Below are 72,089 nucleotides of genomic sequence, written 5' to 3'. Positions count from 1 at the left end.
TTTTTTAGATCATATAACATAAGCCAAGTTTGGGATATAGAAGGAAAGGATAAATAAGCCCAAAATATGTTTAAGGGTGATCAAACAAATGATCATTTCACATCATATAAAGATTCCCTTTGGGACTTCTTTTTTTTTTTTTAATTTTTTGCACTTGCCATTCAATCATTTTTTACTTTTTTTGGGTTTATTTTTGCTTTTTTTTTCTTGCCATTTTTTTCTAATTTTTTTTTTACTTTTTTTTACACACATTCACTTCTACTTTTGTGGGTTCAAAATTTTTTGAGAACTCATTTATTGAACATTTGCCCTTCGGCATATAGGTTTCCATTTTTATACTTGGAGTAAGACTTCACCATGTATGATTCTTGACTATATCTTTTTTTTACCCCTTAGTATGGAAGGTGATCCTTGGTTAAGGTTCATTAAGAAAGAATTCATTAAGCTCAAAGAGGTAGCAAATGGATAATTTTCTTATTTATGAAATGATAATGAAAGATAGCCATTTATCATCTCAAACATAATCACTTAAATTGAAGAATAATTCTTTTAAGGAAAATGAGTTTAAAATAAAGACTTTTCAAAATTTTCTTTCTTTTTTAGGATATTTTTGGTTTTCATATCTTTTCATTTCATTTTGAATTATTTTTTTTTCTTTTTGGTTTCTTTTAAAGAGCTTTTATTTTTTTTCTTCAAGTTTTTCAAGTCTTTGCTTAGATTTATTCGAATTTCCTAAGTACATGATATCATAATCATTTTTTTATTTTTTTCTTTCTTACATGCCCTCAAAGCTTATAGATAACTCACTTTGCCAGCAACATGATTTATGAAAAATGCCTCGATTTCAAATGTCATCCTTGGTGAACTCGTTTAGGGTATCAAATAGTTTGTGTCATTCCATAAAAGAGAATGTTGCAGCACAAATCAAGTTGTCTTAAGAGTAATGATGTTTTTTTTTTTTTGCTCTTCTAGTTTATTTGCCTTAAAACATGAAATAAAGTAGGATAAAAATTAGGTTTTTGTGTGTTTGAGGTCATTTGATAAAATTTAGGCATTTTGATGTGACACCCATCTATGTTCTAGGTCAATCGAATTGACTTTCATTATTAGTATTATTTTTATATTATATTATATTAATTATATTTTATTATAGTATATTATAGTATATTATTATTATTATTATTATTATTAGTACTATAGTATAATATTGTATTATATTTTATACTATTACTATTACTATTATTATTATTATTATTATTATTATTATGTTTTCTTCTTGTTTTTTTTATTTTTTCTTTCTTCCTCCTTAACTGCTGATCGATTAAGGTAACTGAAGAATTGAATTTCCTGAATCAAAGGAATCCAATCTCTAACAGTCAAAGGCTTTAATTCATAATCAGAGGATTTTCATATCAATCAACAAAGAACCTAGACCTAAATTGAGTTCGAGCAAAATATAATTCCAGGATTCAAGCCTGGGATTGGTTCTGTTTGATTCCTAAAATTGGTCCTAAGGTGGCTATAAATTGAATAGAGGAACAAGACACAGTTGAAGGAAAAAAAGAAAATTTTGGGGAAAGAATTCTGGGTTTCTACTAGGATTTTGTAAGTTTCAAAAATTTTGGGGGTTTAGATTTCTAGGGTTAATTTGGAGTTTTTAGGTTTAGATTTAAATTTTTAGGATTAAGATTAAGTTTCTGGGAGTTTTCTGAAGAGATCTAAGCAAAATTTGGGGGATCCGAAAAAATTTTGGGATTTCTAGGATTCTTTGAAAAAAACTAGGTTTTGGGAAGAACACTTGCATTTTTCGGTGGGATTCTAGCAACTTTTCCAAAAACTGGTGGATTTTCTAGTTTTCAGTTGAATATTCTAACGACGTTTTCAAAAATTAATAGGTTTTCTCAGTTTTTGATGAAAGTTCTGATAGTGTTCTTGGGTTTTATAGAAAGAATGAAAAGTGTTTTGGGGTAGAAAGAGGGAGTAGAGAGCATCTGAGGCAAAAATGCTACAAGGTGGCTTTTATAGGGTTTTAAAACGATGTTGTTTTGGATAGCCCAAGATTCACGCATGACCCATTGACCCGCGTGTTGGCTTGTGTGCTGACTTGACCAAAATCCTAGGTTTCCCTTTTCCTTTTTCATTTTATTTTTTGATTTTTTGATTTCATTATTTTAAGTTTTATTTTATTTTATTTTATTTTTTTAGTTTTTATTTATTTGCATTTAGTAATTCAATATCTATTAAAAAAAAGAAAAGAATATTTTCTTTCTGGAAGCGAAAAGAATAATAAATAAAAAAATTTTCAAATAATTTTAAAAGATAAAAAAATAAAAAAAAAATTTTTCAAATAAAAATCCTTACAAAATAAATTCATGAATTCTACCAAATTATTGAAGAATTTTCATAGATTTAATTTTTAAAATGGAATCCATCAAACTATTGAAAAATTCCATAAATCATTTTTTCAAAAAAATAATAATGAGAGAAAAATAAATAAAAAATAATTTTATCCTCCAAACGATTGAATAATTATTTTTTAAATTAAGTCTTACCAAACTATTGGCGGACTTAATGAAATTCTCAAAAATTTTATAAACATTTTTGTAATAAAATCTCACCAAATTATTGGGAGAATTGCTTCAATGTAAGTTCTACTAAACTATTAAGAAACTTTACTAATTTTCTTGAACAAAATACATTAATAAATCCGACGATCGAGCCTCTTCAGGGTAAGACATGAGTCATAATGAATTCTTCTAAGATGAGAGAATTATTTTAAATTGCTACCAAACTATTAAGATAATTTTATGACTAATTTTCAATATTTAATATCTTGGTAAAAGCATAAACATTTTTAAGGCTTGGATAATTTAATGTTAAACTGGTACCATCTTTTAATGAGCACTGTAAGAGTGCTTTAACCTTTCTTACGCGTAACTGCACTCCTGAACTTAAAATCTAGTTTTGCAAATAAGATTTGATTAGGTGGCTAATTACACCTAAATAAAAAAGATTGGTGGCGACTCTTCTAATCCATGTCTAGTGGTAGGTCTACGGATCTATACGTTATGACATTTGGTTTTGGCACATTTGAGAGTACAACATGTCTTGACAAATTAAATTACCAACATTTGAATTTTTTAAAGAAATTATCATGTTTACTTGATTTTCAAGAAATCTCAAAAAAAGTCTTTTTCTTTTATTTTTCAAATTAACTGTCTTACTACTCATTGCTTAAGAAAATATTATCACCCTTTTATATCACAGTATGATTAAGTGAAGACAGGGCTCACGAATTCAAGTTCATGCCCTTTAAAGGGTTATGGTTGGTAAGTGAAATTATTTAAGCAGTTTGGAATATGAAAGTATTCAAAAAAGGTTGAAGTATTGGATGAGTTCATTTCTAATAGCAATCATCAATTTTTGTGAAACTCTTGTCACTTTTTATATAAAATTGTGAAGTTTTCCTCTCTTATTTGAAAGGCTTTTATCATTCTTGTCACTATTGTCACCATTTTTTTCTCAAAATTTTTCCTTGCTTTCTTTTTTTTGTTCTGTTTTCCTTCATGATCTTGAAAACTACTTATTCTTAAACAATTGCAAATCAATTTTTCAAATTTTTCTCAAAATAAAAAAATTATTTACAAATCCAATCTAATGTGTCAAAGTGCTATTATTTACAAAGTCTAAAAATTTTAAAAAAAAATTTCTCAAAAGAAAAAAAAATTACAAATCCAATCTAATGAGTCAATGTGCTATTATTTACAAAGTCTGAAAATTAAAAAAACATTCCTTTTGAAGAAACAATAATCCACCTTAAAAAATTTCTTAAAACAAAATTATGTGCAAAGCTAGAGAAACCAAAGATCATTTGTGATCACCAACTACATTTTTCGTGTCCACAATGTTTTTTTTCCCTTTTGGACTTATTCTCTTCAAGGTACTCAATTCTTTCCTATATTCAACTTTTCAAAGCTCTTGTCAAACTTAGATAAAAATGAAGAGTATTGGAAGAAACTTAGGCTTCATCAAATTTCCTTGATTATGATTTTTTTTTTCTTGTAAGAACTTTAAGATTTTTTTTTTCTTTCACCCATGAGGAACACTTTTTATTTGCCAAATGATGGTATGTCGAGAGAGAACAGTTAAATAAATATGATATTTTCATGATGAATTTGTGAATGTGTGTGTAAAGAAAATGATGTATGTATCATTCAAGTTTGATGAGAATCATATTATTTATACACATATATACACCAAATAACAAAATATATTGATATGAAATGAATTGCATCTACAATGCAAGAATGATGGAAATCATATTGTTTCTGAATATATGTACATGAAATGTAATGTTTTGGTATATAAGTAATGATAAACATTTATATGAAATCACTATATGTACAATATAAACCATGTGAATGTATATGCATGGAATGCAATGTCCTATTTCATGAGAGATGGTGTGCTTGCATGAAATGAAATATGTGTATAATGTAGGTTTAGAGTCACATCATTTGTGAATGCATATGCATGAAATGAAATTGCATGCTGCATGAGTAATGAGATGTAGATGCATGGGTAATGAAATATGTTTATATGAAATGCACTAACATATTATATTCATGACAAGATATGTTTGCACAAAATGCAATGCATATACTATGCAAATTTAATGAAATGAAATGAAATGTATGTGCAATCTTATTATTTTCAAATGCAAAAAATAATAAAATATGAAAGGTACAATAACATTCAAAATCAAAATTTGTACTAAATTGACATTATCATTCAAAGATTTATACATGAAATGAAGTGTATATACAACTTTATTATTTCCAAATATGAAAAATAATGAAATACGAAAGTACAATAACATTCAAAATCAAAATTTTTATAAAATTAACAATACCATTCAAATATTTGTACATGAAATGAAATGTATGTACAATCTTATTATTTTCAAATGCAAAAAATAATGAAATACGAAAGGTACAATAACATTCAAAGTTAAAAAGTTTTACGAAATTGATATTACTATTCAAATATTTGTGCATGAAATGAAGTGTATGTACAACTTTATTATTTTCAAATAAGAAAAATGATGAAAAGGAATGTAAAAATGATTAAATGTAATGTGATAGGTATAATAACATTCAAAATCTAAATTTTTCCTTCATTTCTTGAAGAAACAAGAATTTAAGAAAACATTTCCTGTGGAAAACATAAGCACATCAAATGATCAATATTTAAAGTTTTTTTTTTTTAATTTTCGCTTTTATTATTTGGGCAATAACAAATAAATAAAAAATTTCCCTTTTTTAAAAAAATTTTCTCCTCTTTTTCTTTTGAATTTTTTTGGAATTCTTCTAAAAAAATATATTTGTCTTTTTAAATGAGAATCCTGGACAAACCAAATAGTATGTCAAAAGAAAATTTTATTAGAGGAATATATTTTTTTTCATATTTTCTTTGCTTTTTCAAAGCTTTAATTTCTTTGTATCATTATTACCCTCAAATACAAATTATATCGAAATATTTCCCACATGTCCTTGTCTAGGTATTCTCTACAAAAAGGTTAGCATGACTCTACATAAATCTGGTCCCCTAAGTTTCACGATATGCTGAGTAAGGATTCATATGTTTAAAGGTTTTTAAATTGTTCTTCACTGGCATCCATGTAAGACTAGTAAAACACCTCTATCCTCTCTCATTATAGGGCTACAAACATAAAGAGTTCAATTTGAGTGGGATTATTTCGTTTTCTATTGCAGAGGTTATCACCTCACGAGAGTATAGGTACTTTATTCCCTTCTAAGAAAAACGAAACCCGAGTATAGAGCTTATACATAATATGAATGTGCCATGTGTGAATGAGGGAATAAAACATTGAAAACCTAATCTTAAATACCTTGCAATTTATCAAGAATAATATATAAAAATATATAAAATAGTGAATAAATGACATAATTAAAACGATCATAGAATGCTTGTAATTTATTATTATTATTATTATTATTTAAAAAACAAAATCAAAATCAAGAAAATTAAAGTTAAATACCAATTAAGAGCATTAAGTCAAAATTAAGGATAACACATAATTAATTTTTTGGCCTAACTCTCTGAAAAAAAAATGACGTCTCCAATAGAGTTGTCAAGCTATCGTAACAATTTTGAAGCCACTAGATAAATTTTTAAAAAATTTTGAAATAGGGGAGAGCCCTCACCAATATTTTTTGCTAGGTGTAATTAGCCTCCTAAAACATTTATTTTTTAATAAAATTTTAAAATTAATTAAAAACCTATTAAAAAATATAATTTTTTGTGTACGAAAAGCAAAGTCGGGTTTTGGAGTATAGTTAGGAGTGAAGAAAGATTAGTACCTCCACAGAGCCTGTTTTAAAAATGATACTAATTAACTATGTATTATTCTATAATTTTGACAAAAATATTTTAATTTTGATATTAAAATATAATTTCCTTAACTTTGCTCCTTTTTTGTGCTAATTTCATTTTTTTCATTATTTCATCTTTTTTTTTCAAAATTTTCTCTCCATTGTTTATTTATTTTTTAAAATTATTATTCCATTTTTATTTGAAAAAAATAAATTATAATTTTATTACTAAAACACTCTTAAAATGTTTCAGTACGTTCATCACATTGAAATTATTTTTCTCACTTAGAGAATTTTTAGGAATCTTTACTCAAATTCCCTTAAAACTCCATCATCGAAAGCTCATGTTTACTTTTCCATAATCAAGATGCTCATTTTTATTTATCTCTTATCGTTATTATTCTTATATTTTATCATTTATCTCCTTTTGTGTTTTTTTAAAGGTTCATATATTAATTTTTTTGTTTTTTAATTTTCTTTTAAAATAATTTTTTTACTAAATTTTTTTTTATAAATACTCCAATATACTCACAGTATTTAAAAAAACTTCTTACCTATAAATTCCTAAAAAATCAATGCTCAAACTTTTTTAGAATCTTATCATTGAAATTATTGTTTTTAATTTTGTTTTCTCTTTTTCTTTTAAGAAAAATAATAATTAATCACTGCCAATAATATTTATGTATATTTAAATGTAATTTTATTACTAAAAATGATTCCTTTTTTATTTCATCATTTCTATTATTTTCTTATTGTTATTCTTTTATTTTTATTATTGTTATTTTCATTTCTCGAACTTCCTTAATATTTCATCTTCGAGAATTTTTATTTATTTATTTATTTATTTATTATTATTATTATTATACATTTTACCTATATTTTTTAATTTACTATTTTTTAAAAACCCATGTTTCTTTTTCTAAAAAATATATTTATTATAGGGATTTAAAATATAAGTATGCATTAAATGATAATTTAAACAAATTGAAAATTAGAAAAACAAGAAAAATGAAAAAAATTTACCAAAACCAATAAGTCAACGTAGGTCAACGATCAAGGGATGGTTCGACTGATTCAACGTGGTTCATGACATTTTTTTATGGTTTGGAATGGTTTCTATTGGTTCAAGCTAGGTTGAACCGATTCAATAGTGGTTCATTTGGATCAGCTCAATGATGGATAAGCTACTGCCTAGGGATGGGTCAGATGCATAAACCCTAGGTTAGGTTGGGTCCATGCGTGGGTCTTTTTTTTCCTTTATAAAAGTGAAGCTTTTTTTATTTTTTATTTCACCTATCTTACCATAAGAAAACTTTCAACTACTTTCCAAAAACCAAATGGTGGCCTTTACTTTCTAGATTTCGATGCCGATTTGCCACGCTGGTTGTTGCACCTACACCATTAGCCGTCAATCATTGGCATCGATTTAAGCCTAAATTTCTCCCATCGATTCCTTTCAGTCTCTTATTTCCCAATATCTAATTAGCTTTTCCTAAAAACACCTTTAACTTCCTAGATCTGAGTTTGAACCGATGGTTTTAACACAAAAAATACCTTTTTTTTGCTGCTCTAATGGCCACCATTTCGAACTATATCCTTTTCCTTTCCATGGCCTTCTTCCCTATCTAAAACTCAAGCTTCAAAACTATTCCACACACCCCAAAATTAAAATCTACTCTTTGATTTTGTTGCTTTACTTTTTTTTTTGCGTTAAGGCTCCCTACCAAAAGATATGTTGTTTGTTTCTTTTGTGTATTTTTTTTGTTCTTGTTTGGGTGAGTAAATAGGCTTGTCATTTTAGATTTGGGTTATGAAAGTTTTTTGATGAAGTTTGGAATGGTGGTGGTTTTAGGTTTGTTAGATTTTGGCTAGTAATGGGCTATGGGTTTCAACTGATGAAGGTGGTTGCTAGGGATTAATTTTTTGTAGGAATGGCAAGGAATTGGGGTTTCCTTTTTTTTTAGAAGAATTTTCCTTCAAATATTACCTCTTTTCCTATCTAAATTCTCCCTATCTAAATTCTCCCTTCATTGTGAACCCTTCTTAGTTCTTGTAGCATCATAAGTCAAGTACAAACACAAATTTGGTTGCAAAGTTGTAGTGAAGTTTGGGGAAGAAGAGTTTGTTACTCCTCAAGCTAGGTAATGTTAAACTTTTTGGGGTGTAGAGAAAAGGCCTCTAACTTGGTAAAATTGTGATGAATGTAAAATGGTTGAAAACCAAAGGTAGAAACGAAGAGCTAAGTTTTGAAAGGAAAAATCTTAGAGTTTGAGAAAGCTAAGTCGTTGTAGGTGAATGATTTTTTTTAATTTTTTTCATTCTTGTAATTTATCAATTAATTAAAGTAATTAAATCTAAAAAAAAAAGTGAAATTAAGCTTTAAAATCAAATGTTCAATTTTTAAATTTTGGGCTTTAAAATTCAATATTAGATTTTGGGCTTTTAAACCCACATAACTTAATTTCAAATTGACTTAAACTAAATTAATTTGGGCCTGAACTCATGCAAAAACAATTCAAAAATAAGTAATCCAAATCAAAATTCGAACGAATCTAATTAAAATACTTAAAATGACTTAAATTGAAATGTTCGAATCAAGCATAAAAATTACACAAATTCAAATTGATCTAAACAAAAATTGATATCTACAATATTTATTTTATGCTTATTTATTAATTTATCTATGATTTTTTATCTTTCTCATATACATATTAATTCATTACAATAGAATGAAAATTTTACACTATTAATTTTTTATTTTATTTGTAAATATCTTATTTTATTCAATAATTTTTTTAGAATTAAAATAAATTTTTGACTGTAAATTGGACCTTGATTAAAATACTTAAGACCCGAAGGGATAAAAGGCTACAATTTTAATATTGGTTTTAATTTTAACTTTAATTTAAATTTTAATTGTGATTTTATTTTTAATTTTGGTCAAAGTAAAAAAAATAAAAAAACTAAAAAAGTAAATGGGGGAATTTTGTAGGAAAATCTTGGATTCAATCTTTAGAATTTATTTCTTGATTCATTGAAAAAGGGAAGATTGTAGAAGTAATAAAATCACAAAAAAGTTAATTCACAAAAATCAAATCAAATCACGGGTCTGGTGGAATTGATTTTTTTTTTTTTTCAAAATAGAAAAAGCATGAATCCCTATATAAAGGATTCAAATATGTGATCAAGGGGAGAAGGAGGAAGCATCAAGCAATTAACAAGCAATTCGATAGAGATCAATTTGCTGCAAAAATTATTTTAAAAAATCAGAAATTCTAGCAATAGCTCAGTCAAGATATCGCATAGTGCAGCCGAAGGTCTCAATCAAAACAACCAACTTACAAGCCCCTACCCAATAAACCCAAAACCAGTAAAAGAAATTCATCAAGGCAACATAATGATTCAATAGCAATTTAGCCATAGTAGGTCAGCCACCCAATCCACCAAGTGCTACAAACAGAGAGTTCAAGAAAATTTAACAAGGGATCAGAAAAACCATCAGCAGAAAAATCCCAAGGCAGTAGACAACAATTAGGAAGCAAATCAAGCCAGCATAAACAACCAAAGAGCAGACCGAAGCCAAGCAAAGAAACCCAGAAAAGATCAAACACAACACTAGCAAACAAACCCAAAATCATCCAAACCCACACTCGAACCAAGTCAAAAAAACCCAATTCCCAAAAACAAAACCCGAGCTCATGCCCAGTCAATTCCCAGAAAACCCATAAACTACTCAGGAATCACAACCTAGGTTGAAAAGGGAAGCTTGAAGAAGACCGAAGGTGGTCACTGGCAAAGATCGAATGCTAGCGATCAACAACGAAGTAGGTGATGGTCTGTATCGTTTTTAAGCTGTGGGTTTTCTAACTTTGGTGCTTTGTTCGGGGTTTTCTTCTGTGGTTTGCAGTCGATGGACAACGATAAAGGATGGAGTAGGCGACGATTTTCAATCAGAGTTTGGGTTTTGTTGGGTTTTGGATAAGGACGACGAAAAAGGTTGAAGAGAGAAGGGTTTTGATGAAGTTGAAAAGAGGAGAAGTTGAAAAGCAAGACAGAGAGTGTAGAGAGAAGAAGTTGAAAAGCAAGACGGAGGCAAGGAAAGTAAAGAGATGCTAAAATGACAGCGTTTTGAACTCAGCAAAAAGTGACCCACACACCAATTTGCATCCCGATCCGACCCGTGTAGGTTTAACCTTTATTTATTTATTTGTATTTTGTTTTCTATTTTTGTTTTTTTTTTATTTTTCTATTTTTTTTCTTTGTTATTATTTTATTATTGTGTGATTAAATAAAAAAAGGGTGAGGAAAAAAAACTTTGATTTAATTTTTGTGCATGATATTTTATATTATTGTATGATAGTTTTATTGCATTATTATTCTTGCATGATTTCAATTTAATTTCATGATTATTTATAACTACATGATTATTAATATATTTATTTATGTGGTTATTAATTGCATGATTAATATATTTATTAGTATTTGCATGATTATATTGTTATTGCATGTTATATTATATTATTGCATGATATTTATATTATTGCATCATTTGCATGATAATTTTTTCATGATGATTTTTGTTTATTTTAATTGCTTTTTTTTCTCAAAAATAAAAAATAAAAAATAATTTTTAGAAAATCTTACTAACATATTGAAGGATAATTTTTCTTAGAAAATATTACTAACATATTAAAAGATATTTCTAAAAATAAATTATTTTTACAAAAATTAGATTTTAAATATCTGATGATAAAATTACTAGTATTGCAAATAACAATCTTTATGTAAATTCCTAGGTGAGAAAATTTTTTCCTAAATTTTACTAACATATTGGAGAATTTAGATAAAGATTTTCGATACTAAGGTTCGAAATCTTGTTATCACAAATAAAAGTTTTTTATAAAAAATTAAATGAATTCAACGAAAGAACATCTTCAAAGTGGGACACTAGTCTTCATAAATACTCATGAGGTAAGAAAATTATCTTAAATTACTACCAAACTATTAGAGTAGTTTTAAGATCAATTTTTAATAATTAAATTATTTGAAAAATTATAAAAAATATTAAGGTTTGGATAACTTGAAATCAAACTGATAACATTTTTTATATGGGCACTGTGAATGTACTATAACCTTCCTTACGCGTAACCGCACTCTTAAATCTAAATCTAATTTCGTAGATAAGAATATACTTTTTAAAGATACGCAAGTTAATCTTGGGACATCTCTTTAAAATTGAACAGATTCAGTTATGTGACCAATCACAACTAAACAAAAAAGATTAGTGGTGACTCCTTAAACTTATGTATAGTGATGAGTTCACAAATTTATACATTATGACAGTTTGAAGACTCTACTGGGGACAACTGAGAGTCAAGCCAATAAATAATTTTTGTTATCTAAGCCTAACTTAATAAACATAAGAATTTTTCTTCTTGTTTGTGTTTTATTTATTTATCTTTTTTAATCATATATGTCATTCAATTGCATATATATAATAAGAGCTCTACACCTAAGCTCCATTCTTTAGAAAATAGTAAAGTGCCTATGCCTTTGTGAGATTTCATGTCTCTATATAAGCTAGCGAAATACTCTCACTCAAAATTGAACTCTTTCTGTTTGTAGCTTATAATAGGTAAGGATTAGGGTATCTTTCTAACATGTGATAAACAATGATATAAAGAACAATTAGGAACTTGTAAAGTCAATCCCAAATCACATATAGTGAGCTATAATAGATTTAACCCATAGGTAAAGCCATATCATTCCTTTTGATAGAAATGATACAAAATTCGATCATATACCTTTTCTAATACTTGAGTTGAGCACTAACTTATTTTGTCCTTTTTTTTTGTATTGGATGTTACTTTGTTCTTGTTTGTTACTTTCTTTTTGCATGAATCATGTTAAAATCAATAGCTTCACATTTATTTATTTGTTATTTTCATTCATTTCATGCATCTTACTCATTCATAAATCATCATCATTCGTTCATCATGTCATAGCATAATAAAAATCTTTTGCTTATTTGGGGTAGCAATTTAAAAGACATGGGTGATCGATTAGAAACATGAATCCAAGCCTTGGAACTAAACTAAGAGGAATTTAGACATGACCTATGAGAAATAAAAACACAAATTGCCAAGCTGGTGAAAAATCTTGAAGTGGCCTGTTCTCAATAATTCTCATAAACTCCAATTCATCTATACATTAAACAACCACTTTGGTATGATAAAAAAGCCTCTCACAATATTGATGCCGGTCTAAATCATGCCAATGCATCTGATGGCCCAAGAAAAGACCAAGTCAGAAAAAAAGTAAAAGATATAGAGCCTTTCATCTTCATGTTAACTTTGCAAATTGGCTTATACTCAAATCCCTAATCTGTTATTCCTTAACAACCTCTTTTAGCATCCTAAACTAGACTTGCTTTCATTCAATCCCCATTGATTGATCCATACTTATATGCCTTCACAGTTATGAACAATGCTTTTCAAAACTTTGGTGCTTATAAACCCGTCTAGCAGTCAAGTTTCCCAATGAACCTATGGGAATATACATCTAATTCTGCTTCAAGACTTACACCTATAAGTCAAATAACTACTCGACCCAAAAAATCATTGAGTAAAAAGAAAGAGAGAGCCATTATTGATCTAATTCCTGTGACTTACATTGAATGACTCCCATAACTCATCGAAAACTATCTAATCGCATTAATTCCTTTAAAGCCACTAAAACTTTCTTATCTTAAATGGTTTGATGTTGAGGTTCAATGTGATTATCACTTTGGGAATGTGAGCCATTCATGAAAAAATTGTCCTATTTTTAAACATAAGGTGCAAGGTTAATCAAAGCTGATGTGTTGAGTTTAGGGAATAAAGAAAAGCCCAATATTGTTAAAAGATCATTGCCTAATCATAGTGCTTGAAAAACTTATCGATGGTAGTACCAGGATCTTAAAGCCGAAGAATTGGATCGTGGAATAGATATTAGGATTTTTTTAAGGAATTATTTTTAGATATTTTTGTCGGAATAATTTTTAATTTTTAATTAAAGTCTTTTTTTCTTTGTTTTTTCTTATATGATGAATGCTTTCATTCATAAGTACATTTTTTTCTTTCTTTTTGCATAAATTTACAGTAGTCATCATCCTAATTCTTAATTGTGGTAATAAAGGTTCAAGGGCCTAATTGTCAAGATAATCTATTTGCCACTCATGGAGCCAAAACAATATAGTCGAATTGAAAAAGTGGAGAAAGCTCATGATGAAATGAAAGAAGATCTAGCCCAAATAATGGAAATGCTGAAAAATCTAAAAAGAAAGAAAAAATGGAGGAAGCCCACATACAAGCATCTCAAGAGGCATAATAACAACAAGCACCATTTTTTTAGGCATACTTTTATCTTGGAATACCTTTAGTAGCCACACAAAGACAGCCTCAAGGATACAACATTTCTATTTTGAATGGAGATAAATCTAATCCAATCTAAATCCTTGATGATTTTGAAGAGTCAAAAAAAATTAAAAGTTCGTTTGAAGCAATAGAAGATTCAAGTACTTAAAAAAAGATGGATTTCATAGAAAATAGGCTTTTAGCTATTGATGGAATAGATTTTTATGGATTTAAGGATGCATTAGAGCTTTGCTTGGTGTTGGATGTGATTATTTCACCCAAGTTCAAAGTCCTAGAATTTGAAAAATATGATGGGACTAAATGCCCAATGACCTATGTCATTATGTATTATAAAAAGATGATTGCCCATGCCTGTGATAACAAGCTCCCTATTTTTTTCAGATGAATGAATGCATGGAATGTGCATGCACAGACCAATCGAGGCAATTGGTTAAAAACAATCTATCTGCTACAAAATGGAAAAAAAGGCTGAAACATAAAAGAAAAAATAAGAAGAAGTAGTGGTCTGGTAAAGATAGTTTGTAGAGGTAGTAGAGAAGGGAAGAGAAGAAAACAAAATAGAAAAACTTGAGAAGAAAGGCTTAGGGCGTTTAAAAAAAAGTTTGAAAAAACTAGGGGGGAGTTTAGAAAAGAGAAAAAAAAAGCTAAAAAAAACTAGCAAAAAAAAAGAGCTCTCAGAAAGGAAAAACTAGAAGAAAAGAAAGCACCAAAAAGAAAAAATCTTTTTAGCTAAAAAATGAGAGAAAAAAAGAGGGTCATTAGCTAGTTAAAAAATAAAAAAAAAAAGAATCATAACCGAAAAAGATTTGTGTATGGGTTCAAGAAAAGAAATGCTCAAATAGTAATTCATGAAAGACAATAGGTTGAAGGTTTCAACCTATATTATCCATACCCGATGTACCAACCTTACTACCCAACCATCAATAATGTCTCTTCAAGTTCTTATGCTCGTCAACTAGTCATACAGCCACCCAACTTTTAGTCAACTACTCAACCTAAGAATAGGGTGAAAAGAGAAAGAGCTTTCATAGATCCAATTCCTATAACATACATTAAGCTACACCTTTAACTCATTGAAAACTATTTGATTGTACCAATTTATTCAAAACCTATAAAACCTTCCTACCCCAAGTGGTATGATGCTAATACTACTTGTGACTATCATCCCGTGATTGCAAGCTATTCGATAAAAAATTGCATAGCATTGAAGTATAAAGTACAAAGTTTGTTAAAAAAATGGATTGATGAATTTTGATAAAGAAACAGGGACATGTGTCATTAAAAACCCTTTACCTAACCACACTAGGGCATAATTTTAAATGAGTTTTTATGAATGTCTATCACATAAGGAACTGTAAAAAATATGCAAGTATTGAACATTTGAGGGTCTTGTATGTCAGCTTTTATTTATCTTTCATCATTTCAATAAAGTGACAAATGTATTTTCATTATATTTCCTCTTTTATTCCATTACCTTTATATACATGCTTTTCATATTTCACCAACTCCTATATTCTAAATAACATATGTTCAGACAATCATGACAAAAATTCAATATTCAATTTTGAAATCATTATTCATGTTAATATGATTAATAAGTTGAGACTCTTAATTTATTAAAATCATTAAAGTAAAAGAAGATAGGTATCACAAAATAAAACTAGCATGAGATTTCACTTATTCATACATAGAAATGATGTAGTGTGTGATTTTTTGTGATGGTTTGTTCATAAGTTTACTCTTAGTCAATAAATGTTCTTTATCGAAAGTATTTACAATGTTCTTATGGAGAGTATTTATATTTGAAATGAGAAATTACCATATTTTTTCTACCTTTCACATAAAGAGTAAAATTATTCATTTGTTACCTCATTTGAGCCCATTGAATTTTCTTTGGGAGAAACCTTTACTAAGGATCACCTTCCATATTGAGGGGCCAAAGTTTGAAAATGATATAAACAAAGAAAAAAGAAAATGAAGGTCTTTAATGAGTTCACAAGCAAAAAGAAAAAAAAAAAAACCCTCTTTTGTGCTTAGATTTTTTTAAAAAAAAATGATGAAAAGTGTGAAAAAAACAAGAGAAAAGTATGATGAAAAAAAAAAAAAAGAAAGAAATGAGAAAGGAAAAAGAAGGAAAAAAAATTGATAGGACAAAATGTTTTATATGAAAAGAAATGATCATTAGTTTATTACCCTTCAAATACATTTTGAGATTACTTTATCTGTTTCCATCATAACTCCTCACTCTAGCCTATGTTACATTTCTTAAAAGTTTATTTTAATTGAATGTGAATGTTTAAAATGGAGAATCATGAATTAAACTACGATAGACTTGTAATGGGGTTGTTGGAAATTTTAATCAAAATGTCACTAATAGATCAAAGGGAAAGAAAATGAAAAGGAAAAGATGTGGAAAAGATATGAAAAAAAAAAAGCAAAAGAAAAAAAAAACCAAATGCAAAAAAAGATAACGCAAAAGCAAAAGCAAAAAAAAAAAAAAAGAGAAAAAAAGAAGACTTAAACTAAAAACCAAAAAAGACAGTTTAAGTAACAAAAAGGAAACTTGAAAAAATAGCCTTGATGAGGATTCGCAAGAAATAGAAATAATGCCTAGATTGATGAAAGACCAAGAATATCAATAGAATTAACTTTTGAAAAAGAATTTAGGATTAATTTGTCTATAATTGTCTGAATATTCATTATCTTAGATGTTGTGAACCCTTCTTAGTATTTATCGTGATGATTCATTCTGAACTAGTTTCTTTGCTTGTTTATTCCTTACTAGACTTGATCTTATAATGAAAACCCTTTTTTTAATTTTTTGTTCTTTACCATTTATTCATTCTCATGATGAATTAAGTAAATGTGATGAATTACATTTGGCATTGAATTGAACTGCTGATGAATGAATAAATGACTATTATGAAACATCATTGGATTATTTTGAAAAAGTTGAAAGTGACTAAGACATATTGAAAATGAAGTGTGAAAGATGAAAAAAGTTTAAAATGATGTTGATCTTTATGGCTTACAAATGAAAAAGAAACATTCCAAATGTTGAAATTAGATGATGAAGCTAATGAAAAAGAATTTTGGGTCACAAATCAATTAATACATTTACTAGCTAGTTCCAAAGAAGCTGAAGAAAAACATGAAAGAAGAGTCTTGAGATCCCATTACAAGAAGGAAACTTTGGATTTGGATGATATAATGGATGAAATTACTTGATGGTACATGATAGCTCATTTTGAAGACTACAAATGTTGATGAGTTAAATGAAGTGAGAAGACAAATCAAAAGTTTTGAGAACCTTCTGATTTACCATAATTGAAAAGATAAATGAATTGCATAGCATACATTGCATTCATTATATGCATTACATGCATGCCTCATACTGAGAATATTGTATTCACTCATGGCATCATCATGCATATTTGAAAAAGAAAAAAGGTTTAAAGTTTGAAATTGGGTTGAAATTTTGCATTTATTGCATTTATACATTGTATTTACTGCATTCCTTACATGTTTCATATATCATCACATTTGTTGCACTTGTGCATTGCTTGTTTGGAAAAGAAAGATCAAAGTTTGAGTTGAGAAATTATGATGAAATTTTGAAAAATCTTTGGCTTATTCATTCACTGTATACATATATTATGTTCATTATATTCATTCCATACATCATGTATGTTAGAAAAAAAAAGAAAAATTAAAGTTTGAATCTTGAAATTAAATTCGAGAATTATGGAGAATCTTTTCATTCATTGCATACACTCATTACATATGCTTGAAAAACAGGAAGAAAAAACTAGATGATAAAATAATTTTGAGAAATGACATTGGAAAACATCAATGATGATCTAGATGAGATATAAAAAATCACTTAAGTAATATTTTGTTTAAAGTTTCAAGTCTTTATTGAGAAGGAGTTTCTTTAAACGAAAATTATAAAGTTTCAAGCCTTTATTGAGAAGGAACTTTCTTGGACATGACTTTATTTTTCCAAAGTTGAAACATCAGTGGAGGAGTATTTTATTTTTCAAAGTTGAAGCCTCGATGGAAGAATATTTTATTTTTTTCAAAGATGAAACCTCGGTGAAAAAGCACTTTATTTTTCAAAAGTTTCAAAGTCTCAATTGTAAAAGAGCATTTCAAAAGTTCCAAAGTTTCAATTGTGGGGCACATTTTATTTTTCAAAAGTTTCAAAGCTTTAATTATGGGAAAAAGCATTTTATTTTCCAAAAATTTTAAGCCTCACTTGTGAGGGAGCTTTTGAGATTTTTTTTTTTCAATTTTGTTTACCTAAATAAAATAGATATCTTTTGATCTTTGTACACTTCTTATTTCATAGAAAATACACAAAGAATGATAGTTGTAGACACTTATTTTATCCGAATAATTTTTCAATATCAAAATGGGCTTTTAATCTTAATTGCACTTTAATTGAAAATTTGAGTTTTTAGGCCCAAAACATCAAATAGCCTAATATTATGTTTTTATTCATTATTATTATTATTATTATTATTATTATTATTATTATTGTGGTTTTTAAGTTTTAGTTTTAGTGTTTTTATATTATTATTTTCAATCAAAGTCCAAAAACAAAGAAACAAAAAAAAAGGGTTAGAAAATACATGGAAGAAACGCAGGTTTAATTTGCAAAAGGAAATTGATAGATTTGGTCTTGGATTTGGTTTTTGATTCTGAAATTTATTGGTTCATTGCCTATGGAAATACTTGGAGGCTAATCCATTGAAAAAGGAAAGATTGCATAAAAATAAAGTCTTGGAAATCTTTGCAGATTCAGTAAGGTTAGTGCTTTTTCAACTTCAAGTAGTCAGAAGCAATTAAGAGAAGAACAATTGGCAAGAACAAACAAATTCAAAGCCAATTTCCAACAGGAGCAATCCAAAGGCAATTCAATAGGGAAGCAAGTAACAATCGAGTAGAAAAAGAAAAACTAGAGTTAGACTCAATTTCCAGAATTAACAAACAGCAATTCAGAGCCAAGCATTTAGCAGCAACACATATAAAAATTCAACACAAAAGTAGTAAAACCAGGCCAAGCAGACAGAGCAAAGAAATAATCAAAACAGCTAGAGTAATTACCAGAAAATCAACCCTATCCAGAACCAAACAGAAAACTCATACAAGCACTAAGCAAACAATAAAATTGGGCATATACAGAAGCAATTACAGTAAGTAGTTTTGTAAGTCACAGCCTAAAGCAACAAGGAGCAATCGACAAAAACCGACAACACATACTCAACCCAAAAAAACCAAACTCGAACCCAGAGGCAACCATCAACAAAGCAATCGCACGTAGCAGCCTCCAATTTAGAAACCCTGACTATAAACCCACACTCAAGAAGTAATTTCTAGCCCAAAAAAGGTCTTCTAACGTTTGTGTGAAGAAGCTGCGCTGTTGGTAGAGAAAGAAGGCTGCAGTAACAATGATATTCGTTGGTTTCTAGTTATAGACTTCTAAAAGAGGAATGAAGAAGACAAAATAAAGGAAGAAGGCACTGCTTGTTCGGTCAGTAGTATAGTGAACGACGAACGGCACCGGATTCTAGTGGTGATACTCGATGGCTCTTGGACTCTTCATTTTCTTGGTTGCAGTTGGGTTTTAGTTTTGGGTTGGATAAGCAAGGGAATTTGAAGATTGCAAAGAGGGAAGTGAGCTCCGAACAAAGACAAAAATGCTGCTGGCTTGAAAGTTTTTGTTTCCCATAAAAACGGTGTTGTTTGGGCGAAAGAAGAATTGCTAAGGCTGACCCGCGTGAAAACTCTACCCATTCCGACTGACTTGATTAGTTTGGTCAGGTTTTATTTTTAATTATTTTTGTTTCTTTATTTATTTATTATATTTTCAATGTTTTATTTTCCTGTTATTTTATAATTATTAGTTAATTTTAATTGTGATTGAGTTTATTAAGAAGAGGATAAAGAAAAAGAAAAAGAAAAAATAGTTTATCTTTGCATGATATTTTTATGAATTTATTTTTAGTACTTTAATATATTTGCATGACTCTTTAATTATGTGCATGATTATTTACTATTTGCTTTATTAATATTATATTTACATTATTAATATTTAATTGTATGTTTTTATATTTATTTGTGTGATTTTTTATTATATGATAATTAATATATTTACATGATATTTTATACTATTACATGATATGATTTTATATTTATTGCATAATATATTTTATATTTATGGCATGATTTATTGTATAATATAATTTGATATTTTTTGCATGATATTTTGTATGATATTTATAATATTTGATATGATTTTTATGATATTTGCATGATTACATGATATTTTTACAAAATTTTTACATCATATTGTAGACACTCTATTTCATCTCGGTGATCCTCAAATCTCGAGTTAGATACAATTCAACTTTAAGCTTAGCCCATTTGATTTTGGATTTGAGTTATGGGCTTGCTTTGGACTTTAGACCCAGAATACTTACTTATAATTGTCTGCCTCACTTCAGGAGATAGGTCATTATTTGAATTGAAATTGGTGGATAAAGTTGTTGAGTTCAAAATTGAAATTAAGGGAGATAAGGGATGAAATTTCATTCAATAGGATAACGTTTTAATCTTGAATTTCATGGAGGCTGGATGCTTATTTAAGTAACAGCAATTACACTACAAAAGGGGTAAGAAATAGATTACATAGAAAGACCACGACCTTCACTCTCTGTAGCTCAATCACAACCGCTACCATCAACCACCATTGTAGCCTACAATAGAAAGTCTTAAGAGCTCATCCTCCACCACCACTCAAATACCATTCTGTTCCACACCATCAATACCCTACTGTCACCTCTGCCTAAGCACCTAACCAAGTCATGCCAGCCATAATCGACTTAGACTCAGTTACCAACCATGAATTCTAGCCTTAGATAGTGACCGCAAACCACCTAGCCACTCACATATGGCCATTGCCATAATCATCGACACAAACCGACAGAATCGATTCATTCCAGAGGTAGAAACGGTTAAGGTTACATCAATTCCAAAAACAAACCAGTTAAACCTAAAACACAAAACCAACCTCCAGCCAAACCACACAACACAAATCAACAGAAGGCACGACACAAACCAACAGTGAAAAACACAAAAAGAAATCAGAAGGTAGGAAAGTGCAAAAAAATAAGCAATTTTACAAAAAATCAAGCAAGATCCAGCCAACCAAAAAAAAAAAACTTCGAACCCGAACCACCACCACAGTGCACTCATTCCGTAGCTACCATCATCCACCTTGTTGCAAAAGCCAATCGTTGCCAGTAAAGCACGTCAGCAAAAATCCAATAAAGAAAACAATAAAGCAAAGTCAGAAATAAAGAAGTATTTTTTTAGGTTTCATTTGCATTTATCCAAAAGGTTTGGGTCTCCAAATCGGGAGAGGAAAAAGCTAAAAAGAAGAGAAAGAATATACCTTAGGGTAGTGGTGATCGACGTACCAAGGAATGAGGTTCTTGAGTTCAGATCTACTACTTTCTAGGGCAGATTCACGCATAGCAAGCTAGTTTTTGAAGAATTTGTACCTAGACCCAAAACGACGAGACTGAGAAGAGTTTCACGAAAAGTTTCAGAGCAAACCGGTGATCGGATGTTGGATGTGAGCGGCCACCAACAGAGGTCAACGATGGACGACAGTAGGACTATGCCAAAATCCGAGAAGCCTCTAGTTGTTGTTCAAGAGAGAGGATGGAGCAAATTTTTTGATAAACAGAGAAAAGTGCAATTGAAAATTAGGAAAAAGATTGAAAATAATGCTTTTATAGCATTAACAAAATGGTGTTGTTTTCGCTCAAGAAATAAAGCTCCTTTTGCCTGTTTCAAGGATCCGTGTGCCAACTATTGGTTGACCCGGCCCAGTCCAGCTCTACGCCATTTGAGCTACAAGCCAAGCTGCTTATTGTGTGAAGCTGAGCCGCAACCAGTTTCTTAAGCCGAGCCACAAGTTGTTTTGGTATTCTTTTTCCTTTTTTATTTTGCTCATTATTCATTTATTATTATTTAAGTGAATAGAGAAGGGTAAATAAATAAAATATATATATGTTTAAAGAAAAATTGAAAGTATCAATTTTTTTGAAAAGTAAAAATCTCAAAAAAAATGTTTTAAGGAAAAGTTGAAATGTCAATTTCCCTTAAAAATGAAAATTTCAAAAAATATATTTTTGAGAAAAATTGAAAATATCAATTTTTTTTTAAATAAAAATTTTGAAATGCTTTAAGGAGAAGTTGAAGTATCAATTTTTCTTAAAAATAAAAAATATATATTTTTAGGAAAAGTTAAAAGTATCAATTTTCCTTAAAGATGAAATTTTCAAAAAATATTTTTCGAGAAAAAATTGAAAGTATTAATTTTCCTTGAATAAAAGCATGAATTCTTAAAAAAAAAAAAAAACAAAGTAAGAAAAGCGATCTTTAGAAAAAGTTGAAGTATTATTTTTCTTTCTTGAAATTTTTTTTTAATGTTAAACAATCCGACGACGGAGCTTTTGTAAGAAAAACAGTATTTTTCTTATATACTCTTGAGGGAAAGAATTTTTTTAAAATTTTCTACTAAAAGTATTGGAGTCAATTAAGAATAATTTTTAATAATTAATTACTTGAAAAAATTTTTAAAGCTTAATGGATAACATGAAATCAAGATGGTATCATTTTTTTATGGGCATTGTGGGTGTACAATTACCTTCCTCACACGTAATCATACTCCCGAACCTAGTTTTGATTTTACAGATATTGAATCTACCTTTCAAAGATACCTAAGTGAAACTTAAGATTTTTCTTTAAAAAGGGATAGATTCAGTTAGGTGGCCAATCACATCTAAGCAAAAAAGATTGGCGGTAACTCCTCATGTCAATGTTTAGCGATAGGTCCATAGATTTAGACGTTATGACAATTTGGCAACTCCACTAGGGATAGGTCGAGAGTCAGGCCAGTAAATAAATTTGTGTTATCCAAAAAGTCTAATAAAATTAAATTTTTTGTAAAGATTTTTTTTCTTTTCCATTCATTTTATTTATTTATGTTGCTAACTATTTCATTCATATACATGTGCATAACATGAGCTCTATACTTGAGCTCTGTCCCTCTAGGAGGGAGTAAAGTACTTATGCTTTCGTGAGGTTTTAATGCCTCCATAGTGGCTAGCGAAATACTCATACTCAAATTGAATCTTTTTCGCTTGTAGCCTGTAATGGGCAAAGATTAGGGCGCCTTACTAGTTTGTGATGGATAATGATGTAAAGAGCAATTTGAGAACCTTTAGACTATTAACCTTAAACCACATATAGTGAGCATAAGGAACCTAACATATAGTTAGAGCCTTACCTTCCCCTTTCGTATAAAAATCCAACAGCTAAGTTACATTTTTACAATGATTTTTCATGAGTGGAAATTAATTGTTGTATATATCATGTTACATGAATTGTCATGATAAGATGCATGTTAGTTGAATTCATCTATTTTTCTTTGATTTAAAGCAAGATAACATTAGGTTGGATATATTTTTGGCATTCATTTCACATGTGTTAACTTGAAATCATGTTAAGATTATTTTTATAGTCCTGTTTTCATGACATGAGCATATAGTAATGCAAGCATCTTAATTTGTGGTAATCAAAGGTTCAAGGATAGCTCGACCGTCGACAAATTCAAGCCAACCTACATGTCACCAGTATAATACTCGATCACGATCAAGGTAAATGGAACAGAAACAAAGTACTCGTATGGACAAGATCGAGAAAGCTCAATAGGAGATAAAAAGGAAGTTAGCAAAGATGATAGAGATGCTAGAGAAATTAGATAAAGGTAAAATAGTAAAATATACCCCAAATTCAAATGAGAAATGGGATATTGTGGATCCTCTACACCCTTAGGGGTTTGGCCCAAATCAAGGCCAATTTTTTCCAAATATACAAGCCATACAAATGCCATTTTCTGAGGCATATCCTAAACTGCCATTTCATAGTTATACTAACCCTACTTTTGGGGCAAAGGTGTATGATCCAATTGAGGTCTCTGATTTTGATGATTTTAAAGAGAAAAAAGGATTAAAGATAAAACTTCCAAGGTGATGGAAGACCTGAGCATGAATAAATTAACCTTTTAGAAAAGTGAGTGTGAGCTATTGAAGGAATGGATTATTTTGGCTCTATAGATGTAGTGAAACTATGCTTAGTTCCAGATGTGGTCATCCCACCAAAATTTAAAGTCTTTGAATTTAAAAAATACGATATGACAAAATGCCCAGTAACTCAAGTTACAATGTATTGCCACAAAATGACTGCCCATGCTCATAATGAGAAACTACTGATGATAGTCTCACTGGCTCAGCCGCGAGGTGGTATGTCTAGTTAAACCGAACCCGTATCCAATCTTGAAACAATTTGGCAAAAGCATTTATCTCCTAATACCGACACATTATAGACTTAGTTCCAGATCATCTATCTCTACAAAGTATGGAAAAGAAACCTTTTGAAAGTTTCAACGAATATGCACAGGGTGAAGAGATGTAGCTGCTCAAGTTTAACCACCTCTTACTGAAAAAGAAATGAGTATTTTGAAGCCTCCATATTATGAGAAAATGATTAAAAATGCCATCAAGAATTTTATCGATATGGTGATCTCTGGGGAAATGATAAATAATGCTATTAGGAATGGTAAGCTTGAGGAAGGAGAAACTTTTAGTATAAAGAAGGGTGGAATATCTAAAAAAAAAAAGAAAGTGAAGCTTAAGCTATGAGTTTTGAAAGACTATAGTTCAGAAGTTATGTCTCATATCCACAGCCTATATATCCTACCTATTATCTAGTCATTAATCATGTTACACCAATTTCTTACCATCCTATTTCACAATCAACTTACCAACCAACTTTTCAAACACCCACATATAGGCCCAATCTTATTGTTACCCCAGCTTCAATGCCTAATAACCAAATAGGTGGTTTGAGGAGAAATAACCAATAGAGGGCACACATTGACTCTATCGCCACGACTTACACTGAGTTATGCTCTGAACTAGTTAAAAATAACTTAGTATCTTTTGTTATTATAGAACCATTAAAGCCACATTATCCCCAATGGTATGATGCTAATGTCACATGTGATTACCATAATAGGAATATGGGTCATTTTATAAAAACTTGTTTTGCTTTTAAGCATAAGGTACAAAGTTTGATTTGAAAAAGCTTGGCAAGCTTCGATGAATCAGAAAAATCAAATGGCAGCAAAAACTCTTCACTTAATCACACAGGGGCATAGTCTTGGGGAAAGACAAAGATGTTAATATTGGTTGAAAATTGCTTGGATTTCTTTTAGAGTAATGCCAAGATTTCCCTTATGTAACAAGATTTCATTATTTATCATTTTAATAAGAGGCAAGTTAATGTATTTCATTACATTTTCTCTTTCATTATTTTTTATTACTTTCTATATCCATTTTATTCCCATTCCCAAATTTCAAATGGTGAATATTTGGACAATTATAAATAATAATTCTGAGATTTAATTTTAAAAATTCATTCATATTGATCTGTAGAGACTATTTGAGCAAAAAAAGTAAATATCATTCATGAAAAATAAACATGCCTTGGAGGCATCTAATCAGTTTGTCTTTGTTCAAAATATAGCCTTCAAAGAAAGCATTCACATTTGAGATGAAAATGATCATTTTTTTTTATCGTTTATAAAAATGAAATCATCCATTGCGACCCCTTTGAGCTTGTTATGATTTAAAAAAAAAAAAACCTCAATCAAATATCACTTTCCACACTATGGGACAAATTTTGAAAAAAAAAAACCTACTTGGAAAAGAAAAAAACAAAATACCACAAAAGGTCTCAAAGATAAAAATTGAAAAAAAAAGAATGACCCCCTATAAAAAAAAATAAAAAATGAATGCCACAAATGATTTGAGGCAAAATAGTGAAAACCTTATTATGAGAAATAAGATGAACAAAAAAGGAAAATGTAGTGAAATGATGTGGAATTGGGCAAAATGCTTAGTTGCATCACATGATGAGAAATGATCATTTGGTTTGAACCCTTTAAACACTTGTTTTGAGCATATTTTATTCATTTCTTTCATGACCCCTCACCATAGCCTACATTACAACCTTTAAAAGTCTATTTTGATTGAATGTGAATGGTCGAATTGAATGATCATATGTTGGACTTAAGCATACTTGTGATGGCGCAATGGAATTGTGCTTTGTTTGGGGAGCTACTAATAATGGATGAAGTGAAAAAATAAAAAAGCAAAAAAAATTGAAAATAAAAAATGAAAAAATAAAAAAAAAGAGAAAAAGAATACTCAAATTGAAAACCAGAAAGGGCAATTTAGGTAAAAAAAATTGAGTTGAAAACTAGAATGATGGTTCAATATATGAAAGGTCAATGTCATCTAAAGATCCTCTAAAACTGGGACAAAATGTAAGACCTCAAAATGATTTTGAAAATTAATGGAATGAGTTTTTGAAAAAGAATGCTAGATTAATGTTAAAAGTTGTTTGAATATCCATTATTTGGATATTGTTATACCATTCAAACACTTGCTTTAGTGACATGCTTTGAATTTGTTCCTTGATCTATTTATTTTTATACTAAACTTGTTCTTCTATTGATTTCTTTTTCTCTCAATTCACTTTACCCTCACTCATTTTTGCATCCCTAAAATAAATCAAGAAAATATATGATTGCATTGTGCTTGTCATAAATTGAAATGATAATCAATGAATGACAATATTCATAAAAGATCCATACAGTCCTTTGAAAAGAAATCCAAGATGATAAGGGCAAAAAAATAAAAAAGATAAAAGAAGGCTGAGAAGTTGATTTGAAAAGGCAAGTGTGGTACCCAAATGGTGAATATGGTGATGAATCAACCAATATAATATGTGAGTTGTGACCAAATGCTGGAAATAACATGGATTAGTTAGCAAAATTAGTGAATTAATTTTGAAAATGTTACTACTTGGAAGTTAAAAAGGAAATAAGAGATGGTGGAGTCTTGAAAACCTTATTACCACAATCAATTAGAATGTCATGGTGTTGATTTTAGTGACATTTGCATTACATTACATTTGCATCACGGTTTAATCATGTATTTGTATCATGTAGTGAACATGTGAATCATAGTTTAGAGTATAGCATTTGCATTGTTGTGAGAATCTAGGTTGTTACATTTGCATCATTAAGAAAGCATTCACATCATTATCATACAAAATTTTGACTTTGGTAGGGGAATTTTGAACTTTGAAACTTCAAAAAAATTTTCATGATGAGATTTTTGACGAGAAAAACATCCCAAATTTTTTAAAGTTGTGAAACCTTTTTAATGATGATGATGATTTGTAAAACCTCCAAGAATAATCTCTAATAATTCAAATAAGAATATTTGAGTTTTAAAATTTTTTGATGTGAATACCTAGAGTTTTTGAATCAAAATCCTGGAAATTTTGGAAGAAATTCTAAAATTTTTGAATGAGAACCTTTGAAACTCTAGTTGTGAATCTCTAGAAGTTTTTCAAATGCGAATCCAAAAATTTTGTGAATCTCTAATCTAAAAATCTCACGAATCTCCAATTTTTGTGAATCTGAAAGTTTTTACTAATCTTCATTTTTTGTGAATCTGAAAGCCTTGCGAGTCTTCAATTTTACGAATCTCCAATTCTTACGAATCTAAAAATCTCATGAATCTCTAATTCTTGCAAATCTGAAAGTCTTGTGAATCTCTAATTCTTGCGAATCTGAAAATCTTACAAATCTCCAATTCTTGCAAATCTTAAATTTTTATAAATCTTCAATTCTTGCAAATATGAAATTCTTGTGAATTTTTGAATATTACGAATATTTAAATTGCAAACCTTTGAATTTTAAATTTGTGATTTTTTTTAACTCAATTGTGAATCTTTGAGTTTTAACTTGCATTGTGAATTTTCGATTATAAAATTTTTGAATGCTTCAAATTGTGAACCTTTGAAGTTTTGAAAATTTGTAATTATTGTAAAGTTAGACTTCGGTTCCATCAAAGTCATTTTGTTTTGGTTTTTGGCCTATGCTATATCTTTCTTTGGTTAAGTTCAAATTATTTCAGACTTCGATTTAATCCAGGTCATTTTGTTTTAGATTTCGGTTTATGCCAGATCTTTTTTTGCCTTAGTCTAAGTTATTCTTTTCAGACTTTGGTTCAATCTAGGTCATTTTATTTTGGATTTCGGCTTATGCTAGATCCTCTTTTGATTCATTCCAAATTATTTCAAACTTTGATTCTATCCAAGTCATTTTGTTTTGAATTTCGGCCTATGCCAAATCTTTCTTTGGTTCAGTCCAAATTAGTTATTTTATACTTCAGTTCCATTCAGGTCATTTTGTTTTAGATTTTGACTTATGCCAGATCCTTTTACAGTTCAGTTCAAGTTATTTATTTTAGACTTCGGTTCTATCCAGATCATTTTATTTTAGATTTTGGCATATGCCAGATCTTTTTTTCAATTCAGTTCAAGTTATTTTAGACTAAAGTTCCATGCAAGTCTTTTTATTTTGGATTTCAGCTTATGCTAAATCCTTCTTCAAGTCATCCTATTTTCAAACTCAATTCAATTTACACCTAAAGTGTTTTCTTTCTTGAATAAGGTCACGATAGGTATCTACAATTCTTGTCTCACAAAAACTGGGTAAAAAGGGACAATTGTAGACATTTTATTTCATCGCGGATGATTCTTGAATCTCAAGTTAGTTAGAATTGGGCCTTAGCTTAGCCCATTCGGTTTTGGATTTGAGTTCTGGGCTTGTTTTGGACTTTAGACCCATAATACTTGTAATTGTTTGCCTCACTTCAATAGATAGGTCATTATTTAAATTGGAATTGGTGGATAAAGTTGTTGAGTTCAAAATTGAAATTAAGGTAGATAAGGGATGAAATTTCATTCAATCGGATAACATTTTAATCTTGAATTTCATGGAGGCTGAATGCTTGTTTAAGCAACAACAATTACACTACAAAGAGGTTAAGAAACAAATTACATAGAAAGACCATGACCTTCGTTCTACCATAGCTCAATCACAACCGCTACCATCAACCATCATTGCAGCCTACAATAGAAAGTCTCGAGAGCTCACTCTCTACCACCACACAAATACCATTCTGTTTCACACCATCAATACCATACTGTCACTTCTGCCTAAGCACCTAACCAAGTCCTACCAACCATAATCGACTTAGACTCAGTTATCAACCATGAATTCCAGCCTTAGAGAGTGACCGCAAACCACCTAGCCACTAACATGCGGCCATTACCATAATCATCAACACAAACTGACGGAATTGATTCATTTTAAAGTCAGAAACGGTTAAGGTTACATCAATTCCAAAAATAGACCAGTTAAACCCAAAGCATAGAACTAACCTCTAGCCAAATCGAACAACACAAATCAATAGAAGGCAAGACACAAACCAACAGTGAAAAACACATGAAGAAATCAAAAGGTAGGAAAGTGCAAAAAAACGAGCAATTACACAAAAAATCAAGCAAGATCTAACCAACCGAAAAAATAGGACTTCAAACCCGAACCACCACCACAGTGCACTCATTCTGTAGCTATCATCATCCACCTCATTGCAAAAGCTGACCATTGCTAGTAAAACACATCAGCAAAAATCCAATAAAGAAAATAATAAAGTAAAGTCAGAAATAAGGAATATTTTTTCAAGTTTCGTTTGCGTTTATCCAAATTGTTTGGGTCTCTAAATCAGGTGGGGAAAAAGGAAAAAAGAAAAGAAAGAATAGACTTGGTGGTGATCGGCGCAACAAGGAGGAGGTTCTTGAATTCAAATCCACTATTTTCCAGGGTAGATTCACGTGTAGCAAGCAAGTTTTTGAAGAATCTGAACCAAGACCCAAAACGACGAAACTGAGAAGAGTCTTGTGACAAGTCCAGAGCAAACCGGTGATCGGACGTTGGTTGTGAGTGGCCAACAGCAGAGGTCAGCGACGGACGACAACAGGACTGTGCCAGAATTCGAGAAGCTTTTGGCTGCTGTTCAAGAGAGAGGACAGAGCAAATTTCATGATAGAGAGAGAAAAACAAAATTGAAAATTAGGAAAAAAACTGAAAAGAATGCTTTTATAGCATTAACAAAACAGTGTCGTTTTAGCTCAAGAAATTAAGTTCCCTTTGCCTGCTTCAAGGATCCGTGTGCCAACTATTGGGTGACCCAGCCCAGTCCAGCTTCGCGCCATTTAAGCTACAAGTTAGCCAAATCGCACAACACAAATCAATAGAAGGCAAGACACAAACCAATAGTGAAAAACACATGAAGAAATCAAGAGGTAGGAAAGTGCAAAAAAACGAGCAATTGCACAAAAAATCAAGCAAGATCCAACCAACGGAAAAAATAGGGCTTCGAACCCGAACCACCACCACAGTGCACTCATTCTGTAGCTACCATCATCCACCTCATTGCAAAAGCTGACCATTGCTAGTAAAGCACGTTAGCAAAAATCCAATAAAGAAAATAATAAAGCAAAGTCAGAAATAAGGAATATTTTTTCAGGTTTCGTTTGCGTTTATCCAAAAGGTTTGGGTCTCCAAATTGGGTGAGGAAAAAGGCAAAAAGAAAAGAAAGAATATACTTTAGGGTGGTGGTGATCGGCGCAACAAGAAAGGAGGTTCTTGAATTCAAATCCACTATCTTCCAGGGTAGATTCACGTGTAGCAAGCAAGTTTTTGAAGAATCTGAACCAAGACCCAAAACGACGAGACTGAGAAGAGTCTTGTGACAAGTCCAGAGCAAACCGGTGATCGGACGTTGGTTGTGAGTGGCCACCAGCGGAGGTCAGCGACGGACGACAAAAGGACTGTGCCAGAATTCGAGAAGCTTTTGGTTGCTGTTCAAGAGAGAGGACAGAGCAAATTTCATGATAGAGAGAGAAAAACAAAATTGAAAATTAGGAAAAAAACTGAAAAAGAATGCTTTTATAGGATTAACAAAACAGTGTCGTTTTAGCTCAAGAAATTAAGTTCCCTTTGCCTGTTTCAAGGATCCGTGTGCCAACTATTGGGTGACCCAGCCCAGTCCAGCTTCGCGCCATTTAAGTTACAAGCCAAGCTGCTTCTTGTGTGAAGCTGAGCCGCAACCAGTTTCCTGAGTCGAGCCGTAAGTTGTTTTGGTTTTTTTTTTTTTTTTTTTTTTATATATTTTGCTCATTGTTCATTTATTACTATTTGAGTGAATAGAGAAGAATAAATAAGTAAATAAAATATTTCAAAAAATGTTTAAGGTAAAGTTGAAATTATCAATTTTTTTTAAAGATCAAATTTCAAAAAAAAAAAATTTAAAGAAAAGTTGAATGTATCAATTTTTTTGAAAAGTAAAAATCTAAAAAAAAATGTTTTAACAAAAAGTTGAAACTATCAATTTCTCTTAAAAATAAAAATTTCAAAAAATATATTTTTGAGAAAAAATTGAAAGTATCAATTTTTTTTAAATAAAAATTTCAAAATGCTTTAAGGAGAAGTTGAAAGTACCAATTTTTTTTAAAGATGAAATTTTTAAAAAATAGTTTTTGAAGAAAAGTTGAAAATATCAATTTTTCTCGAAAATAAAAATTCGAAAGATGCTTTTTGAAGAAAAGTTGAAAGTATCAATTTTCCTTGAATAAAAGCATGAATTCTTATAAAAAAAAAAAACAAAGTAAGAAAAACGATCTCTAGAAAAAGTTGAAGTATTATTTTTCTTTCTTGGAATTCTTTTTTAATGTTAAATAATCCGACGACAGAGCCTCTGTAAGAGAAATAGTAGTTTTCTTATATACTCTTGAGGTGAAAGAATTTTCTTACTTTTCTGTCAAAAGTATTGGAGTCAGTTAAGAATAATTTTCAATAATTAATTACTTGATAAAATTTTTAAGGCTTAATAGATAACACGAAATCGAGTTGGTAATATCTTTCGATGGGCATTGTGAAAATGCTATAACCTTTATCATACGTAACTGTACTCCCGGACCTAGTTTTAATTTCGTAGACATTAAATCTACATTTCAAAAATACTTAAGTCAAACTTAAGATTTTTTTTAAAAAGAAACAGATTCAGTCAGGTGGCCAATCGAACCTAAACAAAAAAGATTGGTGACGACTCCTCACATCAATGTTTAGCAATAGGCCCACAAATCTAGATATTATGACACATATGTTACGTAAATAAATAAAAAGATCGAAATTGATTGACATGATAAAACCATATTTGATTAAGCTTAAGCAAGATAACACATAATTAATTTAGTATCAATTTTGGACTGAAAGGGATGCTATTACCTTTTCTATACATAATCGACTTCCGAACCTTTGTTTTGTTGATATAGACCATAACTTTCTTTTTTTAGAATCCCTTAAGTTAGGCTTAAGATAACCTTAAAAAATATAAATATACATAGGTGATCAATCACACTTAGATATAAAAAATTTGTGACGACGCCATATTTTTTGTAATTTATATATTATATAACAATATACATAAATAAATTTTTAATAAATAAATTTATGACAATTCTCTTAAATGATATATAAGATAGTTTTTAATATAATAAGATAGTTTCTTTTAATTACAAATTAAATAATAGATTATAGATTATAATAATCAATATGTAAAAATTTGTATTAATTATAAAATATTTTATAAATAAAATGTTATTCTTTTCATCTTATTATATTTAATTTTTTAATCAAATTATATTAATATTAATCTTTGATTTTTAAATATAGATAAACATGTATAAAATTAAAATTTTAAAAGTAACTTTTGAAAATTTTGAAATTTAAAATTTTTAAATATCATTTTTCAGAAGGGCCATTACATATTTATTTGATCCTAAAATTATATCACTTCTCTCACTTTGATATCTAAAACAAATATAACGAATTCCTCGAACTTTATTTCCATCCAAGTAATTAAATCACTCCACGCACTAACTCCATTAATAGTAAGTTGATGTGGCCTAAAAGCAAGCAATAAAATAATGACAAGTAGTCAGAAAAATGTTACGTCACTTTATATTTGTTTTGTTGTTAAAAATTCTTTAGTTTTGAAATTAAAAATTAACAAAATGAAAGTCATTGGAAAAGGAAAGAAAGAAAGAGAAAAGAAAGTAAAAAATGGAAGGAAGGGGAGGGTTCGTTGGTGACGGATCTAGTTTGCCTGAGGGCCAATCAAATAGGCTTCTGATCAGCCAATCCTCCGCTCGTTTTTACTTTAATTTTATTTTATTTATAAAACACTTTTATATGTCAACATTCACTGACTTCTTGATAAAATTTTGAACTTTAAATTTTAATAATCAAAATTTACTTTCGTACAACATGAAATATAAGAAAAATATTATTATATAAGATTAAAAGTGATAAAATAAATTCAAATCTAAAAATTGGCTCGAACCCAAATCCAATTTAAACTAATTAAAAAGTTAAAATTCAAAGTAAAAAAAATCTAAATTTAAATGATTTAAATTTAAAACAATTGAAAAATAAAAGGACAACTCAAAAGTGTACGATTTAAAATTAACAAAAGCCAAAACGACATGAACTTGAAAAAAAAAATCGAAGCCAATGACTCAAATCCTAAATTATCCGAACTTGAAATAGATTTGAGTTCATTTATTAAGATCCTTTAGACACTTTTATGTCTATATATATATATATAGTTAAGATGTAGGAAAATGAGATCTAGTCTCATGTAATTGATTTTAAATCAATCAAAGATCATGAATTTTGAAATTTTTTTTTTTACACAGAACCTTAATTTTTTAATTAAAAGAGATAAAATTATTTTAAGATGGTATCCTAAATTAAGAAGAGAAAAAAGAAAAGCTAGAAAAATAAATAGAAAAGAAAAAATGAAGAGTTAGTTAAACGGAAGTCGATTCGTGGTTCGATTGAACTGAAACTTTGTTAGTAGGTTTATGATTCAGATTTTTATTTTTTGAACGGTAAAGATCGAGTTTGAAACTCTTTAGGAAGAAATTTAGAGTGTATTTGTTGAGTTACTTATTTGATGAAATTTCTCTAATTATTTTTTTAGTTGTTGATTAACTTTAGTTGTAGCTAAAAAAAAATTTTATATATCCATTATTTGATAATGAAGATTTTTCTGGTAATTCATGGCTTTTCTCTCTATACTGAAGGATTTTTCACTTAAATCTTGATGTACTTTATTTTTTTTGTGTTTTTTTATTATTGATTATTATTTATTGCTGTGGGTTTATTGTAATATATTGTTTATGTGTTGTTGTGTTTATTGTCATAGACCCAACAAGACGAAGTACTATGTTCAACAAAAGAAAGTATGGTAATGGAACAACAAGCATCCACTTTATTCTTTTCCATCGTCTTGCTACATTTCCAGCTGATCAAGAGCAAATTTCATCAATGATATAAAGTCAAACTACTTGAAGAACTCCATGACCCAGAAGTTATAAACAAAACACTCATATCTGACACCACTGAATCCAGCTTTGGTTGCCAGGGCTTCGAATTCTGGTTTGGTCCGTTCCTTCCCTCCTGGATCCTGAGTCATCATAACCACATCGGACTGTAAAATGCATCTCGCATAAACATTAGTCTCGGGCACAATCGGTAGGACAGCATCAACCACTATAACTTTTCCGTCATCCGGAATGGCATCGTAACAATTCTTCAACAGCTTCAAACAATGATCATCGCTCCAATCATGAAGAATCCACTATAAATTTTGCAACTTATGTCAATAATTTATTTGTTATCTGCTATTAACAACTTTTGATGGTAGAAGGCAAATAGCTAAAATAAAACATACAATGCATTAAGTAAAAAGAGCCTAATCAAACAATTACTGGTGACAGATGATTGAATATGCAACTTAGAGGTGCAGATCAAGTTTACAAGTATAAATGAATAGAATATAATTAAATGAATTTTGCTAAATCCTTGATATGCTTGTTTAATTAACGAATTTTAAATGTTGTTAGTAATCATTTGTTAGCTTAATAAATGAATAAAAATTAAATCTATTCCCAAATTGTTTGACAAATGTTCTTTTCGTTTAACCAAATCGAAAAAGTGAATGAACTTTACAAAATTCGTAATCTGTTCGTTTAACTAACAAATTTTAAAATGTTATTCGTGATTATTTGTTAAATTTAATAAATAAATATAAATAAATAAAAATTGAGTCTATTTCCAAATTTTTCATTAAATGTTCTATTCATTTATATTCATAGACGGACAGTAGAATTGGCTTAAGGAGCCTTGGCCTCCCCCCAAAATTTTTAAGTTCTAATATTTATTTTATGATAAAATTAAATGACCCCCTCAAATTAAAGTCATTAATTTTTTTTTATTTTTATGTGATTTTATAATTTAGTTTTATTCATTGAAATTAAGATTTATTAAAATCATATTATTATTTATCTATTGACTTATCAATAAATTATTATCTACAAATTTTTAAAATAAAGAAATTGTCACAAGATTAAATCACAGTAATATAAATTTAATAAAAGTCAAATTAATTTTGTAAATTTTCAAATAATATTAAAAGTCTCCAATCAAGCATAAAAAATAATTTTCTATGCCTTTTTAATTTATTACAATTCCACTTTTCCATATAATTCATCACATTTAATTTTATCTTAGATTTTTTTTTTCTATCATGCAATTTTTTTATCACAAAAGTCAAATTGAAGTCACTTTATTTATAAGGTTAAAAAAAATACCCTAACTTCTAGTCTTAAAGTTTCAAACTTTATTCTTTTAGTTATGTAGTTTATTTTTCTTATTTTGATAAAAAATATATATTGTTTAACAATTAATTTACTTATACTTTTTTTAAAATACTCGCAATTGTAAAAAAGATTCACAATTTAAATAAGACTATTTATTTAATTTATTATGTTTCTTTATATATGGATTTACAAATCAATAAAATTTATAATTTTGAAAACATGTATATTTTATTAGTATACTGCTTGCATATATATATATATTAATAATATAATAAGATATATTTTATAAATAAAATTTAAATTCAATATAATATCGATTGGTTCTCTCAAAATCGGCTATCAAGATCCATCACTGCTTGCACTCTTAATCAAGGGAAACAAATTACTGCAAATGATATATCTTACTTTCATAAAAATTGCATCTCCTTTCGGAACACTTTCAAACATATCTCCTCCTACATTTTCAATGCCTGTAATTATGTCGATTATCTTGTTAGTGTACAAACAGGTGATACCAGAGTAACTAAAAATCCAAAATGCAGAAACCAAGATGTTACCAGGGTAGGCCGGAGCATGTTGTATAACATGAGGCAAGTCAAAATTAATTCCCTTAATAGAGGGATACTTGGAGGTGATAATGCTAAGGGTGACTCCAAGACCACCGCCAACATCAACCACATGGTTGAGCTGCTCAAAACCGTTGTAGCTCTCCAGGATCTTCTTCAGAACTATAGTCGTGTGATTGATCATGGCAGTATTAAAAACTTGATTGTACCTTGGGTCCCTGCCAGGATATTCAAACGCGTTTGTTCCATGGACCCTGTCAAATGGAACTCCTCCTTCAAGAATTGCATCCTTCAGCTGCGACCTACCAGTGGATTATCATGCAGGAATTTGTTAAGTATAAGGCCTATATGACGTGAGGTCAAATGGAACTTAGGCAAATTGGTCAATTGCTTTTGAGTTGAAAAAAATTAAAGAAACCAAGCCACTAAAATTAGTTGAACTAATTAACTAAACCTTTAGCCCCTTTTCTAATGTTACTATTAGAGGAAATAGTTTCATTCATTATAAACAAATTATATATTTACATATTAGAAACAACCATTCTTTGAGTATATAAATAATTTTACATGGGTAAAATACATTTGAATTACATTACTTCTGAGTTCTATTAATTAAATATAAAAAAAAAAAAATTTGCAGTTAAATATTTGAATTTTTATTCTTAAAATCAAATTAACTTATGAAATAATTTTTTTAAAAATCTGAATCGAAGTGATTTCCCTAATCAATAATAAAGTATTAATTGTCAAAAAAAAAAACCTAGTAATTTAATTTGTTTTTATTTTCATTCTTGAAATAAAAATAAAAAATGAAAAATAAAAGATAAAAGATAAATAAATCTTTTTCAAAAAAGATTCAAAAAACTTGTAAACTTTTTTTAAAAAAAAAAAAAGAGAGAGAGAGATCTTGGAGGGAAAGGGAAAAGAGAGTGGAAGGCGAGCGTAGGGGAGATCGATCATTTTCCTGTTTCTTATTACTGGTCTATTTGAGAATTGACTGTACATGAAATATGCACATATTAGTCGATGAAAAATCAAAACACATAGAATTTTAGGTTCCTATTTCTGGCCAAACAAAAGAAAGGGAATTTTTGCTGCCTATGTTTGAACAAATATTCCAACTCTCAACTGACTCTACCAAATATAAAGTTCCAACTAGCTAGACAAGAACAGGGATCAAAAGTAACGATGACTGAGAACAATGGCTTCCATATTTTGAAAAAAAAAAAAAGAACAATTAAAGACACACACACACAGAGGAAGAGAGAGGGAAGAAACCCACCAACTATCAAAGTACACCTTGTCCTGAATCAAGTTCATCAAGGGGCCTAATGAAAAACCATCTTCATTTTGAACAAAGAATTTGGACACAGGTGTTATACTATAGAGCCTTTGTGGATTACCCTCTTCATCATCAGCCAAAGAGCAACCAACAATACCATGGCTGGCTAAAACTCTAAGTACGCGGTCCAGCATAGAGGACGCCTCTGGATTCTTGGTAGGTAACTGGGCTGCTAGCTCCTTTGGGGAGAGCTTGGCATCTGGACCAGCTTTCGCTATGATATCAAAAATGCCAAGCTGAATTGCTGCATGCATTGACATGGGCAGCACACAAGAGATGACGATCTCGAAGGCATATGCGAAGCTTTCTTGATCTTGCCCTGCATATTTATTGTTGCCATGAAATTGGTTTTCTTCTGATGATCCCATTGGAGAGCAAAGCCTTTTTCCCTCAATCAAACTTAGATGTTTGGTTGGTACATTAAAATGAACGGCAACGCAGTATTTATAAATTGGAATGACTAGGAAATAGCTTGTGTATCAAAACATATTTAAAGCATGTTTAATAAAAAACAAAAATGACTAAGAGCGGAGGGACCCATGAAAACACAAGGAACACGATTTTGCAGCCAGAAGTTACGATGGAACCAGATTTAGGCAGATGAGGCCATTCCATATCCGTAAAGACGTGATCCTCTCAATTATCACGGATGTTGATATTTGATTTTCAAAGTTTAATTAAAATTAAAATTATTTTAAATTATTATATTATTTAAAGTTTGAAATAAGTATCAAATACATGTATGCATTTAGTATAGATATGCTTATTTTTTCAAATTTTTTATATATTTAAAATTTTTGACTTTGATATTCAGATTTATTATGTATGTGTCGAGCACAAATATTTAAAAAAAAATAAAATAATTTAAATAATTAACGTAATTAATTTAAGATTTTATTATAAAAAAAGATTAAAAAAAAGAGTCAAAAAATATATTAAAAAAAAGTATAACAGACTAAAAGTTATAATTTTAACAGTTGATTGAAGATTGAAATTTTGTTGGGAAAAAAAGAAACTTAATTTTATTTTAAGTATACATGAATGTAATTTTATATTTATGATAAATTTATTATTTTTAAGAATTTATGATAATGATTATAGGCACAATAAATAATAAATAATATATATATATATATATGTTAAAAGGATTTTTAAACTTTTTGGGGTCCAACACCCCTTTAGCTCTAATGGCGGCCCCACAAGTCAATTATCTTAATTCACATAGCACGTTTTAACAAAAAACTAAAACTAAAACAAAAAGGAATAAGAGCTGGGCGGCCCATGAAAACATGAGTAACACGATTTTGCCTCTGGGATCAATGATAAAATTTTGATAATTTTTTAATATAATTTTAATAATTAATTTTTTAGTAATTAGTTTTTTTTGTAATTTTTTATGTAATAATATTATTATTTTATTTAAATTTAAAATTTTTGTAACTAAATTTTTATTAAATAGGTTCTTTATAGATCTATTTTAATCTTCCAAAATGAAATTTTTAACTTTATTTTTGTTAGTATTCAAGATTTAATTTTTAATAACTTTAAATATAAAAAATTTATCAATTATTGATAATTAAATTATCATTAATTTATTATAATTTTATTAACAATTTATTATTAAACTATTTATGATATATTACTAAATTATCAATGATTTACTATTAAATTAGTATTGATTTGTTATTAATTTATGAATGATTTATTATTAAATTATTGATAATTTTTTAATAAGTTACTGATGATTTATTCTAAAATTATAACTTATTTATTATTAATTTATAAGAGTTTTTTTACACAGCAAGATGAATTAAAATCTTTATTCTCGTATGAGGGTTCTTTTAATTTTTTTCCCTAAATGAAATATTGAAGCCACGTCACTGTTGTACCACTGCTTACAAGGAAAAAACTATCTGCAATTTTCTAATGGTTCCATCCTCAGATCCTAAGGCATATAATTCCTCTCCTGGTGAGAAACACACGCAGGGACAACCATGTTGACCCTTATGGCATGCTATCTCGTCCCCAGTGTGAAAATAAAAAGCACAAACCCATATATCTTCTCATCTGGCAATGAATTTACTTCCATACTTCAGCTCTAGTAAGTCTGATATAACCGTGCATGGTATGTTGTAGCTTTTTACCAACCCAAAGCGGTTTGCATCCCAGAACTTAACCGTATATCCATCTGCAGTTGTGATGTATTGACCATCTTAACTCACTTCAGCATAAGTCACATATGACTTGGTCTCTAGTGTTTAAACTAGTTTCCCACTCCTCCATATTGTCTTAATTAGGGGTGTAAACGAGCTGAGTCGAGTCAAATAGTGAGAAGCTCGAGCTCGACTCACAACTCGGGGCTCGATACTCGGCTCGAGCTCGATCGAGTTTTATTTTTCAAGCTCGACTTCGATTCGTGATTGAATTCGAGCTACTCGAGCTCGTTCGATTAAGCTCGATTAATATGTAAAAATAAGCTCGATTTGTATACTCGATAAGAGTTCGATTATTCAAGCTTGAATTCGAACTCAAACTCGGACTCGAAATATTTTATTAATTAAAATATTAAAAATATATTTAAATATAAAAGCTCGATTAGGCTCGCGAGCTGCTCGAGTCAAATATAAGAATACTCGAATTCGGCTCGATCGATAAGTCGAGTTACTCGAGTTCGAGCTCGACTCGACAATAATCAAACTGAATTCGAGTTTTTTTCGAATCGAACTCGAGTAGCTTGTGAGTACTAATGTATTATTTACACCCCTAGTCTTAATAGTGTCTGATCACTTTGAATCCACACAACAGTTTTGATTGAACCAGGAGATTTGCCTTCCCTTGGAGGTGCGTCTGAATGTTTCAAATCATAAATACGATGGACTTTCTCTACTTCCCTAGTCAATCAATACAAGATGTATATCCTTTGAAAAAGCACAAGCTCGAACAATATGCTTGTGTTCAAATTAGTACAATTCATCACCTGTCAGTGCATCCCAGACTTTTGCAGTAAAGTCACCTAAACCGAAAGCTGCACTTAATGAATTTGTATCCAAGCAAACACCCCACAACGCACCCTTATGTCCTTCAAATGTTCCTATACAATCTCCAATTTCTCAATTCCTCCCAATGGAACTAGAATCTTTGCAGAGACTAATAAGTAGGGATTTAAATTGTGATAACAGTCATATTTTGGAACGCATTGCATTTGTCACGATTGCAGATATAACGAAAATTTTTACAATCATTGCAACTATCGCGATCGTGAATTTTTTAAAATTTTACTCAACTTGCTATAAAATATAATAATTTTAATTATTAATTATAAAACCTCTTATTTTATGAATTTTAAAGTAATTTATATCATATCATGTGTTTTATTTATTTAAAAAAAAATATTTATAGTAAAATATTCATATTTAAAAAATTATTCATATGATTGATTAGAAAATAACAAGAGATAAATAAACATGTGAAAAATAAATAATCATAATAAATGATATGTTTAATTATTTAATTACCGTACTTATCAAATTATTACTGAATTATATTATACATAAATCAAATAATAAATTATTAGATATCCATAAATTAAGTAAGAGCATTACTATTTATTGGTGAAGAGCATTGCTTTTTATGGATTTACAGTAAATCAAACTTGGCAGCTTCCATGTTGTGGGTAATCTTCAACAATAATAGCCTCAAGTCTACTTCTTCTGCCTCTTGAATAAATTACACAAACTCACACAACTTCTCATCCCTCACCTTGTATTCAATAATTTTTTTTCTCCAAACCTTCATTCTCATCCCCATCTCTCATCTGCTCATCTCCATCCAATCCAATCCCAAACACACAAAATCATGGTAAATTTAGAAATTAAAAAAAAAAAATAATTTAAGTGCTGAATTAATTACTTACCTTAAACTGCATATATATGATCTTGATTGAAGTTGAATATAAAAGAATTAATATTTTTGGAAGTTTAAGTTTTGTGATTTTTTTTTTGAATTTGTAAATTGATATTTATTTTTTTCTTGTTGTTTTTATTTTAACTTTTTAAACAAAATCAAATAAATTTTTTTTTTAATTTTTGAATGAAAAACGAAATAGCGGATAATAACGGACCACTATTGTCACTATTCAACATTACGTCGTAATTCATGATCACAACACGTCTGTTATAGATGAGATTCAAATTTTTTTTCATTTTTTCATCAATACAACGGTGACGAATGGTGACGCGACCACGAAATAACGATCATTATACCGCTATCGACCGCTATTTAAATCTTTGCTAATGAGGAAAACGCCATCTGGAGTAATTGGATGGTAAAAGAGGTCCACGACGGGGCGTGAGTGGCCATAGCATACAAGTGGGACTGCAATCCTTTGTCCATCTCTTTTTTATTACAAATAAAACACCATTTATAGAAGAAATCTCTTTCTTTTATGATATCCATACAAAACAAGAAATGGTGATAGTTGAATACAACTGGGAAGAGGTTTTGATTAGTGGGATTTGGGATTTGATTGCATAGATCCTCACCTACACTGGGCCTGGAGCATTAAGCAAGATGATGATGATGCAAAAATGTTATGGAAAAATTAGAAAAAACTATTCTTTTACAGGAGTCTACAGTCAGGCACAGAGCATCGCGAATCAAATGACCAAACTACATGATATTTTCTACACTCATTTTAAAAAATTCTAGAAAAAAAAATCGAGTACTATGTAAAATATCAAAAAGGTGGAGCTTCCAATGGAAAATATATTTTCATAGACATAACCCAAGCATGGTTTTATATAATCTAATCTTGTCGTTATGGCTCTTGCAATTAAAGAAGTCAAGTTAGTTGCTTCTATAGACGAGAATAGATAAGGGGCTGATAGCTGTGAAAACTAAAATCCTGTTGACCCAAATGCACATCTCAATGAAAATTAACTTATGAGCTGTAACAAAATCTCTCTATTGTGATCACCAAAACAGAAGATGGACGATTGCTTGCAAACTTAAAAAAGGCAAAATCGAGTGTTTAGCATGGCAAGATTGATCTTTCTGTTGGTGACCACGATAAATAGTAAAAAAATGAAGAAAAAGGAAAATGAAAAAAGATTAATGGTCAAGTGATAGTTTTTGCCACTTAAGCATTTTGACAATTTATGCGGCTTGAAATACGTTATTTAGGGAAATAAGATAAATGCTATCCCCATTTGGGAACAAAGATTTCAATGCATCTTGATATGGAAAAAAAACTCTAATTTATCAATGATTTATTACAAAGCTATCAATAATTAACTAATTTACTATTAAATTATCATTGATTTACAATTAAATTATTAATGATTTACTATTAAGTTATCAATAATTTATATTAAATTATCAATAATTTCCTATTATGTTATTATACATTTACTATTCTGTTGTTATTGATTTATTATTTAGCTTTCGATTATTTACTACAAAATTATCATAAATTTATTACTAAATTAACCATGATTCATTATCAAATTATCACTAATTTACATTAAATTATTCATGATTTACTCTTAAGTTATTGGTGATCAACTACTATTAAGTTATATTGATTTACTTTTAAGTTTTCAATTATTAATTATTAAATTATCATTGATTTATTATTAAGTTATTTATAATTAACTAATAAATTTATCAATTAATTATTACTAAATTGACATTGATTTACTATTAAATTATCACTAATTTACTATTAAGTTATCAATGATTAACTACTAAGTTATCATTTATTATTTATTAACCTATCAATGATTTATTAATATATTGTTATTTATTTGCAACTATGAAACATGGAATTTAAAAAATTTACTAATAATATATGAGATAATTTTTTTTCTATATGATAACATTATTGTTTTATTCAAATTTAGAATTTTTTCATTGATTTTTTTATTAAATAGGTTCATGGTAGGTTTATTATAGTCTTCAAAACGAAAGTTTTGATTTCCTTTATGCTAGTAATCAGGATTCAATTTTTGCAACTTCAAGTATAAAAAAGTTATCAATAATGGACAGTTATGTTATCAATTATTTACTATTAAGTTATCAATAATTTATTTCTAATTTATGAATGATTGCCATTAAGTTATAAATGATTTATCATTAACTTATTAATTATTTTTATTAAATTCTTGGTGATTTCAACTAAGTTATTAATGATTTATTATAAATTTATAATTAATTTCTACTAATTTTCCAATAATTCACTAAAATATTATAAATAATTAACTAATTTACTACTAAATTATCATTGTAATTTACTATTATGTTATTAGTGATTTACAACTAAATTATTAATTTATAATGATTTACAATTATATTTTTACATATTTACTATTATGTTATTATTGATTTATTACTTAATTTTTTATTATTTATTACCAAATTATCATCAATTTACCACTAAATTATCTATAATTTGCTACCAAGTTATTACTAATTTATATTAAATTATGCGTGATTTATTATTAAGTTATCATTTATTAACTATTATATTATTAATTATTTACTCTTAAATTATATTGATTTATTTTTAAGTTTTCAATGATTAACTGTTAAATTATTAATTATTTACTACTAATTTATCATTAACTTACTACTAAATTATTTATGATTTTATTATTGTTAATTAATTACTATTAAGCTAAAACTACTTTTCTATTAAATTATTACAATTTACTATTAAGTTACCATATATTTATTTCTAAGTTATCAGTAATTAACTACTAAATTATCACTTTTTTTTGTTAAGTTATCCTTAATTTAGGACTATGTTATTATGCATTTACAACTATATTATAATTGATTTATCATTAAGGTATTATGTATATGTTATTATATTATTACTAATTTACTAAAAAGTATCAATTATCTACTACTAAATCATTATTCATTTACAATTAAGTTATCACTAATTTAATATTAAATTATCGATGATTACTACTAAGTTATACTAAGTACATTTAAGTTTTTAATGATTAATTGTTAACTATTAATTATCTATTAATATGTTATCATTGATTTGTGTATATCTAAAAAAAAATAAAAATGACAACGTATGCTATATAGTGTAACTTGTAAGGTAAAGAAAGAAAGAAAAAAAAATTCAAGTTTAAATTACTTGAAAAACATAAGTAAATCTTTTAGTTTGCTATCCATAGTTTAATACATAAAGATAAGTTAAAATCATAACTTTTTATACTTATGCAAGTATTAAAACTAAATTAAATAAATATATATAATATATATTAAGTAAATATTTCTAAGATATTCTTCAAAAATTTTAGTTCATGGAAAAATAACACATATTAAAATAAGTTTTATTGATGATTTGATTGAATTATTATTGTATATATTTTCATACCTATTAGCAAAGTACAGTTGCATATAAAATATTGAAAATTTTGAATATTATGTCACCAATGGAAGTAATAAACTTTGCTTTAGGTTTCTATTTTTCAGCATGTAATTTTGTGTAAAAAGTTTGTTATATATATATATATGATAAAAGTAATGAAAACTAATTTGGCTAAATAAAATTTATAAAAATTAAACAAACATCATTTTAAAATATTAAATTCACAATAATTACCTCCATGTTCTCCATAAAAATTTATTCTACTAATTAAAAAATGGTATATTTTTAATTGTTGATTCAATTTTATTACCATCAATCAAAATAACTTTTTTTATATTTTGGTACCAATCTACTTTTCTATTTGGAAAGAGTAAAGAATATTTCACATTCTCCATAAAATAATTTTCTACTATATGACAAGATGGTATTTTTTTTAATTGTTACTTCATTCTTATTACCATAGTTCAAATTGACTTTTTTGATATTTTGATGCTAATTAACTTCCCTAATTGGAAAGTGTAAATAATATTATAAGGGGTCATAACATTTTAAATAATGTTTAACTCTATGATATGATCTCTTCCAAATGAAATGTTTAAATTCTTTCCCTTAACCCATATAGTAACAACTTGATTAACAAATGAATGATTATAAACTTATTGATCTAAATTAACATTTTTATCATACGAATTTCAAAATTCTCAAAAAAAAAAAAAAATTCATTAATCTCTACAAAACTTGGGCATAAGGATTTTTTTTTTCTAAAATTATCATTAATATATCTCAATCACTTTTGTACTTAAATTTTTATTGCGTTATATTTTTATTCTGTTTTGAAATTTGTTATCAATGCCACAAAAGTCTTGCTAAATTAACATGGATTAACGAACTTAAACTTGAAACAATTCAAAATTCAAGTTAAGTATAAATAAATGTTTTATTCATTTTAAATTTTAATTAAACTAAAAATAATATAATGCACATAAATATAAAAATGAACTAACTTGACTCTATTTCAATTGATTTTAAGAAGCAATAACTTAATAGTTGTTTAAAATTTGAAATGATTGAACATTACCAAAATCCAAATTGAATTAGTAACTCAATCAAAATCCAATATTAGTTATTCATCTTCCATAACAATTTAAAAGTTCTTTATTTAAGCTTTGTTCCTTTCATCTTCAATGTTTTATTTTTATTGTTTTTATGATTGAATTAGTTAATTAATTTTAAGAGTATTTCTAAAGTAAAATTGCAATTATAAGTAATTTAGTATAATTCTTTTTTATTTGAATTTAAAATGACTTGAATCTAATATTTTAAACAAAGAAAAGCATGTACCAATTATTAAGTTAAATTTGTTCAGGTCCATAAATGAATAATTGAGTACACTATGAATAAAAGTAAATGATAAAACTTGATTCAACCTAATTAGTCTCTCAATGTAAGTGTAAAATCCAACTTGAAATTATAAAAAATCAAAATTCAAAATGATTGAAATACTAGATACACAATTAAATAATATTCATCAAATGAATTTTGCTAATGAATGCCTTTATATTACTTTTAGGTTTAGTTAAATTATAATTTATAATAATTTTTTTTATTTTAGATGTAAATTAATCATTAATTTGATAAATTTCAATTCTTTTGAACAAATATTATCTTATATGACAACTTTAAAATTTTTGATATAACAAAGAACATTCTTGAACTGACATAAAAGAAAAAATGAATGAGTATACAATATTTCTATAAATAAAAGAGTTTTATATTAATCTTAAAGAAATTTGAAATCAATATATTTGTATATTTTTTTTATTTAAATATCATATATTACTAACCTTCTTTGTTATATGGAGAAGAGAGAGTTATGTAAAACTAATAAATTTGTCATCTCATTTTTCTGTTTAGAATAATCTTACATTAGTACTTTCATCAGTTGAATGTAATTATATGTTTTATCAATTAAAAGCTTAATTTTTTATTTAAAAATTTTTATAATACATAAATTTTTATTATATAAAAATATTAAAATACTTAATTTTAAAAAATAAAATAAACTAAATTTCTAACATCGGTACTTGTCATGTATTCTTAAGAAAATTCAAATTTTAAGAATAATAAACTTGTTATGTAATACTTATATAATTTATAATGATTTCATTTTCAATATTAACAAAATCAATTTTCATGAATGAATGTAATTTTGACATAAACACTTTCAAAAGATAATTCCAATGAATTTTATCATACCTTTAAAGAAATCACCAAAAATAATTAATTTTACTTCACTTGATAATTTTTTACTTAGAATAATTCATATTAGATCATTCAATCATCTGGATTACAAAATAATGAGTAATTTAATACAATTGAAAAAGTTAAATAATCTTGATATTTAAAATAGTCATATATATGCATATTAAGATAAAACTTAAGAGAAAATTAAATTAATTATTGTTTCAATCAATGTAAACAATTCTTGTAAAAATTTGACTAGACTCAATTTTGAGCTACTAATCGCTCCTCCACCTTCTAAATTATCTAATTCTACAAGTAAAAAATCCAATTCAAATATTCAATGAATCATATAGTGGTAATTGTTGGTGGAGAATATGTAATTAATTTGTATTTTATTTGATATTAGTTTGCGTTCATGAGAATAACAATTATAAAATTCTAGAAAAAAAATACAAAAAAAAATTAATTATAGAAGTTAGACTAAACTATAAAAATAATACATTAAAGAATTATATCAAGGATTAAAAAGTTTAGTTATGTGATCAATAATCAAATAATCAAGTTATGAAACATATAAATAATAAAATTATTAACATACATATATAGTTAATATATTAAAATAAAAAATTGAAAGTGAAAAAAAAATTAAATAACTTGATTACGATTATCTTTAATAAATTTATTTATAGATATAAACTGCATATATAATAGCTTTTACAACAACTAAATAAACAAATTTCATATAATTATTTTATTCATATGCACATTAAGTTTTGATCTCATTTTATTTGTATTTTCATTTGATGTGAAAAATCATTTTGTTTATATAAAAAAAAAAAGAAATCTAATAGTAAAAAAACTATTTAAATTAAATTTATAAAAAAATTACTAATCATATTTTAGTTAATCACTTTTAATATTTTTTAAATTCAAATTTTATTAAGAGTATTTCAATTAATAATTTTTATCACTTTATTAATCTAATTATAAAAAAGAGTCTAATAATAAAAAAATTTCAGTAAATTAAAATTCATAAAAGCAATTACTAAATATATTTTAGTCAATCACCTTTAATAATTTTATAATTAAAATTTTAAAATTTTAAATAGTTTAATTTTACATAAACTTTATTTTTAATTTTAGTTGATCTAAATTAAACTTAAATAAATTAACAAAAGTTAAGTATTTAAGGAAAATTTTGTTAATTTAAATTTTTATAAGGATATTTAGATCAATCACTAAAGTTCACACTTTGATATATAAATATATATATATGTATTATTTATTATATTACTTAAAATTTAAAATAAGTGCCAAATGCATATATGTATTTAATATAGATATCTTTATTTTTCAAATTTTTTCATATTTGAATTTTTTGACTTTCACACTCACGTTTATTATATATATGTCGAACACGAGTTTTTCAAAAAAAAAATCCAAATAGTTAATATAGTTCATTTAAAGTTTTATTAAACAAAAAAAATTAAAAATAGTCACAATAATATAAAAAAAAAAGTTAAGTACAATAGACTAAAAAAATACTTTTAGCATTTGATTAAAGATTGAAATCTTGTTGAGAAAAAAAGAAAGTTATTTTTTTTAAGTATACATGAGTGTGATTTTAGATTCATGATAAATTTATTATTTTTAAAAGTTTATGATAATAACTATGGGTAGAGTAAATGACAAATAATAATATAATTAATTTCTCTTAAATTACAATGCATGAAGTTAGATTAAAGATAAAAAAATAAAATTAATTAAATGTCAATTTTAATGTAAGAACTAATTTAATTTAATAGAAGTATATGAAACAACTATAGTATATAATTTAATTTAAAATATCAAATATGAAAATCTCTTAACTCAATTTGTAAAATTAAAAAATTACACTTATCATAACAATTTTAGGGATTACCATATGAAAATTTTAAAAAATTTCAAAACAAGAGAGTCGCCACCAATATTTTTTATTAGGTGTGATTAGTTACTTAAAAAATTTATCTTTTTAATAAAGCTAAAAAAAGAATTTAAGATTTATTAAAAAGATACTTTTGGTTTTTGAAAATAGAGTTGGATTTGGAAGTTCGATTATGCATGGAGAATGATTAGGACCCCTACAACACCCATTCAAAAATAGTACTGATTAAATATGTGTTATATTTGGTTTTGGATAAAAATGGTTTAAATTTAAAATTTAATAATAATCACCTTTCACTTTTTTTTAAGAGAAAAATCAATTTTATTAAAAATCTTTATTTAGGAATATTATGAAAATGTTTAAATTAAAAAATTACCTTATAATTCTCCAACGTCTAAGTAGAATTTAAGGATAATTCTTTCCACCTAAGATTCATCGCAACATTTCTTTTAAAATAAAAATAATATTATTTGCAGATGATAATTGTTAGTGACTCTTTAACACTGGGCGAAATATCGAGAATTATTTTCTTCAAAATGTTATTTTAGTTTTATTTCAAAATCCATATTTTTTAATACCATTTTTCATGAAGAACATTTTTATGCAAGAAAACGATGGTGTTGCAATTAACAAAGAATCAACAGTGATAATCAAAAGACAAAAACATGTAAAAATGAATGCAAACAACAATCTAGAGATGAATAGATGCAAATGGATGCTATGCATGATGATGGCATGCAATTTTGGGATTCGATCTTTAAATATATAAAGATCACTCGAACTCCTCAACCTTTAAGAAGAGTTTAAATGCAATTATTTATATTTAAGATATCACTTTTCTTTCCATTTTTTCTTTAATCTTATTATTATTATTTGGTAAAAGAATTGTTTGAAAAACTTAGTGAAATAAAATTTTCTAACTACCCCATCCTCTAGGCAACATTTGAGAATAAATTATTTCAAATGAGATTTTCATACAAGTCCTTAGAATTTTAAGATGGCTCAGGTTTCAAGTTTGGTTAAATTTAGGATTAAAGGATAGGTTTAGGGTCTTAAGGTTTCAAGATTTTAGGCTTTTAGGCTTTTAGGGTTTTAGGTTTTCAAGGTTTCAAGGTTTTACATGATTTTTACGAACCTCTCAAAAAATCCTTAGTATCTTAACAGACTTTCAAAACAAACTTGATTTTTTATAATTTTTCTAAATTTTGGATTTTTATTTTAGTTTTGGGACAACAGAACTTGATTGACCTAACATAGGCCAAAACCATTATTTTTGGGCTCATTGTGCAACCTATATAAAAACCCAATGTGTGACCCATGATGTGACCTATTGAAAAGCCTAAACAGAACCCAAATTAGTAATTTAAAATGGCCCATTTTTTTGCCATTAAAATAGCCTAAGACATAAGCCCAAATTGGCCACAAAAAATGAAGCCTAAACAATAAAAGAGGAAGCCATTAAAGATGGCCTAAATGATGAAGCCCAAACTAAAGGACAATAAAAAGCAAAGACTTATAAGTTGAGAGCCCAAAATTAAAACCAAAAAAGAAAAGAATGAGCCCATGTTCTTCATGTTAAGGGATGCATGGAAAGCACATGTATGGACTAATGAAGGTAATTGGTTGAAAATAAGCTATCTGATGTAAGATGAGAAAAAAAACTAAAGGGCTATAACACACAAAAAAATAGAAGAGGTAATGGTTTAGCAAAGATAGTTTGTAGAGGTAATAGAGTAGGGATGAGAAAAAACCAAAAAAAAAAAAAAAACTTGAGAAGAAAAGCTTATGGCATTAAAAAAAAGGCTCGAAAAAACTAGTGGAGTTTAGAAAAGAGAAAGCTTGAAAAAACCAGCAAAAATAGAGAAAGAAAGCTCTTGAAAAGAAAAAACCAAAAAAAAAGAAGCACTAGAAAGAGGAGATCTTTTCAATTAAAAAATGAAAAAAAAAAAGGTCTTTAGTTGGTAAAAAAATTAAAAAAAAAAGAAGGAAAAAAGAAACATAGCTGAAAAAGATTTGTGTGTGGGTTCAAGAAAGAGATACTTAAATGGTAATTTATGAGGGACAATAGGTTAGAGGCCTTAACCCATATTATCCTTATTTGATGTACAAACCTTACTATTCAAACATCAACAATGTCTTCCCAAGTCTTTATGCTCATCAATTAGTCACACAACCATCCAACTTTTAGTTAGCTACTCAACCTAGGAACTGATGAAAAGAGAAAGAGCTTTCATAGATCCAATTCTTAGGACATACATTAAGCTACTTCTTTAACTTATTAAGAACTATTTGATCGTACTAATTTATTTCGAACCTATGAAACCTCCCTACCTTAAGTGATATGATGCTAATACTACTTGTGACTATCATTTTAAGATTGTTAGCCATTCTATAAAAAATTATGCAACATTGAAGTATAAAGTACAAAGTTTGGTGAAAAATAGATTGGTGAATTTTGATATAGTAACAGGACATGTGTTATTAAAAACCCTTTGCTTAACCATACGGGGGCATAATTTTAAATGAGTTTTTATGAATGTCTATCACATAAGCAACTTTAAGAAATAATGCAAGTTTTGAACATTTGAGGATCTTGTATGTTAGTTTTTTATCTATCTTTCATCATTTTAATAAAGTGACAAATGCATTTTCATTACATTTTCTCTTTTATTCCATTGCCTTTATATACATGCCTTTCATATTTCACCAATTCCCATATTCTAAATAATGAATGTTTAAACAATCATGACAATAATTCAATATTCAATTTTGAAAGAATTATTCATGTTGATATGATTAATAAGTTAAGACTCTTAATATGTTAGGATCATTAAAATAAAAGAAGACAAATTTCATGAAATGAAGCTAGCATGATATTTCACTCATTCATAAATGAAAATATTGTTGTGTATGATTTTTTGTGATGGTTTATTCACAAATTTACTCTTAGTCAATAAATGTTCTTTATGAAAAGTATTCATATTTAAAATGAGAAATTACCATATTTCTTCTACCTTTTACACAATGAGTAAAATTATCCATTGCTACTTCATTAGAGCCTATTGAGTTTCTTTGAAAGAAACCCTAACTAAGGATTACCCTCTGCATTGGAGTGGGCAAAGTTTGAAAATGATAAAAACAAAGAAAAAAGAAAAGTGAAGGTCCTTAATGGCTTCAAGGGTAAAAAGAAAAAGAAAAACTCTGTTGTACTTAGATTTTTTTTTAAATGATGAAAAGTGTAAAAAAAAAAAAAAGAGAGAAAAGCATAATGAAAAAGAAAGAAAAAAATGAAAAAAGAAAAAGATGGAAAAAAATTGATAGGACAAAATGTTTTATATGAAAAGAAATTATCCCTGGTTTGTTACCCTTCAAATACATTTTGGGATTATTTTATCTATTTTTTTCATAACTCCTCACTCTAGCTTATGTTATGTCCCTTAAAAGTCCATTTCAATTGCATGTTAATGCTAAAAGTGAAGAATCATGAATTGAACTAAGACGAACTTGTAATGGGGTTATTGGAAATTTTAATCAAAATGTCACTAATGATCAAAGGAAAATGAAGTGAGAAGAAAAATATGTGGAAGAGATATGCCAAAAAAAATGAAAGAAAATGAAAAAGGAAAACTAAAAAAGGAAAAAAGGAAAAGAAAAAAAAAAAAAGAAAAAAAAAAGAAAGACTTAAACTGAAAACTCAAAAAAGTATTTAAGTAACAAAAAGGAAACTTGAAAAAATAGCATTGATGAGGATCTGCAGGAAATAAGGACAATACCTAGATTGATGAAAGATAAAAAATAGCACTGGAATGAACTTTTGAGAAAGAATTTAGGATTAATTTGTCTAGAATTGTTTCAGTATTCATTATCTTAGATGTTATGAACTCTTTTTTGGCATTTATCACGATGATTCATCCAGAACTAGTTTTTTTGCTTGTTTATTCCTTACTAGACTTGATCTTATAATGAAAACCCTTTTTTTTAATTTTTCTTGTTCTTCACTATTTATTACTTCCCATGATGAATTAAGCAAATGTGATGAATTACATTTGACATTAAATTGAAATGATAATAAATGAATCAATGACTGTTATGAAACATCCTTGCATTATTTCAAAAAAGTTGAAAATGACTAGGATAGATTGAAAATGAAGTATGAAAGATGAAAAAACTTTAAAAGGATGTTGATCCTTGTGGCTTACAAATGAAAAAGAAACATTCCAAATGTTGAAATCAGATGATGAAGCTAATGAAGAGGAATATTGGGTCACAAATAAATTGATACATTTATTCGCTAGTTTCAAAGAAGCTGAAGAAACATATGATGAGAAGCTGAAAAGAAAACATGAAAAAAGAGTCTTAAGATCCCATTAAAAGAAAAAACTTTATATTTGAATGATATAATAGATAAGACTTCCTGATGGTACATGATAGCTCATGCTGAAGATCACAAATGTTGATGAGTTAAAAGAAGTGAGAAGACAAATAAAGAATTTTGAGAACCCTCTGATTTACCACAATTGAAAAGATAAATGAATTGTATAGCATACATTGCATTCACCACATATGTTACATGTATGCATCATACTGAGAATATTGCATTCACTCATGGCATCATTATGCATATTTGAAAAAGAAAAAAAGTTTAAAGTTTGAAATTGGGTTGGAATTTTGTATTCATTGCATTCATGCGTTGTATTCACTATATTCCTTACATGTTGCATATATCATCACATTTATTGCACTTGTAGACACCACAATCTGTCTAGGGGTTTACATTTGGTTTTTGTTAAAAAATAAAAAAAATTAATTAAAAAATAAAAATGCTGAAAAAATGAGAAAAGTGGTTGAATATGGAAATGACTGAGTTGAGGAGTTTAAACTGAATTAGGGTTTAGAGTTAAAAGTCATAAATGATGGAAATCCCATCTGGTTTAAGGCTCTCAAATTGAAGCCCTATAAATAAGATCAAAGAACACATAGGGAGATACATAAATACTCAAAAAGTAGAGAGAAAATAGATACATCAGAGAGCAAAAATTAGAAAACAAAGAAAAATATGAAGCAAAAAAAAAATTTGGAAGTGTTTTTTTTTATAAAAATTTTTTTGGAAATTTTTTGGAAAATTTCTAGATTCTGACGAAATTTCTCTACGCTGGTTGATTTTTTTGGCAAGATTTTCCAAAATCCGATGAAGATTTCGGTAAGTGTTAAATTTTTTGACGATCGTCGGGTGACCCAACTCAGATTCTAGCAATTTTTTCTAGAATTCAGTTGAAGTTCAATCGAAGTTCATTCAGTTAAAAAGAGAGGTAGAGAAGGAAAATGGGGAAAGAAAGAGAATGGGAAGGGAGATCTGAAGCAAAAAGGCTGAATTTGGGCTATTTATACCCTCACCAAAATGACGTCGTTTTAGAGCTTAGTAAACCTTAGGATCCACACATTTTGCCATTTAGGCCACTCGACCTGAGCCTCAACTTGCTTCTGACCTGTTTACTAGCCAAGTCGAGCTGAGCCAACTTCCCCAACTGAGCCTTTGAGCCATTTTCTGTGTCTAGAGCTGAGTCGCTCCAACTCTCCAGTCGAGCCGTTTGTTTTGTATTGGTATTTTCCTTTGCATTTTTTTTGTATTTATGTGTTTATTTATTTTTAAGAGTATTTTTGCATGAATAAATTTTAAAAAATATAAAATAAAATTTTTTAAAAAATATTTTTAAGGAAAAGTTGAAAGTATCAATTTTCCTTGAAAATAAAATAAAAAAAAAACATTTTTATGGAAAAGTTAAAAGTATCAATTTTGCTTGAAAATAAAATAAAAAAAAAACATTGTTAAGGAAAAGTTGAAAGTATCAATTTTTCTTGAAAATAAAATTAAAAAAAAATATTTTTAAAGAAAAGTTAAAAGTATCAATTTTTTTTTAAAAATAAAAAACCCTCAATATGCTTTAAGAAAAAGTTAAAAGTATCAATTTTTCTTGTATAAAAGCATGATTTTTTTAATAAAACAAACAAAAAAATGATCTATATCAATCATCATTTCTTACTCATTTTGTCTTTTTTTTTAAATCTTTTTTTAATGTTAAATAATTCGACAATGGATGTCTACAAAAGAAACAATAGTTTCCTTATATACTCTTGAGGTAAGAGAATTTTTCTTAATTTTCTGCCAAAAGTATTGGAGTTAATTAAGAATAATTTCTAATAATTAATTATTTGATAAAATTTTTAAGGCTTATCGGATAACATAAAATTGAGCTAGTACCATCTTTTGATGGGCGTTGTGAGGATGCTATAACCTTTTTCACTCGTAATTGAACTCCCAAACCTTGTTTTGGTTAATAGACCCGAACCATTCTTTTAGGGACCCGAACCATTCTTTTAGGGACCCTTAGTCAAGCTTAGGTGTTCCTTGAAATGATAGATTCCTTTGGTGACCAATCACACCTAAATAAAAAAAGATTGGTGACAACTCCTCAAGTCAATATCTAGCGATAGATTCTCAATCTAGATGTTATGACAGCACTTATGCACAGCTTGTTTGGAAAAGAAAGATCAAAATTTGAGTTGTAAAATTATGATGAAAATTTGAAAAATCTTTGGCTCATGCATTCACTATATACATATATTGTGTTCATCATATTTGTAGACACCAAAATTTGTTTGAGACATTTTTCAACACGATTGATCCGGGGATCATTTGTGAACAACAGGATAAGACCATTTACAAGTACCATTTAAGACCTGTAAAGACCTTATAAATTTGCCTATTAAAAATTCAAACTCAACTTTGGTCAAAGTGAGTCAAACAAAATCAAATGATGTAAAATTTGATCAAAATTAATGGAGTCTAGGTTAATTTTGAAATTTCAAAACCTCATTGAAATCAAAGTGTTATTAAATTGAATTTACGATTTTTTTCAAAACACTAAAATTTTTAGTGTACCCTAAAAAAGGGTAAATTACCAAAATATCTTTATGGGAGTATTTTCATAATTTGAACTTCTCGTGTTTAAATTTTTGTGAAACCTTTCAAACCTTAATCCTATAATATTTCATGATTTTTTATGCATTTAAAATCATAGCGATACCCCGATAAATGTGAAATTACCAAATACCCTTATAGAGGTATTTTTGTAATTTGGCCTTCTCGAACTCAAAATTTTGTGAAACTTTCCAGATCTCACTTTTGTAACATCTCATGATTTTTGGTGAGTTTAGAATCATAGTGGTATCCCGAAAAGTGTGAAATTACTAAAATACCCGTTGAGGGGTATTTTCATAATTTGGCATTTCGGGATCAAAATTTCATAAAACTTTCCAGATCCTAGTTTTATAATATCTCATGATTTTTTATGCATTTGAAATTATAACAATACCCCAAAAAGTGTGAAATTCTAAAATACCCTTATAAGGGTATTTTCGTAATTTAGGCTTTTCGAGTCAAAATTTCATGAAACTTTTCAGATCATAATCTTATAATATTTCATGATTTTTGGTATTTTAAAGTTCCAAAAATGACACTAGAAACTTGATTTCTAAGAAAAAGATCTAACTACTAAAAATTTTGCAACTAATGGTAAAATAGTCTTTTCACATGTTTGAAAGGCATAAAGATATCATCTTTGTAGTAATTAATATGGACTATTGGATATTTATTTGATCCTGATCCAATGGTCAAATATGGCCTCTTTGAAGGAATAAAAGAGCAAGCTTTAACCCTTGAATGAAATCTCATCCAAGGGTTCATGTTTATCAAGATCGAGATTTTTTCTTTTTTTTTTTTTTTCTGACCTAACCATTAAGGAGGCTGGGGGTTTCTATTAAGAAAAAAGAGGAGAGGAGGGCTGAAAAATAAAAGAACAAAAAAAGAAGAAGAATAGAATGTAAAAAAAAAGAAAAAAAAAAGAGAATAAAGCTGTTGAAAAAAGAGGTAGCCAAATAGGGAGGTGAAAAATGAGGAGAAAAGAGAAAGAAAATAAAGTGGGCTGCCAAAAGAAAAAGGTTGGGGAGGAAGCATCTGAAAGAAAAAAAAAAGGAGAGCACGAAAAAAAGAAAAAGAAAGGTTAAAATAGAAAATTCAAAAAGTGAGACAACTTATACCAAAGCAGAGTTTTATTGATTATATCATGTGTTTTACACTATTTTTACTCCTATCATGATCTTTTCTACAAGTGTTCTGATTTATTCCTTTCATGCTTTGGTGTTTAGTATGTTTGTTGATAAAATTTCAAGCCTTATTTGCTCTATGTTTCTGTTTCATTTTTTCCAAGTTGGTTGGAACAAAATTGTTTTTCTAGTGCTGCATAATAGCTACTGTTTCTCCTTCTGGCAGCCACTATTCAATCATACCATAAATTCTTCCACCTCTCTTTTCATCCTTCTTAACCAACCTTTAGTTGGTCTAAACTAAAGCAAACAAAGAAAAAGAAATCAGCTTGGACTAAGCCAAACCGTGCTGCCTAACTCCCTATGGGTAGTCACGGTTTGGTTGATCTTCCAAACAAATTTTGTAACCTATTTCCATTGTTTCCTGAAGTAATTTCAGCACCTCTTTCACTTTTTTTCTTTGCATGAGACATGGGTTTACTAGTATGGTCAAAAAAGGCTTATGACCAAAAGTTGTTTGACCATGGTTTTGTTTTGAAAGCTAAAAGGGAGAAAGCTAGAAGTCTGAAGTTGATGACCTTCGGCTATAATCCATTTAAGCTATATAAGACATCAATGGGCAGCTTCATAGCTCTTTGCTCTTTAATATGGAATGGGGTTCTTTTCCTTGTCTAGTTTGTTGTCTTTATGTGAAAGGTTTTGCACAAGCTATAAAGCTTCTAGGTTTTTGTATTTTTTTGGTTTCTTCCCTATGCATGGGGGCTATCTTGGTTGTTCTTATGGCTGTTAACATAAAGAATGAAACCTGAAAATAGGCTATAGGTAGTGACTTTCATGTGAACTATGTTATTCCCCCTTTATATTTGATTTTAATTATACTTATACAATTTGTTTATGATTGTTTAAATTCAATTATAAGTTTAATTCTATGCACTATTAATTTCTTTGTTGTTTAGATTCTCATGCTTGTTTTAAGTTTTTATCTTGTGTTTAAATTCATGTTTGGTACATTTTCCATGCATATAATAATGATATGAATGAAATTTTTGAGGATGATATTTTAGAGAAGTTCGAGTAGAGATTCTCTAAAATGTCTAGATGATGATATTTTTCTAAAATACTGTCAAAGTAATGAAGTATTTAGGAAAATATTCAATATGAAAAAAGTTTCATTTGTATCTTTTCTAAAATTTTGATAGATGTTATTAATAATATCTGTTGATTTCTTTAGGTAATGAAATTGATATGATCAAAGTTTAAAAATATAACTAAGTAGGGAAGAAAAAAATGAATAAAATTTTTCGAGGATAGGATTCTAAGGAAGCCCAAGTAGAGATTCTTAAGATATCCTTAGGTGAGAAAATTTTTTTAAAATACTGTCAAAGTATTGGGGTATCTAGGAACATTTTCAATAATTTTTATTTACTTTGTTTCTTCTGAAAGTGTTAATTGGAAAATAATTAAAATTATTAAGGCATAATCAATATATTGTCTTGTATGCATGATTGTTCATATTATATAATTCTATTTTATTTCCTCTGTTCCTTTCAAATTTTTGATGATAATTAGAGAATGTTTCTAATGAATATATTTTTCATGTTCATATTCTACTTTATTGTTTGCATTACATATTTTTTTAAATAAATTTTTTTTCTAATGATAAGACTTCAGGAAGTCCGAGTAGTGATTCTCGAGAATTTCCTAGGTGAGAAGAGTCTTCTAAAAATTGTCAAAGTATTGGAATATTTACAAGTTTTCTTTTTAATATGAAAATTTTCCATTTTATAACCATTTCTTTTAACTTGGATGGTTTTTCTTAATAAATAGGAAAGTGTTTTCTAAAAAAAATAAATGTATTTGTGGATTATTATATTATTACATGACTTTTAAAATTCTTTTAAAAACAAAAAAAAAAATCTCTGAGGATAAGATCCTAAAGAAATTAGAGTAGTGATTCTTCATGAATCTTTAGGTAAGAAAATTTATCTAAAATGCCACCAGCGTATTAGAACATTTAGATTAATTTTTGATAAAAATTTCTTGTCTTTTATAAATAAGTCCCAAAAAATATTATTTTTTAAAAATTACTTACTACTTTATGTTTTTAATAACTATTGGAAATGAATATGAACCACTGAAGATAGGATTTTTGAGAATTTCGTGTAGTGATTCTTAAAAATTACTTAGGTGAGATGGTTCCTTTTAATATTACCAGCACATTAGGATAATTTTAGGAATTTTTCAATATAAGGTTCTTATTTATTTTCAAGTTTACTAAAAATAATAAAAATATGTTTTTTAAAAAAATAATAATAATAAAAAATATATATAGGAAAATTAATTTTTAAATACCAAGACCATGACAATTTTTGTCAATATTAAAGATAACACATAATTAATTGGTATTATTTTAAACGGGCGTCGTGGGGTGTTAATCCTTCGTCACGTGTAACCTACTACCGTACTCAATTTGTTTTTTGTACACCCAAACTATCTTTTTAATAAAACTTTAAATATGTCTTTATTGTTTTATTAAATGATAAATTTTTTGAGTGGCCAATCACACTCTAAAAAAAATTGATAGCGAATCTATTTCTTTTGTTTTTTTAGATTCATCTAGCGGTCCCCAAAATCGTTATGACAGCTTGACGACTCCATTGGAGATATCATTTTTTTAGAGAGTCAGGCCAAAAGTTAATAATGTGTTATCTTTAGTTTTGTTTTAATGGTCTAAATTGGTATTTAACATTAATTTTCTTGATTTTGATTTTGTTTTTAATTAACAATAGTAATAAAATTTTACATGCATTTCATTTTAATTATATCATTTGTTCATTATTTATTTTATGTATATGTTATTTTCAATAAATTATGGGGCATGTAGGATAGAGATTGTGATTTTTTTTTCTCTCACACATACGATGACACATTCACATCATGCATGACCTCTATACCAGGCTCTAACCCTTTTAAGAAAGAGTAAAGTTTCTATTCTCTCGTGAGGTGATAACCTCTGTAATGGCAAGTGAAATACTCTCACTTAAATTGAACATTTTTCGTTCATAGCCTATAATGAGTGAAGATCGAGGTGCCTTACTAGTCCTATATGAACGCTTGTAAAGAACAATTTGAGAACCTTTTAGATGTATAAGAAATTACCCGAATTAGGGCAAAAAGAAGCATTCCAATACAATTTGTATTTCGATGTATGAATGATGAAAATAAAATTGGAATAGTGTGAAACAATAATGGCATAAGTAAAATTAAAATTTTGAAAAAAGGAGAAATAAAAAAGCCTTTTTTTTAAGAAAAAGAAATTTATCTTTTAACATCAAGTTCATTCATTTTGTGTTTATCCAAAATTTACATTTTAATAAATGTTTTAAAATAAAATGAAAATTTTTCAAAAGTAAAGGTTTTTTAAATAAAATTTGTATTCTTGAATTTTTTTCCTTTAAAAAAAAAGATTTTTAAATTTGAATGTTGTTTTGTCTTTCACATTTTCATTTGATTTGTTACATACATTTTTTCTCATGTTAAAAAAATAATAATAATTGGATAATATATACGCCTTAACTCATGCATCCTAATAGATAGTATATGCGTCCCATCTGATCACATCATAACAAGATAATACATGCATTGCATCCTATCTACATCAATGGATAGTACATGCATACCATTCACATCAATGGATAGTATATGCATCCCATTTTATGTACATGTTGATAAATGATACATGCCTCATGTGCACATCTTAATAGTTAATGCATGCACTCTATCTCATTGCATATCTTAAGGCAATGTTGACCTCATTAGGCCAATACAACACATGCATTGCATTCTATATAGACATATCTCATGTATACGGTAGGTTCATGCATTTCATACAAGTATGTTACAAAGGTACATCTCATCACCCATGCAACTATGTCATTGCATTTTATGCATATGGATTCATGAATGGTAGAGTTTTGTAGAGCATGCATTACATTTCATTACATTCCTTACATACACATGCATGGATAAGGAAACTTTTACCATTTGGGGGCCTTATATAAAAAATCCCTTGTCTTAGGCTTATATGCATTTCATGACATTCTTTAGTCATCATATTCATGTATTCATAAATATGCTTTGTGTGTCATTGTTTTTGTGGCATTCATTCAATAAGGGTAATTTAGGTCTAAATCTGGGAATAAGATGATTGTCTTGGTGGGAAGAAGAATGGCAAAAATGAGAGATCAATTGGAAGAAAGGATTAATACATTAGAATTGAATCAAGAGAAATTTTAGCTCAAGCTTTGGGAGATAAAACAACAGATGGCCCAATTAATGGAAATTATTAAAGGTAATGGTGGGATTGAGTCTATTGCTCCTCAAGGATCATTGTCACTTTCAATTTCACTAAATCAAAACCAATTGACTCCTGTTAGTTTCGGCACTTTTCTCAATCATACCAAGGCATTGGGTGATTCAAGAAGTGACCAAAGTTTGGTTGACCTCGAGAAAGGAATGAGTGAATTAGCCACACAAATAATTGAACTCAAAAGTCTAATTTCCAATATGGAGTCACCTAGCTTCAAACAACCATCACCAACTATCTTGAGTTCAAACCCACACTTAAGTCATTCTCATGACTATTTTAAATCTCTTCTCCAAACACCTGGGATTAGGCCCCTAAACTTTATACAATCTCCAAGAATTTCATGCTTGAATTCACATCCACCACCTCACATTTCACAGCCACTTATTCAGCATGTTATCCCATCACCACTTTCTCAACCTAATTTCGGACCCAAAGTTTCTTAATTCACTCCAATACCAACTAAACCGTTGGTTTTCCAGCAAAGTAGGCCAACTATAAAACAGAAAAACATTAGCAATACCAAAGAAAAAATTCCTATTGACCCAATACCCATATCTTACATAGATTCATCCCTATTGCTCCGAGAAAACTACCTCATTGCCTCTACCTTATCGAACCCTTTAAACCACCTTTTCTCAAATGGTACGATCCTAATGCCCGATGTGAATACCATCTTGACATCATAAGCCAATGATGCTAAAATTAAACCATTGAATGAGAAATCTTTGTTTGTAAGTTTGAGTGTCATCTCAAGAATATTATCAAGAATATGAATTTTTTGGGTCGTGTTTGAGTGTTTGCATTGCATGAATAGATCTTATGCATCAGGAGTGTTCCATAGATTTACATCATCATTTGATAGTTTCAATTTCTATTAAAGTTTGGACTTATAATTGGTAAAAAGGGGGAAAATGTTATATTTGAATAAAGCCCTACATAGTTAGGTCCCAAGGTTAAAAAATGGTACTTTGGAAAAAGTGAAAAAAGGCAAAAAAAAAAAAAGGCAAAGAAAAAAAGAAAAAGGCAAAGTACAAAAAAAAAAAGAAAATATTTTGAGTCTCGTATGAGTTGGCGATCACTATTAGGGATTTATCAAATACCTAAACTTTCTTTCTTAAGTCTTTCAATTGATTCCAGTCAACAACCATGACCCCTCAAAAGCTATAAAGTTGAATTTGTGAACTTTATGTTCACCGAATAATATTATGATATCAAAAGGTGATATTTTTTTCCAAGGCAATAAACAATGAAACTAATTTAAAAAAGAAGAAAGAAATTTATATTCCTAAAAAATTAGTCAAATAAGACATTTTGAAATCAAAGTTAACCCAAATCCTATAAAATGACTTTAGATTTACCAACCTTTTAGTCATTTACCTAAAATTTTGCCTAGCTCATGTGTTTTTGGGGCATGTTGCTTATATTTACCAACCTTTTAGCCCCTTTACCTAAAACGTTAGCTTGACCAATATGTCATCAGGGTCATGTTGATCATGAAACTTACCAACCTTTCAGTTTTTTACCTTAAAATTAGCCTGACCATTTTGTCTCGAGGGCACGTTGACTAGAAAAAAAAGATCTCATTGCCCTTTAGACAATTTGAGCTATGATCAATTCAATCATTCTTTTTTTTTTTTTTTGTTAAAGTGACATGGATCATTTGGTATCAAATGGTTTCAATTCTATATGACCTTTTCTCGCTCATTCCACATAATCCTTTCTTGTAATAACTTTCATTAAGGATAGTTTACTAAATAGGGCATCTTCCATGAAACACATTATTGGCAAAATGAATTTAGAAGGGCATGTCAAAAAATAATAACAAAAAAAAACCAAAAAAATGAAAAAATGAAAAAGAACAAAAAAGAAGAAAAAATGGTTATGACATATGCATTTAGAAAATTCAAATAAATTCCCATAAAATCCTGACAAATTCAAAGTTTTGAAAAATGGGACAAAAAGAAAAAAAAAAAGAAAAAACCCCAAAATAAAAAATTCCAAAACTACAAAAAACCCAAGAAAAAAAATAAAAACTGTTGAAATGAAAACCTTTCTTCAAGATCATCTTTCTAAAAATGAACTTCTCTTCAATTTAAGTGTTCATACTTGAAATGAAAAATGACTGTCTTTTATTATCCTTTCACAAATGTAAAAATTTATCTCTTGTTACCCCTTTAAGCTTGATTGAATTCTTTTAAAATAAACCCTAACTAAGAATCACCTTCCATACCAAAGGACAAAAAGGAACACTTCTAAGGGTTAAAAATAGGGATGTCCAAATGAAATCCCATATGTTGGGCTAAAGGCTCAATATAAAAGTTCACAAAGGTTTTGAATCCACTCAATGACAGGATCCAAAAGCAAAAAAAAAAAAAAGACAAAAAAAAAAGCAAAGTAAAAAGAAAAATGAAAGAAAATGAAGAATAAAAGAAAGAAAAAGAAATGAATGGGTGGAAAGCAAAAAGGAATAGACCTCAGAATATATCGTTCAAACGAAAAAGTGATCCTTGGTTTTAAATACCCTTAAATACTTGTCTTAGGCCTTTCTATCATTTTCTTTGATAACCCTGAACCTTAACCTATGTTACAACCTTTAAAAAGTCAATATTGGATATAGCATGAAGGTTTAAAATTGAAAAGTTTCTCTTGGAAGAATGATCGTAAATCTTTTAAGTCCCCGTTTATTATGTAATTTCATGTTTGGATCGTTAACCCCTTTCGAAAAAATTCTTTTCCTTTTTTGGATTAGTTTTGAATTTTTTAAGTTCATGGTGTGTTAATAAAAAAAAAGAAAAAAGAAAAAAATAGAAATAAAAGTGGCTCCTAATGCTTAATGTGGTAGACACTAAGCCAAACCTTATTGAAAATCTGAAATATCAAAGTCATAGAAGTCTGAGATTAGTTGACTTTAAAAATTTGAACCTTTGTCCAGTCCCAAATAACTTTTCCAAATCTTAAGCCTTTACAGCTAACTTTGACGTACATCAAATATCACATTTGGAGACTAAAGAAAGTTTTTAACATGTTTGATTTTTAAGGAATTCATGTTTATGAAAAAATATATATTTCATCTATGAGCTTGTATCAAAAGAGCATATGCCTTTTTATCTCCTACAAGTGCTGAAACCCTTTTGAATAAACAGAAATCTCTATAAATTGAACCATTCAACCAATTTGGAAAGAATCTTCACCTTTCATTTTTAATAGAGGTTGCCAATTCTCGGGCATGTAAGCCCAGTTTAGCTGGCCTTTAATAAAATCTTAAGCCCAAATTAGTTGGCACATAAGCCTAGTTTAGCTGGCTCTTGGTAAAATTTTAAGCCTAACTTAGCTGGCTCCTAAAAATATTTTTAAGCCTAGCTTACCTGGTGCTTGATGAAAATTTAAGCTCAGTTTATCTAGCCCTTACTTAAAATTTAAGCCTAGTTTTATCTAGTCTGTGATGAAGATTTTAAGCCCAATTTATTTAGCATAAAAAAAAGTCATTCGCATTTGCATCTAGCATAAAAAAAAAGTCATTCGTATTTGCATCATTAGCATCTATATTAAAAAATATATTTACATTTGCATCATTCGCATCTGCATCACAACAAAAAGACATTCATATTTGCATTCACATTTTCATCATGAAAAAAAACACTCACATTGGCATCCATCACATTCATACTTGTATGCACATCATGAAAAAGACATGAAAAAAAAATATTTACGTTCAGCATTTACATCATGAAAAAGACATTTATGTTCAGCATTTACATCATAAAAAAGACATTCACATTTGCATCACTAGCACCTACATCAAGAAAAAATTTGCATTTGCATTATTCGCATCTATATCACTAGAGAAAAAGACACTCGTATTTGCATCCTCACATTCGTACTTACATGTGCATCATGAAAAAGATGTTTGCATTTGCATCACTAGCACCTGCATCAAGAAAAAATTTACATTTGCATCATAAGAAAATTTACATTTGCATCACTTGTATTTGTATCATGAAAAAAATTTGCATTTACATCACTTACATCTGTATCACAAGGAAAAAGACATTTGCATTTGCACCATAAGAAAAAAGTTAGCATCATTGCATCTGCATCATAAGAAAAGGTATTTGTAGAGGCATTTACATGAAAGGAACATTGTCATTTGCATTGTGAAAAAGTCATCTATTTTTGCATTGACATTTACATTCGCATGGACATTTGTATTCACATAATTAGATAAATTTGCATCAGGATTATGTTTGTCAACATTATAAGGATAAGGATCAGCAAATGATCATCGAAGTTCACAAGAAAGAAGCTCCTAGAATATGCAAACCAGGTTTGAGAATGGTTTTTTTTTTTAAGATAAAAAAACAAAAAAAAAGAAAAAAAGAAAAAAAGAGAAAAATTATTGATGTAAGGAAACTTGTCACCACAATTTGGATATGTCATATTGGTTTCTAATAATATTTGCATTACATCCATTGCATTCATGAATTATGAAAATTTGAACTATGTCTTTAAGAAAGAATCATTCAAATAAAAGACTGAAGTATGAAAAATGATTTTTAAACAATCACAACTTGTGAAATTCTTGAGCCATGACATCATGAATCATTTTCAAACCAGTTTCAAAAGAAAGAGAAAAGAAAAATAAGATTTTAAAGTTTCAAAGCCTCTATTTAAAAAGAACCATTTTCAAACAAAGATTTTGAAGCCTTTGTTTGGGAGGAGCCATGTTCAAACAAAAATTGTTAGAGTTTCAAAAAATCTTTTATTAAGGGAAAACCATTTGCAAAACATTTTAATTTTTTAAAAGTTTCATGGCCTCTAATTGAAGGAGCATTCAAAGATTTTGAGATTTGTAAGACCTCCGGGCATAATCTCTAAGACATTCAAGCATAAATTTTAAGACCTCCAAGCAAAATATTTTAAATTTTGAAAGTTTCATGGCCTCTTACTAGTGGAGCATTTAAAGATTTTAAGATTTGTATCCAAGCATAATCTCTAAGACCTTCCAGCAAAACGTTTTAAATTTTTAAAGTTTCATGCCCCTGATTGGATGAGCATTCAAAGATTTTAGGATTTTTAAGACCTCTGGACATAATCTTTAAGACCTCCAAGCATAATTTTTAAGACCTCCAGGCAAAACATTTTAATTTTTTAAAAGTTTAATAGTCTCTGATTTAAGGAGCATTCAAAGATTTAAGATTTGTAAGACCTCAGGGCATAATCTCTAAGACCTCCAAGCATAATTTTCAAGACCTTTTGGCAAAACATTTTAATTTTTTAAAAGTTTCATGGCCTCTGATGGGGGGAGTATTTAAAGATTTTGAGATTTGTATGACTTTTGGGTATAATCTCTAAACATTTTAAAGTTTCATGGCCTCTAATTAGACGAGCACTTAAAGTTTCATGGCCTCTGATTAAAGGAGCATTCAAAAGTTTTGTGATTCGTAAACCATTTTAAATTCAAAGATTCATGGCCTCTGATTAAAAGAGCGTCCAAAAGTTTTATGATTCGTAAAATAATTTAAATTCAAAGTTTCACGGCCTTTAATTGGATGAGCATTCAAAAAGCTTTTGAGATTTAATCTCCAAGACCCATAGCTTAAAAAAAAAAAAAGAAAGGGAGAGAAAAGAAGAGAAGAAAAAGCAAAGGTTTGCTAGTTCAAAAAACATCATCCAGATAAAATTGTCATCTACGTCTTTGCATTATTTTTTATCCTCAGAAGTATGGAAAAAGAAGCAGCTATGGACATCGAATTTTATCCTGAACATTTTTCAATATGATTGATCCGAGACTTATTTGCGAACAAAAGGCCAATACCATTTACGAGAACCATTTAAGACTCATAAAGACCTTATGAATTTGCCTATTCAAAACCCAAACTCAACTCGAGTCAAAACAAGTCAAACAAAGTCAAATGATGTAAAATTTGGACAAATTAATAAAGTCCAAGTTAATTTTAAAAATTTAAAACATCATTGAAATCAAGGTGTTATTAAATTGAATTTGTAATTTTTTTCAAAACACTGAAATTTTCATTGTGCCCTAGGAAAAGTCAAATTACCAAAATACCTTTATAGGGGTATTTTAGTAATTTAACTTTTTCGAGTTCAAATTTTCATGAAACCCTCCATACCTTAATCATATAATATTTCATGATTTTTGATGTATTTAAAATCACAGCGGCACCCCGAAAAGTGTGAAATTACCAAAATATCCTTATAGGGGTATTTTTGTAATTTGGCCTTCCTGAGCTCGAAATTTTGTGAAACTTTTCAGATCTCACTTTTGTAACATCTCATGATTTTTGGTGAGTTTGGAATCATATTAGTATCCTGAGAAGTGTGAAATTACCAAAATACCCTTTGAAGGGTTTTTTTGTACTTTGGCCTTTCCGAACCAAAATTTCATGAAACTTTCCATATCCTAGTTTCATAATATTTTATAATTTTTGATGTATTTAAAATTATGACAGTACCTCGATAAGTGTGAAATTACCAAAATACCCTCAGATGGGTATTTTTGTAATTTAGCCTTTTCGAGCTTGAAATTTCATGAAACTTTTCAGATCATAATCTTATAATATTTAATGATTTTTTGTGTTTTAAAGTTTCAAAAATGACCCTGAAAACCTTGATTTCCAAGAAAAAGGCCTAACTATCGAAAACTTTACAACTAAAGGTAAAATAGTCTTTTCACATGTTTGGAAGGCATAAAGATTTCATATTTGTAGTAATTAATATGGACCATTGGATCTTTACTTGATCTTGATCCAATGGTCAAAAATGGCACCTTTGAAGGAATAAAAGAACAAGCTTTAACCCTTGGATGAAATCTCATCTACAGGTCCATGTTTATCAAGATCAAGATTTTTTCATTTTTCTTTTCTTTCTGACCTGACCATTAAGGAGGTTGGGGGTTTATATCAATAAATAAAAAAGAGTGGAGGGCTAAAAAAATAAAAGAATAAAGAAAAAATAAGAAGAATAGAACATAAAAGAAAAAAGAAAAAAAAAAGAGAAGGACGCTGTTGAAAAAAAAGGTAGCCGAATAGGGAGGTGAAGAAGGAGGAGAAAAAAGAAAGAAAAGAAAGGGGGGTGGGGAGGAAGCATATGGAAAAAAAAGAAAGAGAGCAAGAAAAAAAAGAGAAAGAAAGTTGAAAACAAAAAATTCAAAAGGTGAGACAGCTTATACCAAGACAGAGTTTTGCTGATTATATCATGTGTTTTACACTATTTTTGCACTGTCATTATCTTTTCTGCAATTGTTCTTATTTATTCCTTTCATGCTTTGGTGTTTGATGTGTTTGTTGATAAAATTTCCAGCCTTATTTGTTCTATGTTTCTGTTTCATTTTTTCCAAGTTAGTTAGAACACCATTGTTTTTCTAGTGTTGTTGAATAGCTATTGTTTTTTCTTCTGGTAGCCATTGTTTGATCATGCCATAAATTCTTTCACCAACCAGCCTTTTGTTGGTCTAAGCTACAGCAAACAAAGAAAAGGAAATCAGCTTGGACTAAGCCAAACCGTGCTACCTAACTCCCTATGAACAATCACAGTTTGGTTAATCTTCCAAATAGATTTTATAACCTGTTTTCGTTGTTGCTTGAAGTAATTTCAGCACCTCTTTCGCTTTCTTTCTTTGCATGAGACATGGGTTTACTAGTAAGGCAAAAATGGCTCATGACCAAAAGTTGTTTAGACCATGGTTTTGTTTTGAAAGCTAAAAAAGAGAAAGCTGAAAGTTTGAAGTTGATAAGTTTTGGCTATAATCCATTTGAGCTATATAAGACATCAATGGGCAACTTCATAACTCTTTGCTCTTCAACATGGAATGGGGTTCTTTTTCTTATCTAGTTTATTGTCTTTATGTGAAAGGTTTTGCACAAGCTATAAAAGCTTCTAGCTTTTTATATTTTTCTGGTTTCTTCCCTATACGTGGGGGCTATCTTAGCTTGTTCTTATGGTTGTTAACATAAAGAATGAAAGCTGAAAATAAGCTATAGGTAGTGAGTTTCATGTGAACTATGTTATTCCACCTTTATATTTTATTTTAATTATACTCATACAATTTGTTTATACTTGTTTAAATTTAATTATAAATTTAATTCTATGCATTGGTGATTTCTTTATTGTTTAGATTCTCATGCTTGTTTTAATTTTTTATCTTGTGTTTAAATTCATATTTGATACATTTTCCATGCATATAATAATGATATGAATGAAATTTTTTAAAAATGATATTTTAGAGAAGTCTGAGTAGAGATTCTCTAGAATGTCTAGATGAAGATATTTTTTTAAAATACTACCAAAGTAATGAAGTATTTAGGAAAATATTCAATATAAAAAAAGTTTCATTTGTATGTTTTCTAAAATTTTGATAGATGTTATTAATAATCTATATTGATTTCTTTAGGTAATGAAATTGATATGATCAAAGTTTAAAAATATAACTAAGTAGGGAAGAACACAATGAATAAAATTTTTCAAGGATGAGATTCTAAGGAAGCCCAAGTAGAGATTCCTAAGAAATTTTTAAGTGAGAAAATTTTTCTAAAATACCACCAAAGTATTGGGGTATCTAGAAAAATTTTCAATAAATTTTATTTACTATGTTCTTTTTGAAAGTGTTAATTGGAAAATAATTAAGATTATTAAGGCATAATCAATATAGTGTCTTGTATGCATGATTGTTCATATTATATAATTCTATTTTATTTCCTCTGTTCCTTTCAAATTTTTTATGATAACTAGAGAATGTTTTTAATGAATATATTTTTCGTGTTCATATTCTACTATATTATTTGCATTACATATTTTTTTAAAATAAATTTTTTTGATGATGGGACTTTAGAAAGTCCGAATAGTAACTCCTGAGAATTTTCTATGTGAGAAAAGTTTTTTAAAATTATCAAAGTATTGGAATATTTAGAAGTTTCTTTTCAATATGAACAATTTCCATTTTATAATCATTTCTTTTAACTTGGATGGTTTTTCTTAATAAATAAGAAAATGTTTTCTAAAAAAAATAAATGTATTTGTGGATTATTATATTATTACATGATTTTTAAAATTTTTTTAAGAACAAACAAAAAATCTCCGAAGATAAGATCCTAAAAAAATTCGAGTAGTGATTCTTCGGAATCTTTAGGTAAGAAAATCTATTTAAAATGCTGCTAACATATTGGTGCATTTAGATTAATTTTTTTATAAAGGTTTCTCATCTTTTAGAAATAAATCCCAAAAAATATTATTTGTTTTAAAATTACTTACTACTCCATGTTTTAGAGAATTTCGTGCAGTGATTCTTAAAAATTACTTAGGTGAAATGGTTCCTTTTAATATTGCTAACATATTGGGATATTTTTAAGAATTTTTCAATATAAGGTTCTTATTTATTTTCAAGTTTACTAAAAATAATAAAAATATGTTTATAAAAAAAACATAATAATAATAAAAAATATAAATTGAAAAATTAATTTTTAAATACCAAGGCCAATTCCATTTTTGTCACTATTAAAGATAACGTATAATTAATTTATACCGTTTTAAATAGGCGTTGTGGAGGTGCTAATCCTTTTTCACGAATAATCAACTCCTGAACTCAATTTATTTTTCGTAGACCAGAACTATCATTTTAATGAAACTTTAAGTATGTCTTTATTGTTTTATTAAAGGATAAATTTTTTGGATGATCAATCACACCCTAAAAAAGATTGGTGGCGACTCCCTTTCTTTTGTTTTTCTAAATTTGTTTAGCAGTCCTCAAAACCGTTGTGACATTATTCATTCCATGCATCGTGCACGTTAGAAAAGAAGAAAAATTAAAGTTTGAATATTCAAATTGAATTTGAGAATTATGGAGAATCTTTTCACTCATCGCATACACTCGTTGCATATGCTTGAAAAGCAAGAAGGAAAACCTAGATGATAAAATAATTTTGAGAAATGACATTAGGTAACATCAACGATGATCTATATAAGATATAGAGAATCATTCAAGGTAATATTTTGTTTAAAGTTTCAAGCCTTTGTTGAGAAGAAGCTTCTCTGGATGAGAATTTTAAAGTTTCAAGCCTTTATTGAGAATGAGCTTTCTTGGACATGACTTATTTTTCCAAAGTTGAAACATCGGTGGAAGAGTACTTTTATTTTTCAAAAGTTAAAGCTTCGGTAAAAGAGTATTTTATTTTTCAAAGTTAAAGCATCAGTGGAGGAGTACTTTATTTTTTCAAAGTTGAAACCTCAATAGAAGAACACTTTATTTTTCAAAAGTTTCAAAATCTTAGTTGTGAAAAAGCAATTCAAAAGTTTCAAAGTCTTAGTTGTGAAAGAATATTTTATTTTTTAAAAGTTTCAAAGCCTTAATTGTAGAAGAACATTTTATTATTCAAAAGTTTCAATGCCTTAGTTATGAAAAAATATTTTATTTTCAAAAAGTTTCAAGCCTCAATTGTGACACAGCTTTTGAGATTTTCTTTTCGGTTTTCTTCACCTGAATAAAATAGATATCTTTTGATCTTTGTACACTTCTTATTTCACAAAAAATGCATACAAAAAT

The 72,089-nt window shown here is 28.2% G+C and overlaps 1 protein-coding gene, 2 long non-coding RNA genes and 1 pseudogene across 3 annotated transcripts; all 4 read right to left on the bottom strand.

Moving 5' to 3' along the window:
- Positions 1-20,379: 20,379 nt before the first annotated feature.
- LOC149515276 (uncharacterized) lies at positions 20,380-21,587 on the bottom strand. Its single transcript, XR_016326861.1, has 2 exons — positions 21,270-21,587; positions 20,380-21,091 (listed from the first exon to the last, which is right to left on the bottom strand). It is a non-coding gene; the product is annotated as an uncharacterized LOC149515276 (long non-coding RNA).
- A 7,576-nt stretch (positions 21,588-29,163) lies between these two features.
- Positions 29,164-31,374, bottom strand: LOC149515275 (uncharacterized). Its single transcript, XR_016326860.1, has 2 exons — positions 30,479-31,374; positions 29,164-30,314 (listed from the first exon to the last, which is right to left on the bottom strand). It is a non-coding gene; the product is annotated as an uncharacterized LOC149515275 (long non-coding RNA).
- A 2,812-nt stretch (positions 31,375-34,186) lies between these two features.
- On the bottom strand, positions 34,187-37,952 carry LOC149515274 (isoflavone 3'-O-methyltransferase 4-like). The gene is made up of 4 exons (XM_089742805.1): positions 37,448-37,952; positions 36,157-36,467; positions 36,005-36,069; positions 34,187-34,578 (listed from the first exon to the last, which is right to left on the bottom strand). Exons 1-4 carry the CDS (start codon positions 37,873-37,875, stop codon positions 34,282-34,284), a joined length of 1,101 nt encoding a protein of 366 aa, XP_089598931.1. The 5' UTR covers positions 37,876-37,952; the 3' UTR covers positions 34,187-34,281.
- Positions 37,953-39,381: 1,429 nt separating this feature from the next.
- On the bottom strand, positions 39,382-69,183 carry LOC111303959 (uncharacterized; annotated as a pseudogene).
- Between the last annotated feature and the right edge of the window lie 2,906 nt (positions 69,184-72,089).

The sequence above is a fragment of the Durio zibethinus genome, chromosome 13 (assembly GCF_047325235.1).
Source record: "Durio zibethinus cultivar Kanyao isolate XHJ-2024 chromosome 13, ASM4732523v1, whole genome shotgun sequence".
Lineage (NCBI taxonomy): Eukaryota > Viridiplantae > Streptophyta > Magnoliopsida > Malvales > Malvaceae > Durio > Durio zibethinus.
This window is presented reverse-complemented; position numbering and strand designations above follow the sequence as displayed.

Bases quoted from the DNA above. Each gene is read 5' to 3' on its own strand.
- LOC149515274 (XM_089742805.1), bottom strand. From the start codon at position 37,875: ATGGGATCATCAGAAGAAAACCAATTTCATGGCAACAATAAATATGCA. The intron at 36,468-37,447 runs GTGGGTTTCTTC...ATCCACTGGTAG, and splicing joins AAGGTGTACTTTGATAGTTG to GTCGCAGCTGAAGGATGCAA. The intron at 34,579-36,004 runs GTAAGATATATC...CAAAATTTATAG, and splicing joins GAGATGCAATTTTTATGAAA to TGGATTCTTCATGATTGGAG.